The following is a 72,089-nucleotide window of genomic DNA, read 5'->3' on the forward strand; positions in this document are numbered from 1 at the left end:
TGACATAGAAGCAGTAAAACTGAGATTCATGTAATTAATTATTTTAGAAAATGTGAATATTAAAGGAAAAAAAGTGTGCTTGTGTGTGTGTGTGAAAGAGAGAGAGGTGATGGGACATTGGAGCAACACAATATCCCCTCACCCTAATTGCAACACATCTGTCTGTGATGTCATGTTGCTCCTTTTGGTTTGCGTATGGAATTCTGAGTAATTGTTCGCATATGGAATTCTGAGTAATGGTTCGCATATGGAATGCTGGGTAATTGTATGGAATTGTGTGTGTGTCCTGGGTGATGGTTAGTGATAAGGATCCCATACAATTACCCAGCATTCGATATGCGAACAATTACCCAGCATTCGATATGCGAACAATTACCCAGAGTTCCATATGCAAACCAAAAGGAGCAACATGACATCACAGACAGATGTGTCCACCAGCAAAATTCCAAGCATTCCATACTCATGACGTGACTTATCTAATCACATAATGACGTCACTGATCTTATCAGCCAAAAACATCACGAATCCTTTTCTTACCTTGCTCTTGTTCTTAGTGACAGGTATACTACTAAGCGCGTGCGCACACACACACACCATGCAGTTCCTAAATTATATTTTTTTTAATGAATAACTAATTTTTATTATGTCTCATATAAATTACATACATAGATAAGTAATAATTATATATACACGATTAACAATTATATAACAGATACTTGCAAGTTAATAACATTCTTAAATAATTATTTTCTATCTCAGATAAATTACATACATAGATACTGTAATAATTATGTTTAGATAATATTTACAACACATTACAATTGTGAATAACAGATACTTTCAAGTTAATAATTTTCTTCCTCAAAGCTTAGCAGAGCTCATCTGAGGAAGATAACAGGTGATAGATAGTGGTGGTTTCATGGTTATATTTCTATACTGGTCGCAAGCCAGGTGATGATTTTACTGTTTGTTGGTACGAGCTTCGATGACTTCAACTTCTATTACAGTTTAACTCTTTTTTTTTCATAAAGAAGGAACAGCACACCAACCAGCATGAATGCAGACCACCAAGCAGACGTTGTCACCTCAGAACATGATAATTGCAACATTCTGAAATCAATAACAGAATGGAAACAAGTGACAATCCCCAAGAAAGGACTACCTATTCTCCACATCAACATCAGAAGCATTGAAAAATACTGGCTGACCCTGCAAGCTTATCTGGAGGAAGATATAGATGACATAGACATTTTAATACTGACTGAAGTATCTACGACAAACGAAGAGGCATCCACCTGCCAAATGCCACACTTGCAACAACACAAACACTGCAGACACACAAAACGAGGCAGTGGTATATTAATATTTTCCAAACATAAACTAGAAGCAACAGAAATAAACTATAAATTAGAATACGCAGAAAACATGTGCATCGAAATTAAACGACATCAAACAAGAAAAGTCATTAATAATAAACGCAATATACAGACCACCCAACTTAAGCACCACAAAATTCCTAGAACTAAACAGATGGCTTTCAGCCACAGAAGTAGGCACCTCAGAATACTTGATAATAATAGGAGACATTAATATAAACATTAGGAACATAAATAACAATACCTAGACCTATTATCGGCATATAACATAACCCCATCCATACAGTCGTATACACGACTCAACCTCATCAATTGATCATATAAATCTAACGGCCCCTCCAAACAGCCACACAGGAGCCGTCATAACATGCAAACTGGCAGACAACTATTTCACAGCATTACAGTTATACACACTGAACCAGAACCCATAAAATTCACTGAGACTACAAAACAGTATTATAGGATTCTAAACGAAACAATAATAAACGATGAAATCAGAAAAACAGACTCAATGCAGATAGAATCTTTAGACCCTGCTGAAGCTGTATATAATAATCCGAAACCTGCGTTTAACAAAATATATAAAACGCCCCCAAAACGAAACAAAATCCGTGGACAACAGACAACATATTAACAGACGTATGAAGAAAAGATGCCCTATGGAAACAACTTAAGAAGTTGCCGAACAATATTGCTTTAAAAGCTGAATACAAAAGAAAACGAAATCTCCTAACAACACAGATTAGAACGGCAAAAAGAAACTATTACAGCAACAAATTAACAGCAGCTCAGAAAGATATAAAGGAAACCTAGCACCTGATAAATGAAATGCTGGACAATATACACAGAACCACTGCCTCCGAAAGAATAAAGCACAGCTTTACCTGCTACCACAAATCCCTCAAACAGTTGGCAAACAACTTTAATCAGCACTTCATGAACTCTGTCCAAAAACTACAAGAAACAACCTTTCCTCACAAAAACGAACATTCTCCAATAGGTCCACAAGCAACCCAGACGATGTAGTTCCCCACAGTAACAAAAGAAGAACTATCACGGGCAAATCAACAAATTAACCCTAACAAAGAACCGGGAATAGACGGAATCAGACCAAAAGACATCAAGAAACACTCAACGAACCTACTTCCAGTTATGTAAAAACTGTTAAATAAAATCTTCAAAAACGGTATGCAAAGCTGAAACACTAAAGACTGCATTAATCACACCCACACACAAGCATGGAAAAAGAAACATTATTAGTAATTACGCATCCATCGCCATGTTGTCTATAATCAACCAAATCATGGAGTGCATCGGGCATCACAAACTCTCCACATACGTTGAAAAATTGCAAATCATACCCAAAACACAATATGGCTATCAAAAAAATAAAGGAACGGCAACACTCCTGGAAGATTTCACAGATCTAATAAACGCTGCATTGGATAAAAACAGAATAACATTAGTGATATTCATTGACCTTACAAAAGCATTGACACACTAACACACAAAACCTTGTCAACGAAACTAACGCATATCGTAATTGCAGGTCGTCTACTCCAGTGGCTTAAAGCATACATGAAAAACAGAAAGCACACCACACGTATAGGATCAGCATACAGCAAAGAGGTACATGTAACCTGTGGAGTACCGCAAGGAGCTGTCCTATCTCCCATTCTATTTAACATATACACACACGACATAAGCCACCTTCCCCTAAAAAGTAAAATCTTCCAGTATGCAGACGACACGGCCATAGTATCCATTCACAACAACGCAAATATCGCTTACACAAATATGCAAAACGACATCAATCAAATCACTAACCTGTTTCTCTTTCACCCCCCCCCCACACACTTATGCTGATCAAAGCTGGATAACTGAAAACGGCATACATATATATATATATAAATCCTGGGAAAACAAAGCTAATGATATTCAAAAACCCCAAACCCTTCCCTTAGAAACTAAATATCCCACTATCCAACATTCACCCACCTATACACAAAGCGCTGAACCGAAAACCACAACCACCACACAAGTGAAAACAACACGCTATCTCGGACTTCCCTTCGATGCTGATCAAAGTTGGAATAGCCATACAAACTACCTACATACCAAGTTTAGGATAACAGCAAGCAAACTGTACAGATTAAAAGACATTGCCCCAACCCACACAAAAATACTAATCTATAAAACATTATGTGAAAACATTTTAAGATATGCAATCACATCATACGCATTCTGCGCAGACTACAGACTTAACAGTTTACAATGGTTGCAAGATAAAATGGTAAACTGATATTCTGGGAACAACCCACACTTATGCAGGAAGCACGGACAAAACACAAAATATTTAAGGTGAAACACTTATGCCACTACACAGTCATGTTAAAACATTACTACAGCCCAACTTATAGAGTAACCAGAACAACATATCAAATAACAAGACCGCAATCAACAAACTACATAACATATAAGTACAACAATCACCACGGCAAAGCCACCCGAAACTTCTACGTACCTGACATGATAAACAAACTGCCGTTGGACAACGGAAACCTAGGAACATACAGAGAGCTGAAACAGGCGCTATATAAATATTATAGCGAGAATGAAAATTAGAGCAATTCCTGTTTCTCTTTTCCCCCCACGCACGCACGCACGCACACGCACGCACGCACGCACGCACACACACACACACACACACACACACACACACACACACACACACACACACACACACACACACACACACACACACACACACACACACACACACACACACACACACACACAAACCTATGACAAACCCGCTCACAATCTCAAGAACCATCATTACACAAAGAAACAAACACACCATGTCTAAATCCAACCCTACTTGCGCAAAAAAAAGAAAAAAAAAAGTTAAACTGTAATAGCAGTTGAAGTCTTCCAAGCACGTACTAAATATATGAAGAGCCAAAGGCTTCAATTCGGCGACAAAACTTATTTAAGTTAAGGGATATTACATCCCATATTGTTTCTTAGCCGAATAAGAAACTCAAAGATTTTCTTGCCGAATATAGAAACTATATAAAGTTCGGCGATTCCCTCAGCTTGCACTACCTTCAAGGGTCAGTTGCTGCTATCCAGGTATTTGCTTATGCTTGGAATCGCCGAACTTTATATAGTTTCTATATTCGGCACGAAACTCTTTGAGTTTCTTATTTGGCTAAGAAACAATATGGGATGTAATAATATCCCTTAACTTAAATAATTAAAATCTACACCTGGTTGGGACAAGTATAGAAACATAACCATGAAACTACCACCATCTATCATCCATTATCTTCCTCAGATAAGCTCTGCTAAGCTTCAAGGAAGAAAATTATTAACTTGCAAGTATCTGTTATAATGTGTTATAAATATTATCTGTATATAATTAATTCAGTATCTATGTATGCAATTTATCTGAGACATAAAAATAAAAATTTAAGAATATTATTAACTTGCAAGTATCTGTTACATAATTGTTACAAGTATCTGTTATATAATCGTTAATCGTGTATATATAATTATTACTATATCTATGTATGTAATTTATCTGAGACATAAAAAGAATTATTATTATTATTGTTATTATTATTGTAGTGATGGTTTTTCAGAGGGGGTGTCATAGGTGTGTGTGGGGAGAGAGAAACAGGAATTGCTCTAATTTTCATTCTCGCTATAATATTTATATAGTGCCTGTTTCAGCTCTCTGTGTGTTCCTAGGTTTCCGTTGTCCAACGGCAGTTTGTTTATCATTTCAGGTACGTAGAAGTTTCGGGTGACTTTACGGTTGTGATTGTTGTACTTGTATGTTATGTAGTTTGTTGACTGTGGTTTCGCTATTTGATATGTTGGTCTGGTTACTCTATAAGTTGGGCTGTAGTAATGTTTTAACATGACTGTGTAGTGGCATAAGTGTTTCACCTTAAATATTTTGTGTTTTGTCCGTGCTTCCTGCATAAGTGTGGGTTGTTCCCAGAATATCAGTTTACCATTTTATCTTGCAACCATTGTAACCTGTTAAGTCTGTAGTCTGCGCAGAATGCGTATGATGTGATTGCATATCTTAAAATGTTTTCAAATAATGCTTTATAGATTAGTAATTTTATGTGGGTTGGGGCAATGTCTTTTAATCTGTATAGTTTGCTTGCTATTATCCTAAGCTTAGTACGTAGGTAGTTTGTATGGCTATTCCAACTTTGATCAGCATCGAAGCGAAGTCCGAGATAGCGTGTTGTTTCCACCTGTGTGATGTTTGTGATTTCAGGTTCTATGCTGTGTGTATAGGAGGATGAATGGCGGATAGTGAGATATTCAGTTCCTATGCGCAGGGTTTTGGGGTTTTTGAATATCATTAGCTTTGTTTTTCCAGGTCAACCAGTTAGTGATTTGATTGATGACCTGTTGCATATTTGTGGAAACGATATTTGCGTTGTTGTGAATGGATACTATGGCCGTGTCGTCTGCGTACTGGAAGATTTTACTTTTAGGGGAAGGTGGCTTATGTCGTGTGTGTATATTTTAAATAGAATGGGTGATAGGACAGCTCCTTGCGGTACTCCACAGGTTACATGTACCTCTTTGCTGTATGCTGATCCTATACGTGCGGTGTGCTTTCTGTTTTTCTGTATGCTTTAAACCACTGGAGCAGACGACCTGCAATTCCGATATGCGTTAGTTTCGTTGACAAGGTTTTGTGTGCTAATGTGTCAAATGCTTTTGTAAGGTCAATGAATATCACTAATGTTATTCTGTTTTTATCCAATGCAGCGTTTATTAGGTCTGTGAAATCTTCCAGGAGTGTTGCTGTCCCTTTATTTTTTTGAAAGCCATAATGTGTTTTGGGTATTATTTGAAAATTTTCAACGTATGTAGAGAGTTTGTGATGCACGATGCGTTCCATGATTTGGTTGATTATAGACAACATGGCGATAGGTGCGTATTTCTTTTTCCATGTTTGTGTATGAGTGTGATTAATGCAGTCTTTAGTGTTTCAGGTATGTGTCCCGTTTTGAAGATTTTATTTAACAGTGTTACATAACTGGTAGTAGGTTCGTTGAATGTTTCTTGATGTCTTTTGGTCTGATTCCGTCTATTCTCGGTTCTTTGTTATGGTTAATTTGTTGAATTGCCCGTGATAGTTCTTCTATTGTTACTGTGGGGAACCACATCGTCTGGGTTGCTTGTGGACCTAGTGGAGAATGTTCGTTTTTGTGAGGAAAGGTTGTTTCTTGTAGTTTTTGGACAGAGTTCATGAAGTGCTGATTAAAGTTGTTTGCCAACTGTTTGAGGGATTTGTGGTAGCAGGTAAAGCTTTGTTTTATTGTTTCTGTGGCAGTGGTTCTGTGTATATTGTCCAGCATTTCATTTATCAGGTGCCAGGTTTCCTTTATATCATTCTGAGCTGCTGTTAATTTGTTGCTGTAATAGTTTCTTTTTGCCATTCTAATCTGTGTTGTTAGGAGATTCCGTTTTCTTTTGTATTCAGCTTTTAAAGCGATATTGTTCGGCGACTTCTTAAGTTGTTTCCATAGGGCATCTTTTCTTTGTATGTCTGTTAATGTAAATATAAACTTCTAGTTTATGTTTGGTAAATATTATTATACCACCGCCTCGTTTTGTTTGTCTCCAGTGTGTGTTTTATTGATAGTGTGGCATTTGGTAGGTGGATGCCTCTTCGTTTGTTGTAGATACTTCAGTCAGTATTAAAATGTCTATGTCGTCTATATCTTCTTTCAGATAAGCTTGCAGGGTCAGCCAGTATTTTGAAATGCTCTGATGTTTATGTGGAGAATAAATTGGGGATTGTCACTTGTTTCCATTCTGTTATTGATTTCAAAATGTGGCAATTATCATGTTCCGGGGTGATTAAGTCTGCTTGATGGTCTGCATTCATGTTGGTTGGTGTGCTGTTCCTTCTTTACGAGTTGTCAATATTCCGTTCAATGTGGCATCCTGTTGAGGTCTTCTACGGATTTTATTTCGATTGGTTTTGCGTCTTGTGTCTTTCTAAGGATTATTTTGCTCTCTCTTATCCATATAAACTGGCAATTTTTTTCTGTTTTTACTTTCCATGCTTGGTAGAATAGTTTCTGATAATATGGTGTTAGGTATTCGGACAAGTATATTGGAGTGTTGTCAGGGTCTCCTTTCAGATCCTTGACTACTGTTTTTTTTAATCCTGCTAGCTTTTATAAGTGCAGTTTTTGTTGGGTTGTTGGAGAGTCACCCTACGACGGGAGGACGGGAAATGTTTTCTCTTTTCCTTTTTTGTGGTAACCGATGCACTGACTGGATATCTTTTGATTCAATCGGAGAGCCAATTTTTTGGCTTAGTTGTACTGCGGTGTCTCTTAGATGTTCCGTAGCAATTTCTGGGAGACCATCTAAGAGGAGATCATTTTTGTACTGCTGTTGGTTTAAGAGTTCGTACTGTTGCTTTAGAGAGTTTTGTTCTTGTCGTAGTTCCGTTGTCTCTTTAATTAAATTATGCCGTCTTTCCGTTAGCTCTTTAGCGCAGTTTTTAATTTCTCTAACGGTCTGTAATACACCTTCTCCCGAGTTATTATTAAATTTAATAAATTCCTCATATTGGTTGAATTTTTCTGTAATTTGTGCGGTATGGTTTTGAAATAGTTCTCCAACAAAATCGATAAAACAGTCTTTTAGGTTTTGTAATCTATTTTCAAGTAATGCATTTAAAGTTGGCTCACCTGGGTTTCCATTGTTGTTTTCTTTTTAATTCCCTCTGCTATTGATAGCTGTTTACAGCCAGCGGTTGTTTTCTGCATGTGCTGTTTTCCGCCTGCGGTCGAAGGCGACATTCCCTTGTTGTCTCTGCAATGGGGACACTTCCACTCGTCACGATTCTTGTTTGATTTTCGCTGCCAAGTAGCCTCGGACAATTCTGAACATAGAAATTGCATGTTTCTCTGGCAGTTCCTACATGTTATGTGGTTTTCTTCCCCCGTTAAGTCTTCTTGGCATTTGTAGCACTTCATATTTCTTGTTTGACGATCTTGCTGTAATTTCTAATATGGCGACTTCCTTTGTTCTCTTCTCGCGTAGTGGACCAATGTATACTTCGAATTTTGAATACTTATAATTTACTTATTACTTAACAGATACTTACAGTTTTTACATCAATATGTTCGTCTTGAAGAACGCTTTGATGAGAGATGGTTTTCAAACATACTGACAAGCAACCAATAACCAAGTGTCAATATTGACGGTGCTCTTTGGTTCGATAAAGCCTGGTTCGAATCTCTGCTAGGACTCAATGAAGTTTTATATTTTATTAAATGCCAAATTAACATTTATTATGCACGTCACATTACAGGCAAAGGAGAGTGAAGTAAATGCGTCTGTGATGTCACAGATTATAAGATGAAAGAAAAGAAACTTTGATATGGCTCATAAATCAGTCGGTTTGAAGGGGGGAACGTATAAACTTTGAAAATATGCTGTTTGACTAACCCTCTTTAGAAAAAGAGGGTGTATTGAATTTTATTAAATCGTTAAAGTTTTCAGACATTTATTGAACTTATCATTTCTAATGAGAGCCATATTTCTGTCTAAATTATCTTCAAGATATTCCAATCAATCAAATTCCTAAAGAGTATAAAAAGTATTTGAAATACAACTACAGATAAAAGCACTCGTGGTATGTATGGCAAACGAAGTCTAAGAAGGTGCGTATGGATACACACCTTCATAGACTTCTGCTTACTTCTAAAGCATGTTGACACTTGCGCGAGTAGCCCAAGAAGGCAATTCATCACTGTCGACCAGTGGTTGCTTGAGTGTTAAGAGTTTTATATGCGTCATGCTAGAAAGCAAAATCTATCACCTTCTGATAGCCGAAAATTTCTATCATAATTAGCAGCATGTTTCACTATTACACATTTTTGCTAGAAACTTTCCAGTCCTCAAGCTAGTTGCTCTTTGCTCTGGATAAATACGCAAGAAAAGTTTTAATTCAACTATTAAACTAAGCTATTATTTAAGATTATTACTATAATCTTAAATAATAAATTGCCAATCAGAGACAGCTGGTTGGCTGACATGCGGCTCAACAAGTGCTGTCATCTCGTGCTCCCTAACCCTAACACAATATTTTTAGTCTGAAATAGTGTATGTTCTATGAACGATTTTCTTGAGTTTCCGAGAGGTAAAAACCGGTTTGCCCGTGCCAGAGATCGACTAACTCGTGAACCGGTCGAGAGAGAGAAAAAAAAAAAACATATATATATATATATATATATATATGTAAAACTTGGTTTTTTTCACATATATATATTCTTCAGCTTCTACTCGGTTGTAACGATACATTTTGAAGAGTAAATTTTAAATGACTTTAAACTGAGATAAAATATTAAATTTAATGATAACGATACAACTAGTTTCAGCCTTTTACAGCCTTCTTCAGGTTTCCACTAAAGGTAGAACACAGTAATAAAAATTAAAGTTACAAAAAAACTGAGAATTACAGGCAAAAAATGCAACACATAATTGAAACAAAAACGTTGTACTTTTCAAGTCGTTCTATCTAACGCGCTATTGTTTGTTGCATGCGTGCTTGCAGGATCTCGTGAACGCCAGTATTGAACAACTGCAGTGACTATCAGGGATGTTATAACTCAAATTGCTGTTCAAATGTTCTGGATTAAGGAGCATTTCTCTGGACTCCACGATTTTCCTTTCAAACTCATCACTACAGCGAAAAATGTTTTCGGATTTATCCCAGCACACTGAGTGACTCTGTAGATTATCATGAGGATTGTTAGAGAAAAGAACATGACTGGATAGCGCAGATGCATGTGACCTTTTATAGGAGATTTTTTAGGAGACCTTTTATAGGAGACCTTTTATGCTCCTCAATACGTAGTTCAACAGATTTGTTAGTCTGTCCAAAATAAGGAATATTACAATCGCACCACAGCTTGTAAACACCTGGATATCTCAGGTTATGATGAATAGGCTTCGGATGGCTTAACAGAACGGACTTTAGGGAGTGAAGTGAAAAAAGTCCTGATGTTGTATTTTTTAAGGACTTGAGCTGATTTATTTGAGACTGAACTAATGTAAGGTATTGAGATGCTACCTTTAAAATCAGTAGTTTCCGTAGTACGTTGCCTAGGAGGACCCAGAAGAAATTTCTTAATTGTTTTTCAGAATATCCCTTTTGTTTAAAGATAAGAGAAAGTTGTTCGATTTCTTTTTTGGAATTCATCTGGTTCATTTAAAAGAGCTCATGCTCTGTATCCTAAGGTAGAAATGGTTCCTAGCTTTTGTGGTGGAAAGTCATGAGATTGACAGTGCAGATATCTGTTTGCATGAGTTGGTTTTCGGTATATATAGAGATTTTAAATCTATCAGAGCATCGAGTAAGAATTATATCCAGAAATGGAAGGCAGTCATTACGTTCTAGTTCAGCAGTGAATTTTATATTAGAATGCTGGTTGTTAAGATGTTGAAGAAAATCCATGAGAGATGTGTGTCTGTGACTCCATATAATGAAAATGTCGTCCACATAACTTTTCCAAAGTTTCGGCTTAAGTGAGAAGGACGATATGGCTTTCGTTTCAAAATCTTCCAGGAAAATGTTTGCTAGAACCGGAGATAAAGGGTTGCCCATTGCTAGGCCTTGGTTTTGTTTGTAAATGGAGTCCCTATATCTGAAGTAGCTAGATTTAATACAATGCTTTAATAAAGCAAATATCTTTTTTAGACAATTTGTCCTTAAGTAATGTTAACACCACCTCCTCAGTAGGAACGTTAGTAAATGATGAGATAATGTCAAAACTTGCAATGATATCATTTTCACTGATTGAAATATTTTTGATATAAGAAACAAAGTCTGTGGTGTTTTTGATGAACGATGAAGATTTATTGGAGAAACACTTGAGGTATTCTGCAAGATGTTTCGAAAGCTTATAAGTAGGACCATCAATTCCTTCCACAATTGGGCGAAGAGGGGTGTTTACTTTGTGGATCTTCAGAACTCCATAAATGCGTGGTATAAGAGGGTGAAGAGAACGTAAAGATAGGCGAATATTGTGAGGAAGTTCAAATGTAGTCTTTAAAAGATTGTTTGTGCGGTTTTGTAGTTCCCTTGTTGGATCATCCTGAATAATTGAATATGTAATGTTGTCTTCAAGCAATTGAAGCATTTTATTGTGGTAATCTTCAGAATTGAGGACGACTATATGTATATAAAATATGAATTTAGAGAATAAAAATAAATAAAATAATAAATCTTGGATACATAAATATAATAAAACAGATTCCCTGCCAAAAGATACTGACCTCAGATTGGTGCGGTTTCCATCCTGATGTAGTATTTCAGCATACTCAATAAAAGAATCCGCATCATAACCGAGTTCTTTCATATCTTCCCATGTTACTCCTACATCGAGGGGATTGAAAATTCTGAACTGCAAAACACACAAAAAATAAACGAAATTAACTGTTAAAACCCTCACTTTTCGCTAGTCAGTCACTGTAATGTTTAACAGAACTAGAAAACGAAATTTGTTCAAAAAGAAATTGGTATAATTGACCATTGCTTTTACTTCTAATGCAATTATACTGACTCGTATAAAGACAGCATTACTTTCATCCGTTTATCTTTACTTCTTATGCGAAAATATGAGACAGAGCATTATATTAATATTAATATAATAATCATTGATGATATTAACTTTATCCGCGTACATTAACAAGAATAGGAATGAAAAAATTAGTATTTGGAGAAAGGTGCGCTATCATTATAGAAAAGAATGGATAAAGTCGATTCTATAATAAGGGGAGTTCATGAAAGGGCTACAAAATCTTATTTCCCTGGTGAGAAAATTAATGATATTAGTAATTCTGTCAGAATGCAGAAAACGAAGATGAAAAAATTCATCGTTATGGCTGGAACCAATGATTTGAGAGGTGAAAAATATTGTATGAGGGAGGATGTTATTGGAAAAGTGAAAAAGAAGAGCGACAGAGTAAAGTTTATGAGTCTGATGTAACGCTATGATAGAGATGAACTGAGAAAGAGAGCGATGATAGCTAATGAATCCAAATCTTGCGCAGAAGGAATGGTGAAGAATCTGAGGATCTATGGCCTGAGTTTGATGGATGGAAAGATTTGTACAATGCTGAGGGGGTGCACTTAAATGGGTTTGGAGTTAGGTGTCTGGCGAGATCTTTGTTCGTTGAGAGTGTTGAAGCACAAAGTCAGGAAAACTAGGCAATTAGGGAGGATGCAAACGAATGTGTGTGAATGCACCCATGCAACGAATGAGTGTGTTATTGAACAAAAGGTGCGGAATCTAGTCGCTGAGGCAACAATATCGAATGGGATAGTTCATTCATAATGTAAGGATTGAAGAGGAAGGAATAAGATGGAAGAGTTTTTAGCATTGGTTAGTGTAATCACGCGCCGAAAGTTATTCATTATTTTCAGGGTGGATAGAGTAGACAGGCTAGGGGTGGGATACTGCTGATGATTGCAAATAAATTGCAGCCAAAAAAATTAGGAGTCAGTCGTGCAAATGACAGTTTTTTTCAGTCACTCTGGTGCCAATAGGACAAAATATAAAATTAATTGCTGCTATAGGCCAAGCGGTGCCCGGGATGATGTGGAAGACATGCATCAGAAGAGTGGTATAATTAGTGCAAGTCGAGTAATTATTATGAGGATCAACACGGTGGCTCCCACGATTACTTGGTTATTGATGAACACGCTCACAAAGATAGATAAGGGTGTTATTATTCCTCTTTATAAAGCCTTGATACGACTACATTTGGATTACTGTGCTCAGGTCTGATCATCTGAGTTTCTTGGGAAATGGAAATGGTGAAGAAGATCCAGAGGCGAGTGACCAAGATAGTGAGATGGTCTGTGGAATGCTTCCAGAGGATGGATTGAGAGTTTGTGAATTGCAAAAGTTGGTTGATAGGCAAAAAGGAGATATTAGAAACATTTTAGTTATTTAAAGGGTTTTAGAGGATTGATGCAGGAGAAATGTTTCAGTACTTGGCTAAAGGAGGCAGAAGAAGTGGTTATTGTTCCCTGTACATTGGTAAGAGTGTGGTTAGCATCAGCGCGAGGACTAGAATTTTCGCTTGGAGAGTGGTAAATGAATGGAATGGGTTGCCTGAGTCAGTTATGAGTGTTTTGCTTGTAAATGGTTTCAAGGAGAGGTATGATAGTTTGTGATATGTAATGGTTTCAAGGAGAGGTATGATAGTTTGTGATATGTAATGGTTTCAAGGAGAGGTATGATAGATTTTCATTGTGCTGATAGTTTGGGTCTCTCCCCGATGAGTCTTAGGACTCCATGAAGGTCCCGTGCAATAATAATAATATTTTTATCAGTGTGCCATCAGGGATATCAATGTATGTCGTTTCATCCTTAAGATTGGTATTGCCTTACTAATCCATAATTTTTAGTATATAATCACGATGATATTAAAAAATGTTCTTAAGAGACATATCTTTAAATACAAAAGCTCTGGTGTACCGACTAGTTAATAGCTATCAACCTAAATATAACTTTTCGATAGTGTGATAACAGTTCTGAATAATGTATGGTTACGTCATCTCTTGGTATATAATGATATACGATCGTGTATTGGATGACGCTATACCTATACTATAGATTAAAACTCATTAATTATTTAATTATTCAATATTATTAAGGATAGTGACTTTCGCACATAAATTGTTTATTATTTTTTAAATTTTTATTTCTTTCCTGGAAACTCCTATTTTTCATTCGATAACACAAACTGGTCTAAGAACATGAGTGATTCATAAACGCTTATCAAAGCATCCAATCCATCTGCAATGGAACACTGTGGGTCAATCAACAATTTACTAAGCATTTAACCACAAATCTAATATCGATACAAGAAGTGCTTTATTTACTTTGAAACCATCTTCTAGTTGCCCATCTGAATTCAAGTTGCAAAACATGCTGTATTGTTCACAAAATAAGAATTTGAACAAAAAAGGAACGCCCATGCAAGCGTAAGGAAACTTTTCACAGAATTCCTGTCGTTTGATACTAAAAAAGAGAAAAATAAAATAATTATCGTCTTTGTGATAAAAATATATAAATGAGATCTATTCCAAACAAGGCATGTTTTAATATAAATATTAAAATCCACTAAAATCAAATCTATACGAAGATGTATTCACAGCATTGGAGAGTTCAATATAAAATATGGCCAAAGTTTGTTGCTCTCATCAATGTGAATCCTTGCCCCTTGGAGATTGTTAATGTGCTAATGTGCTAATAGGTAGGCTACTAAAAATCCGAAAACCTTGCTCTGAAATGCCTGAAGTGGCTTGGAAAGATGCCATTGTTCCCTCAACCATGCAGGACCGCTTTAATCCGTTTATTTGCTCCGCTAGATAAGACAAAAAACTCGACGAGATGTTTTTGGTCAGGGATAATTTGGACATACAGTAAACGTAAATGGTCTTCATACTACTCAAATACTTCCTAAACCATTACTGACCACGTATATTCCTGAATATTAAGAATAAAAATGGGAGTGTTCAAACGTAAATGATCTTGAGAATGAACCGACACTTATGCAACGTTTCTATATATTAAAAAAACTCTTGTCATAGGAGAATTTATCCTATACTGCTCAATAAAATTAAGAAGACACAAAACGTGGCGTAACTCGTGCGGATTGCGACGAAGCAGGACACGATCTGCTTCGTCGTCAGAAATCTAATGCTAGAAATGCTAGATTTCTGAAAACAATTCATAGAAAGAGAGTTTTTCGAACGACATTCTACCGAAAGGCAATTTATTGAAAAACAATGAATCGAAAAAAACAATTAATGAAATAAACAATTAATAAAAACAATTAATCGAAAACAATTTCGCGAAAGAGATTTCATCGAAAATCAACAATTAATCGAAAGTACAAATCGTTGAATGAAGAGTTCGCCGAAAATGAATTATAAGGCATGTGAGTGATTATTCACCTTGTATATTTTATATCGAGCTTTTTTTTTTAATAGGATGAATAATATTCCTTTCAGTCTATGTCTGTTTCGTGTTGTGTATTTTACATAATCTGGACTCAATAGGTCTGGCGATTTGTAGAATAACACTAGGATTAATACCCTTGGAGGGTAATAGATGGCAGTGCTGTAGCCAATGAAGTTCTAACTGAGGCTCGGTTAATGCTTTTACCCTCCTGCCATGATCAGAGCTTTAATAGCTCAATAACACCTTATCCCTACACTGTCCTCTACAGATAACGGGGAAGATGAAAAGCATTCTTGCTTCGCCCCTTTAAGCCAGTCCTTATAAGGACTATAAGGAATAACACTATTAATATAATTAACGGCTATTTTAGCCTGTTTTTGTTTAGGAGTGTCCCTTATATTTAATACATTGGCTAACATAACTCAAAAGGGGTATGTATACATTTTAGGGCATTATGGGAGAGTGTAGAAGGCAATTATGGCAGAATAAAAAATGTGGAAAAATTGTGTACATACCTTGATTTGGTTTAAAGATGCCTTCTAAATCCAAGCTCTTGTTGAAAGGGGGGGAAGAGAGGGAAAGAACATGGGGATGTACTTGAGACACGGGAAATAAGTTTGGGAACCCGGGTTACTATTAATAATATATATATATTATTTTGTTGTGGGGAGAGGGGGGGGGAAGAAGGGGAAGGGTATCCTTATGTGGAAACTGGGGCAAGGATTTACGGGGTGTGGACCGTTTCGGTCATCGTCTGACCATCGTCGGAACTTTGTGGGAATGACCGACTTTGTGGGGGTCATTCATGTGGTTCAGTTTTAGTTCCAACTGGCTTAATTTTAATAGAAAATTTTAGTAAAGAAGTTGCGAATTGATATTAATAATTCCGCTCTAGATGGATGAAATTTAATGAAATTTTATAGTTAAGACATATTAAAATATGTCAGTTTTGATTTAAGTCCGATCATTGTTGTTGTAAAGAAACATTAACTTTAGAAAAATGGATGGGTGGACACAGGTGATGATCTTATGATATCAACAATCCACTTTTGCCAAGTTCCGATATTTTGAGGTAGGAGTCTTCATCTTGTAAGGAATGGTGTAGAGCTTAAGACTCGTGACGCCCACATTCAGTATTGAATAAAAATTAATCGAATCCAATATATTCAAGCTGTAATCAGTTCGTTATTATTCACCCTAATCTGAGGGCATGGACTGATCAGTCCTGTTATCAGCTTTGCTCTGTTAGCGTAACGTTTCGACATCATTACAATTATCATGCTTTGTATCCCTTCCTAGAAAAGATTTACCAGTTTTAAAAGCGGGTGAGAAATACCACTTGTTATATAAAATAATAACATGTAAAGATATTTTTATGAACATTAACTTATTTCTCGGAAGAAAAAATTTTACAATAAAAAGCATTACTGTGAAGCTGTTTGGTTTCTCTCTCCACTCAATTCAAGATGAATCCCCAGAATTCATTAAATTGTGCCTTGTTTCGTATATAATATTTTTTTTGTCAAAATTAAAGTTTGTGTGTTAGAAGAATCACATTTTTTAGAAGGTATACATTTCTTAATCGACCACGAAAGTAGACACAATGCTTTCGTGGTCGATTAAGAAATGTGTACCTCCCTCTCCTTCTCCCCGTGTAGTATCTTATAACAGAGCATGTATTTCTTTGAGAATTTTTGATTTTTAGAATTAAGCAGAACTCTGGTTTATACTAATTTGATTCAATTTTCATCCACCAGGGTTATACTATGGACATGAAAATAAAGAGAAATAATGAAGCATTGAAATAGTAATTATACTTGCACTAACTTATTTCTGTTGCAAACAGTAACGGCAGGAATCTCGACATCTCCTGATTCCTTTTTGATAACCAGTACCACAGGATAGAAAGAGTACAAACACAGAAACGTATAGACTTGGTAGCAGAAGCCAGATGTACACAAAAGATATATAATATATTTTCCCAGTGTCTTGAGACGGAAAATTGATTTAATGTTCTTCAAGAGTATATATCTCAACTGTTCCTGCTCTTGGGTTTCTTGTGATGACGGTAAAACTTGTATGTTTATCACGTGTTCCTGGAAACGCTTCATTAGACTACAAAAGATAAATGGAAGTTTAGCCAATCAAATGTCTAATAGAGTGTGTTAAAATAGTTGGGTTTATTAATTAACAAATTGTAACAAACGTGAGACTGAAATAAGCAATACATAAACTATTAGAGAATTAACAATATAAAATATGGAGGAAACCGTTAAATGTGTATGCTTATAAAGAAAAAATAAATAAATACTTCGATATCAATATAAATGTTGTTTACATTAAAAAATAAATAAAAAAAAAGCAAAATGAATACGAAAATAGCACAACAGAATACTTCTCGGCGTCAAGATTATTATACAAAACAAAGAATAATGGGAAATATTGGAAACATACGAAACATAAACTAAAATTTCTGAAAAGGTATTCCTAAAATATTCAGAAATAATTATTGCAGAAAAGAGTTTATAAATGCTTCATTGTCCTTGGAAAACTTTATTTTCAAAAATTCGTTAAACAGATATTTCACAATTCCATCATCTCTCGGATTTCAATGCCTCTCCGGCCTTAATTGTCAGATATGTAAAAGTATATTTCCTTAAACATAAATTACGAAACTAACTAATTGAAGCAAGAACTTCTTACCTGGTTTATCTTGCGCGAAATGTATTCTTGTAACAACGTTAGTCGAACAGGAAAGGCTTCCGTATAAAAGCGAAATGAATGATAATTACGAAGACTTTTCAGCGAATATTTCTGACTTGCGTGTTCATAATGATGACTCTCTGTAACCTGTTGCCACCCCTCTCGTGTTACCACAAGCAACTGCATTAATAATAAAACCTAGCATGTAGTGCAAATTTCGAAATAATAAATATAGTTTCTGCCTCTTAGTTATTAAGAAATATTAACTTAACATAGCATGAATGTCGTGCTATATTGATATTTAGCAGATCGACTAGTATTATTTAATTGATCTGGTTCTTAATAACGTCTAAATTTAATTATCGCTACACCATGCCATAAAATGAAATATATATACAGGTTTTTTTTTTGTGTGTGTGTGTGTGTGTGTGTGTGTGTGTGTTGGGGGAGGAATGGTACGTCGGCACATTTATTAACCACGTCGCCGTCAATATGGATAAAATACATCACTCCGCTACACTTCGTATCCATCTTCCATCATAAGATGGATACGATGTTTCAATATAATATCGGTAAGTCATCCCCATTTTCAGTTGTTTTTTTTTCCCTAAAAACTTTAGTTTCTAAAATTCCCCGAATATATCTTGCACTATGATTTTTTAGCTTTAATTTTGGGAGAAAAAAGTACGAGTTATATTTGAGTAAATACGGCATCTATTTATTCATTTTCATACAACATTTATAGTTACAATATGGATGCAACGACCTGCTATAATATAATTGCAGTAACTTTTTCAGCACGAAAAAATTGAATTCTATTGGTACAAGCTGTTCGCGTGAATACGCAGTCATTTGAATCCAGCTATGAGTTTATAATTGCCTGCTACAGTCAATCAGTGATTTTTGAAGTCAGTGTAATATCGATGGTATTAAAATTTTAATATGCACTTCGCATCCATGGTAACCTGGACGTCTTGGCAGGTTGGGTGATCAACAGTGACACGTGACATACGAATACGTTATGTTTTATTCAACTCTCCCTTCTAGTAAAGAATGCCGCCTATATTGTTTTCAAAAAAAAAAAAAAAAAAAAAACGCTTTAGACGTTATTAAGAACCAGATCAATTAAAGAATACTAGTCGATCTGCAAAATATTAATATAGCACGACAGTCATTCTATGTTAATATTTATTAATAACTAAGTGGCAGAAACCCTATTAATATTTCGAAAATTGCACTACATGTTAGGTTTTATTATTAATGCAGTTGCTTATGGTAACACGAGAGGGATGGCGACAGGTTACACGAGAATCATCATTATGAACACGCAAGTCAGAAATATTCGCTGAAAAGTCTCCGTAATTATCAGTCAGTTCGCATTTATACGGAATCCTTCCCTATTCAACTAACGTTGTTGCAAGAATACATTGCGAGCAAGATAAACCAGATAAGATGTTCTTGCGTTAGTTAGTTAGTTTCGTAATTTATGTCTAAGGAAATATATTGACTCTTACATATCTAACAATCAAGGCTGGAGACACAGTGAAATCAAAGAGATGCGATGGAATTGTGAAATATCTGTTTAACGAATTTTTGAAAATATTGTATAATTTAATTTATTTAATCTTAATGTTTAAAACCATATATACAGTATATTCTTATTCTTATTCGTGACACCTCCAAGGAATCCGAAGATTCATCGCGGGAGGACACCTATTGTACAACTCTCCGTCTCTACCACTACACCGATTCTCTACTACCAATAATCTACATCCAGAATCGGCACCAGGGTCTTTGGCGCCCGCATGCAATTTCTACCTGTAACGATCCGGACATGTGTGGTTCTTTTACGATAATAAAAATTTAAATTATTTGAAATTTCTTAAATAAATTTTGACAGATTAGCCACACGTTGGTTCGCTAAATGTAACGAACCGGGAGTGTTGATTAGGCAGGATAATCGTTAAAAACCCGAATATTCAAAAAATTCGTAAAAGTTAAAGCAAATTTTGACAAAACCACTTAACTTTAATCGTTGAATATAATGATACAGGGATTATAGCCTTCTCACCGACCCGAATCGCTAACAAAATTAAAATGAATTTTAATTAAAGTTAAAATTTATTTGAACTAAAGTTTAAAAAATTCTTTCATTTTACAAGTTAGTAAATTCTTAGTAACTTGTAAAAATTTTTTAATAATTTTTATAAGTGGAACTATCTTTTAGGAAAATAAAAGAAACTCAAGATAGATGAAAAAAACAATTATTCAGAAATAATTAGAACATTTAATATAAGTATTCAAAAAATAACATCATTACAGAATAACAGAAAATAAATTAAATTACATAAATCTACTTGAAATTTTTTTATTAAAATTTTAGGGTTTTTGATTTCATATTCACAAAATTAGAAATAATGGTCTTAACGTCTAATTCCGCACATATATCATTTTCAATAGCTATTAACGCCAAACTAACAAGCCCTTTTTGTGACACACTTGTTCTTAAGTAGGTTTTAATCAATTTCAAATTGATTAAAATTTCTTGGAAAAGGAACGTTCACCGCTCGCTACACTAAGGTTAATAGTATTCTTAAAGCAATTGAAAAGTTAGGGAAAGATAAATTATTGGATACAATAAAATTAAAAATATCGAAAGGGTTTTGAATATTTAAATTAACCTTCCGAAAAATATCCCGGAAAGCATATAACTCGTCATATAGTTCTATTGCATTTACATCTTTATTTCGCCGTCCTTCAAGATAATCTCTAAATCGTCACAATTTTTTCGTAAATCTTCGTTATTAATTTATAGTAATCTATACAAGAAATTGAAATTATCATAATATGTTTTTAGTTTTCAAAACGTTCTATTAACGAACACATTGCAATTTCTAGAAGTGTCTAAAACACATTCACTCTAAATTTATCTTCTGGCGATTGTGGCGTTTCGTAATGACGCTCGTAGTCAAATTGTCATATCTTCTTTCGTCGTCGAATTCCGTACCAGTTTTAAATTCTTCTTCTCCATCCACCTCTTCACTCAGTTCTTTTGCCATTTTCAGAACTTCTTTAAAATTTATATCTGATCGATACTCTTGTAAGAATATTTTTAAGTTTTCGATAGATTGTAAAGCAAGTGTAATGTTCATATTTTTGTCTTGAAGCATTTTACTTGTGTTTATTTTACATCAATGGGGATGTTCCATTTTTCAATCATGCCAAGTTATAAGAGAGCAAATAAATTGCATTTTTGTATAGTTCTATATTTATATTGTCTTCTCCTGGTGTTTTCATATTTTTCATCTTCTTTATTATATTTTTCAGTTCTAACATTGTGATATTTTCTATTAGGTCATTCTTTGTCTTATAAAATTTTATTTCATTGTTCTCATATGTCTAGAGATTTTGGAAATAGGTCACCAATATTTCTAAATCTGTTGTTTGTATTTTTATCTTTTCTTTTATTTCTTTATTCATGTATTTTATTACTTTATAGGTTTTGGGTTGTGGCTTAAATAAATCCTTTTCTAGTTCTGTTACGAAATTGTTACATCTTTTTCTATGTTTTTTCCTTACTTCTCGTTTTGCAAATGCACTATTTCTTTTATACTCTATTTCTGCTTCTATTGTTTTGGATTTTAGCCATTTCTGGTAACTATCCTTTTTGGTTTTTATTATATTTTCTATTTCTTTGTTCCAGTCTCGTGGTCCTCTTTTTCTAATCCATTTGTGCTTTATTCCTAAGGTTTCTGTTGCTGCTTTTGTGAGAATGTTTCAATTTTTCGCATTCATCTTCTATGTCACTTGATTCATGTGTGGTTTCTGTTTTTAAGTTTGTGCATTTCTGATATTGTTGTCTGACTTGAGAATCCTGTAATGAAGACATTTTGTAGCTTGGCTGGTAAGAATTTTCAATTCTATGTGTTCTTATCCACTTTGGTTTAAATCGAATTTTTGCTGATACCATATAATGATCAGAGTTTAATTCAAAGCATCGATATGCTCTTACGTCTAAAATTAACTCTGCTAATTTAAAATTTGTGATAACGTAGTCAATTACTGATTTGTATCTTCTGGCTGACCAAGTATATTTATGTATTTCCTTGTGTTTAAACATTGAATTCATTATTCTCATATTATTATAAATGACAAAATCACGCAATCTGCGACCATTTTGATTACATGTATCTTCGCCAAATTTACCTATGTTTGTTTTGTATTTTTTGTTTCCTATTCTGGTATTTAAATCTCCTGCTAGCAGTAAATAGCCGGTTTTGTTTGTTTTATCTATGTCTATGGCATTCTGTAATTCTTTATAAAATATATTACTGTCATATTTTCCCTCTTCTGGTGCATATGCACCAATTATTGTTATGTGGCCTCTTAATGTCTTGAGTCTAATTTCTATTAGTCATTCATTCAAATAGTTGTAATGTACAATATTGTTCTTTAGCGATTTATGTACCATAAGCATTGTACCTGCTTTTGCTCTTTCTTCTTTTTTTACCCCACTGTAGATTTGTATATGGTTGTTTGTTTCTTTTGAACCTTTTTGTTTTTTCTTTGTTTCTGTTACTATACATATCTTTATGTTAGCTTGGTTTTGTTGTTTATCAAGTTCTTCTTCTTTGTGTGCAATGCTTCTCACATTCCATGTTGCAATCTTCATTGTATGATCCTTTTTCCAATTTCGTTTACCATTTCCGGGGTTGTGATATTTTCCCTGACAGTCCGTGCGGCTTTTCTTTGCATGAAACTTGAAAGTATTTTGAATTTCCCCAGGGCAGGTTACTAACCTGTCGCTGGGTAAGTCCAGTGGTAGGGGGTGCTACCTAACGCCTCTGGACAGGCAGATCTAACAGCATTTACTCTGTTAGAATGTTAAGGTTATACCGCCCACACGGTCGGTCGCCACTGCCTCGTTTTTACTTTTAGAACAGGATGGACCACGGGAAGGTGAGGTTGACATTTGAATGGGACAGGCTATGTATTGCGCTTCACCACCCCTTCCACCCCGATTGTAGATCACAACCGCAAATTGGGCTGAATAAGCTTGTGGCAATTCGTATACCTGACGATTTTGAATAGAAAGGGGGTAGACATTCAAATTGTCGAATCATGCGCAAATGAGTACCTGGTGGCACTTAACAGCGCGAAAGGCAAAAGACTCAGATAAGCGAATTGTGTATGAAGGAAGCTCTTTTCGTGAAGGAATAGAGTAAACTTGGATGTCTTGTAATGTCTCAAAGACATCATCTGATGATTTCATGCAGGGAGGCTTTATTGGAAAGCTTGAAGAAGGTAGCAAAATTAATGATATTGCCAAGTGTTTGGAATCTCAAATAGCTTGTATCCAGGTGCTAGGCAGCGTTTAAAACCAATGCAATGTGTTCCAGACGTTTGTTAACAGGTCGCCCTCGCTCTACCACAGAAAATGAAGATAGAATTTTGGTTATAACAGCAAAACTCAATGGACGCACCATGGCAGGCTAACTTGCAAGTCAGCCCCATTCAAATACAGGTACACAGATATCCCTACAAACTGTGGCAAGACATCTGCGATAAGTAGGCCTATACGGCCGAAGGCCTTTATCCACAGCTCATCGTAGTGCACACTTTCATACTGTTGTATCCATAAAAACTGGATAATACACCAATAGGTTAATGTACTCTATAGATGAGAGTCATTTTATTCTTTCCTCCAATTCTAGAGGAAACTTGATTTTGCTTAAACATGTTCCTGCTTACCATCACGTGAATGTTCTTCAAAGGGATATATATAGAGGTGCTGGGGTCATATTGTCGGTATGCCTTATGTTTAATGGATGTACTGAGCTTGATGTGCTAAGAAAAAGGGACTATGACTGGTGAACGATACTACAACGAAGTTTTTCAACGTCGTGTTCGATTGTTCCGTGGTGCTCTAGACAAAGAATTCATTTCTATGGATGGCATTGCAAAGTGCATACACAAGCAGTGGAGATACTTTTGAGACCGAGGATAATAATCAAATCGAGTCGCCAGCACTCAACCCAACAGAACACATTTGGAATGTAATAGAGAAACGCATTGCTGCTCGAAATTTCCTTCCGGAAAACAAACAGGGGCCTAATTGTTGCTCTGAAGAAGGAGTGGGCCAGTTTTAATCAATAACTCCTGAATCACTAGGTGCAACCATGGTTCGAGGTTACCACAGTTTGGATTGGACATATTCCATACTGAAATGCCCCTGCTAGTTTTCTGTAAGTACTGTACATTAATTCCTTTACTATGTCCTCAGGAAATTTGTAACTTTTGCCCAAAAAAATATTGTAATTTAATTTTTACGAAAATTTTATCAATTTTGTGTAATATAATTCATTCTTTTTTTTGTAATATAACTCATTAATATGATGGCAATAAATTTGGGTTCGCATTTGGCTGTAGTCATGAAAGTATTTTTTTCATATAGAAGTAAAAATATAGTCTGTCCTTAGCTTTTGGACACCCTACGAGGGTGGTGTGAAAGGTTCTCGGCCAAACAATGAAAAAAAGAATTTATAATTTCAAAAGTATTTCTATTTTTCAACATAATCTCCCTTAAGACTAATAAATGGAATAAATGGCTGGAATAAATGCTGATAATGCATTTATTCCAGCCATTATCGCTGGAATAAATGCATTTATTCCAGCGATGCTCCAGCGCCATAATCCCGTCCCTGTAGTGGTTCTCAGTAAGATCTGCAAAATACCCCTCTACAGCTGCAATCACCTCTTGATTCGAAGAAAAACGCCGACCAGCGAGGAAGAGTTTTATTTTTGGGAAGAGATAGAAGTCAGCGGGAGTTAAATCAGGGAATTAGGGTGGATATTCCAACAATTCATTGTGCAGATCCCTTAATTTTTCCATTGCCAAATCACCTTTGTGTGCAGGTGCATTGTCCTGATGAAAGACGATTTTTTTTTCTTCTGCGAACCGGGTCTTTTCTAACGAACTTTTTTTTTCTAGTCTGGTTAAAAGATCGTAATAATATTCCCCAGTTATTGTTTTACCCTTTTCAAGATAACTAATAAACAAAATGCCTTTAGCAACCCCCAAAACACCGATGCCATGAACTTTCCTGCTGATGGAACCGACTTTATCTTTGGTGCTGAACAACCGGCTTCTGTCCACTGAAGCCGGTAGAATCCAATTCTCATCCATAGTAATAAATCGACGCACAAAATCAGTTTTATTCTTGTTAAAACGCTCCAAGCACTGTTCATAGATTTGCATGTGTGTGCGTTTTTGATCTGCTGTGAGCAAGCGCAGCACCCATCATGCGCAAAGCTTTTTCATTTGCAATTCTTCATGCAAAATATACCCTACACTTACTTATGAAATGTCTATAATCTCAGCAATCTTACGGATTTTGACTCGCCGGTCATCCAATACCATATCGTACACTTGATCAATGATTTCTTTGATCAATTTGTTGTTACACTTTTTGGACGTCCTTCACATGGATTATCTTCAAGGCTGGTACGGCGACGTTTAAACTCGGCAGCCCATTTCTTAATTGTCGAAAACGAAGGAGGGGAGTGCCCATAAACTTTTATGAACTTCGAATGAATTTCTTTTTGCGTTAAACGTTCTTTTACAAAGAATTTTATAACAGCACGGTACTCGATTTTATCCATTTCAAGGGGTACAGACAACACCTTTGCTTCATACAGCTGTATAAAACAAATTGACTTGCAATTTCACACGGATACTTATGACAGATATACTAACTTGAAAAAAAAATCTTGCCGATAGTGTTGTTCTATGGTCGAGGCCTAGAACTTTTCAGACCACCCTCGTATATAATGTCCAACATTTTTCACTGAATCCCCACTTCAGTGTTATTTTCTTGTATTGTACACATCCATACCAAATTCTGTCCTGCTTCATCGCAAACTGAAAGAGTTGTAGCACACCTAATTGTTTTGGTAATTTTTGCAGTCTGCAGTTCACTGTCTGTGCATTCGATGTTTGGCGAAATTGCTTAATACGTAAATATAATCACCTCACGAGGCTAGTACCTCTCTCGGCTTCTCCATTTTATAGCCCTGCCAGTGGTAAGGTCTTCTCCACGTATGCACAAAAAAGGGGATAGATGGAGTGATTAGAATGATTTGGTGGAATATAGCAAGGTAGAAATTCGTTCAAAAACTGAAATTAACGTTATTGAAGACATAAATGAATGATCGAAGCGGCAGCTGTTAATTCCTGAGTTTTTGAACTAATTTCTGCATTGCTATTAAAAAAAAAAAAAAAAAAAAGGGAAAAAGATCGCGTGTATATTCTGGATTGCAGGTTTGTTGCTAAATCAATATGAAGTGGCTAACGAATTGGTCGTCTTTCTACCAATGAATTGAGCATAAAAAAATTCGTTTTTTTTTTAAATTTATGGACGATGGATTCCCATGCACCTCACAGATGAGCATACTACATAATACATAAACTTTTTGGATTTATGTGATCACATCTTTCAAATAATGTTTGAAAAGTGATTACAGAATAAAGCAATATTTTCCTTCCTCTTCGTAGAGAAGAGGAGAGGAGGAGATCTATCAGATCCTGAAGCTAAAAAAATAATGCTACATCATACTGTAGCACGTTCTTACCAGGGAATAAACAAGAACTCAAACAAACAAGTAGGCAGGCGAGAATAAAGGATAAAATAAATAATGTATCATATAAAGATCAAATACAAACTACAAGATTAACATTTGCTAATTCTTGAATGTTTTTCAGAAAAAAGTATGACACTAACAAGGCCTGTCAGAGTAAAATAGTTTAATAGCATTGCAGTTTGTAATAAAATGTCTATTGTTTCCAGCACAAGTTTTGTTGTAACATGACAATGTCATTCCCATCCTATTCAAACTGTGAAAATGCTGTAGGAATTATCATTTGTGTTCCTATATTATCATCTAAAATTATTCTCTCTAAATTCACGTGGTAGAACTACTAAAATAGTAATAACATTGTGAAGGGTCACATTAAAAGATGGTGAGTTTAAAGTCATGATGCAAAAAATCTAATCGTGACCATTCTCCGAAGAGAGATACGACACAAGCAGGGCACCAATTGGAGTAAACTCTGATTACTGTTGTCATGTCACTCATACTCTCAGGGCCGCATTTACCATTAGGCGCAAGAGGGGACCTCATTTTAAAAATTTACTCCTCACAAAGAACAATAAAAAAACAGTGCAGTTATAGTTGCAAAATAAAATACTTATTTTTAAATATTAAATTCATAATATAAAAACTAGAGGCCGCTAAAAAATTTGTGAGGCTTCCTTAATGTATGTAAGCATACCATTTCTTTGCTGGACGTATATACACGTCCAGCAAACCTGGATAATATTCTGTCCACCTGCTGAAAGAACATGGATAAGAAGAGTAATTTGACAGTCATGTCCATCACGCTGAAAAGAACACTTAACTACATTACTGGAGTACGTAGTAGCTACGTTCTATGGCCTACAAGAAACGCAGTTGCTTGCCCTTTGCTTGGTAACCGGAATCTAACTTGTATCAGACTAAATAAATACCTATGAGTTATATTAATTTTGCTGCTTGTTTTTATCGTATAATTATAGTTTTTAATGCTAGCGTAAAATAAGAAATCCTTTCATGCTTTCTTCACTTCATATTGTATCACTTTCGAAGATCAATGTCACTATCAATTTTTTTGCTGATTATTTTAATCGCCAATACATTTTAAAATTCTCCAAGAACTCGATTGAAGATAATTATTTTTGTCAAACAATTATTTTTTAAATTCATGAAAATCCGAATCTAAAAATGAATACAGACTCCATCGGTTCTAAATTAAGTTTCCTATTTTATTCATAATCTTCGTTCGAAGGTTAGTTATCATACGTAAATCTTGAATCATAGCATGTAATGCATAATTTTTATAACGTAATCTGTAGGTTTTTGCATTTTAACTTTCTTGGTTTCCCCCTAATCACTCACTACAAATCAAAATAAACGGCAGTTATGAAGTCAACTGTTATGTACATATTTTCGGCTAATTTCGATGTTTATCTTTTGAAACATGTGTAGGTGCATGCGTCAAAATGAAATTTTATTTCCAAACTTTTCATAACAGAATTAATTCGCCTTTAATGGCTAACTCCCCCCTCCCAAAATCACCACACACACACACACACACACACACACACACACAAATACTGCTAGATAACATGTGCGCGCTTTCTTTTGTTTGAAATCGTTATTTTTCCTAAGTATACTGATGCAGTTTAAAGCAAAAGACAAAGGCGTAGAATCTCTGATAAAATACCACTGGATATAAATTAAAGACTCACAATCGGAAACCCAGAGTAATGCAGTTAAACACCAATTGTTGTTCATAAAAAAAATTAAAAAAATCGTTCCTAAAATTGAAATGTGCGACCCATATAATCTTATTTTGCAAGGAAAGGAAGCAAAATGTCATATTTATTTCAATAAATGTTACTTAAAAAATATAAATATTTCACATAATATTACCAAGGCAAACAAACATTTTGATTATTTATTTTAGCATATGCGAAATTCGTTTTTGTTTGGGAAGAGACACAATAAGTAAATTGTGCAGCAAAAAAGGGTCAATCCAAGAAATACAGTGTATATAAAACTACAATAATCAGTTCACGGCGGGGAGGGTAATTTTGATAATACCAAAACAAGATGAGACACATCTGTAGAAACTATTATTATTATTATTATTATTATTATTATTATTATTATTATTATTATTATTATTAGAGTCCTTTTAATTATAAACTCTATAAAGATATACTTAATAAATTTGTATTTTTGTGTTTTTAAATAAATAAACTAGTTTCATTTTGTCACAGATGGTTTTCGCTGGGTCTACCTGGACTTTTAGACTTTAGTTCCTATCGATATTGTAAAAACTCGATTGTAGTTTAAATATTCCAAAGCGCATTACATCGATTTTTTTACTTAGGTCAAGTCCCATAAGAATGTTGTAAAAAATAACCTTGTTTGTCTCTGTATATTTTGTATTAGATATTTTTGTAAATATCCCTTTTGAAATTAACTGTATATAGTTCTTTAATAAGAATATGTTAGAGTGTTAAAAACAAAGGCAATGCTTTTCGCCAGAGCTGTATGTCATAGGTCTACATGGCAGCATTAGAATGGTTGTGTATTAAATTTTGTGTGTATGAGAAAGGCTTAAAAGCTCTGTACGTAAACACTTCCAAAGTCAGTCAGAAAAGTTCAAACAACTTTCCGATGATCGGCGACTTACAATCAAAAGAAGGCACAGAAGAGAACAAAGAGCGGAACGAACTTGAAACTTAAGATGAAAGAATCATGCCGAATTCATCGGGGGTTACAAACTTCGTGTGAGGCTTCAGAGAAGACATAATAAAAGGGGAGAGAGCCAAGCATATAGGGCTTCCCAGATCCAGAAGTCGCTATAAAGAGAGAGAGAGAGCATCCCATTTCCAGACATCCAGAGAGGAGCTTCCCAGTTACAGTCTTAAGAGAAGGCTTTGAGTTGTCGAAAGGAGATGTTCCAATCGCGGGAGAAAAGCTTCCAGGCCAGAGAGGAATTCCGGTTGACAGTTGGCGGCAATTCGAGTTAGTGGAGGTGGCAGAAAAAGGAGGCAGTCGTCCAGGAATTTTTGGCAAGCCCAAGCAGAGGAGTAAAGGCAAAACAAATTACCCGAAGCGCCTTCGCTCAGAAGTTTTTCTGTTCGCCATGGGAGAATAACTTTTTGCTGGAGCTGTATATGAATACCGTAGGGTGCAGTTCACAGTCCGCTGTTTTCCCAATGAGATATTTCTGAAGCCAGATTTCCAGAAGGAAGCTCAAGATCTGAGATGAGAGAATTGCCTTAGACCTTTTTGTGCAAGACCTTTGACTAAATGTGCGATACAGAGCTTTTGTAAGTTACATACCTTTGTACAATTTCTCTTATAATGTGTTTTAGTTGGACAATTAAGATTTAGATTTACAGTAACAAGAAGTGTCATTAAGAGATATTACTGGCATATTTGAAGTTGAAGTTAGCTAACCTCTTTGCAAGTATACAAGAAGTTTAATAAGTGGAAATTGTAAACAGAGAAAATAAGTTTTTGAGTTAAAAAAAGATTTTGTGATCATTTTGAAACAAGTTCCAGAGACAACAGAGGTTTTTTTGTGTGCTGCTTGCTATTTGTATTAATTAGTTGGGTAAGAACAGTTTCTATATCACATAAGTAGAGCATTTGAATTTCAAGTTTATTATTATTAATAAATTAAATTGATTTTTCAGTTCATTTTTTTGTGCATCAAGATTCTAGTCATTTTAGGGTAAAATGTCAAGTAAAAAAGTGGATGTTAGCGAGCATAGCAAGTTATTGTTACTGTTCATTGCCTCTATGTTTTAATGGAATTATTATGCTTATTACTGCAACTTTAAAAAATCAAAGCTAGAGTTGAATAACTCTTGTAATAAATAAATGTTGTAATTCCATAAATATGATGATTTTTGCTATAATTTTTATTACCGTAAATTCAAAATTTTTGTTTTTAGTGAGAATATCTGAACTTTACAGTTCATGAAGTTCCAACTTTTACCTTGATTAGCAAGCTTAATTTGAAGCATTTAAATTCTTAAAAAAAAAACTTTCATCGCTAACAAATAGCTTTGCTGTTGTAAATGAAGAAGCGAATTTATTAACAGATGAGACAAAATTTAAACATGAAAAGGAAAGAGTTAAAAAACGGGAAAAAATGAGTGACGAAGTTTCACAATCTAGCAATGAAATTATATTACATGGGAAAGAAAATTTCACATGTAATATTTTGGAAATAAATTTCCAAAATATTACATGGAAATTAATTTTGGAAATTAATGAAAGAACAAAAAGCTATTTAGACATATTAGATATGTTTGACGTTTTTCGAAGGAAGATATAGATCAAGACAAGTACAAGACTAGTATTGATAAAATTTTACAAACTTATGGGACTGATATTGATCCACAAAAATTTACTGATGAAGTTATGCAATTGTAATAATGATAAAGGAAGAAAATTCTTCAATTAAAAATATGTACAAATTTATAAACGATGGGTTAAGGTCTACTTTTCCGAACGTAAAAGCAATTTTAAAAATATTTTTGACAATGCCTATTTCAAATGTAAGTGCTGAACACTCATTTTCAGTGTTGAAACGAATAAAAAATTATTTAAAGAAGCAACTTTCTCCAAAATAAAAACAAGTGACATGTCGTTATTATGCATTGAATCAGATTAATGGACTCGATCAATTATGATGACATTATAGATATATTTGCTAAACCCAAAGCCAGAAAAAAAGCTTTTTATTTATTAGTTTTTTATTTAAATTTGAACTGATTTATTTTTATACTTTTTTAAAATGCAAATATATTATTATTATTATTATTATTATTATTATTATTATTATTATTATTATTATTATTATTATCATCATCATCATCATCATCATCTTGGGCAACTCCAAGGAGTCGACAGGCTCATCGAGGGAGGCCCTAACATCATGTCAAGAGCAACTATTCGACATTCACACAGTATCTGTCATACCTCGCCTTGAACTCGTTCATGGTCATAGCACCCACAACAGACTCTGGCAGCTTATTCCACTCATTCACCACTCTCCAAGTAAAAAACCTAGTTCTAACACTCCTACTAACCACACTCTTGCCCAGCTTCCATGTATGGCACCTAGTCCTCCCACCACCAATCCTATTCTCAAAAATATCTTCTGGATTAATCCTATAGAAACCCTTCAGTAATTTGAATGCCTCAATCATATCACCCCTTTTCTGCCTATCAACGAATTTTTGCAACCCACAAATCTTCAACCTGTTCTCATAAGGTTCATTCCACAGACCTGCTATCATCTTGGTCACTCGTCTCTGGATCCTCTCCACCTCCTCCCCATCAAGAAGAAACCCTATCGCCCATATCTGGGCACAGTAGTCTAGATGGGATCTTATCAAGGCTCGATATAGAGGAACAATAACTTGTTTGTCTCTGCATGTTGAAGTATTTTTCAGAATCCAAGTGATTTGATGAGCTGTTTTGGCCACTTTTGCAATGTGCCCCCTAAACTTCAACTCTCTATCCACCAACACTCCCAAATCCGTGGCCTCATCAATCTCCTGGAGTACAGTTCCACCAATGTGATATACTGCTGCTAATCTTTTCACTCCAAAATGCATAACCTTACACTTTGCCACATTAAATTGACATCCATTTTCCATAGCCCAGTCCTCCAAACTATCCAAATCATCCAGCAAAAATTTGACATCCTGTGCACTCACAATTGCTCTACCCAACTTTGCATCATCAGCAAACAAGTGAACACTTCCTCTCAGATTCTTTCCTATAGCGTTAATTAACAAATTGAAAAGTAGTGGTCCAAGAACAGAACCCTGTGGCACACCACTAGTCACAAGCCGTCTTTTGAACTCCACTCCTGAATAAACCACTCTCTGGTATCTTTCCATCAACCACCCTCCTATCCATCTTACCAACCCTATATCCATCCCCATCTGCTTCAGTTTACTGAAGTTTACTGATTAGAGCAACATATGGTATCCTGTCAAAAGCCTTGGCAAGATCCAGTAGAATCACTGTAAACCCATTACCCTTATCCAGTTCAGCCATCACTCTGTTATAAAACGTGAGCAAGTTACTGAGGCATGATCTACCCTTCACAAAACCATGTTGTCCCCCATACAGTATCTCATTTTCATCTATCCAATCCTGTATTCTTCTCTTGACTAATTTCTCCAATACCTTGACAAATTCCTGATATGTTAATCGGGCTGTAATTTACAACACCAGTCTTGGAACCTCCTTTATGCAGTGGAACTATTTTCACCTTTTTCCACCCCCTCAGGACTAACCCAGATCTGAGACTCAAATTAAACAAAATGGTCAAGGGTACTGACAATTCTTTAGCCGCTTCACGTATGACACGAGCTGGTATACCATCCAATCCCACAGATGTATTCACATTGAGATTTTGCAATAGACTACTCACCACCACTTCATTCACCAGAATTCCCGTATGATCTATTGGTTCATTCATTTCTGCAATGTCACCACCTGGAAGATATATTCTTGCAAAGTGCTCGCTCAGTAATTCAACTATATCAGCTGATTCGGTTACCTCCCTACCATCGGCATTCTTTAAAATCATTCTGCCATGTACATTTTTTCTTTTACTAACAACATATCGAAAAAACTGTTTAGGATTCTCTTTAGCCTGCATGGCCAATGTTCTTTCATAATCCTTTTTTGCTTTTCTTACCACACTCGTTACCCTTCTGGCCTGTGCTTATGTGGCTGCAGGTCACCTTTCTCCTTAAATTCCCTCCATAGTTGTTTCTTTTTTTGCAGCTCAAGCTTAATGGTGTTATTCATCCATTTAACTCCTACTTGATTTATTATTTGGACTCTAGGTATACAGTCAGCCATTACTTCATGAAACACTTCTTTACCTCCTCCCATGCACTATCAACTTCTAGCCCTTGCAGTTGTACATGCCATGGAAATCAATCTCCTAAACTTGTCATAATTACCGGCCCGATAATTCCACACGCACTCTGTCTTAATTGTAAAATCCACACCAAACTCACCAATTGGTGGCAACATGGTGATATTCCTTACAGTCAAATTCTCAGATGCAATTACCAGGTCAAGCACTCTCTGACCCCTAGTATTATCCATTACATGCTGTCGCAGATAGTTATCCCTTAATAACCGCATAAAATCCAATTCCTTCCTCCCACGCCTCTCCTCCTTCCAATCAATGCTACCATTCGTTGAAATCTCCCATAATAATTACCCTCCTTCCACTCATGTCTTGTATTTGCTTATGCATACTATCTCCACCATCTATTCCATCACCTGGTTTATAGCAGCACCCAACTGTATATTTTGTTCGGCTAGTTTCAATCTCACACCAAATAGCCTCAAATGTGCTCTTTTCTCTATCCTACAGTTCCTCTTCTATTCTCGTTCTTTATGCTTAACTTCATTCACTCTATCAACGCCACTCTCACAGCTATCAGGTACTACCTTGCAAATATTCTCATTCATACCGCGAATATCGCTGTTATCTAGATTCTCACTTTCGACAATATCACTCACACGACCTGAAATATTCTTTAAATCCTCACATTCTTTACACTTTTTGCACATATTCACTCCACAATCGTTCTTTAACCAGACTCCAACCGCTCTCCTCGATACATACATTTCGCAAACGGAACACTGAATCAAGTCTTTTAAATTAAGATTATCAGACAAATATGGCTACCTAGACGCCATGTTTATGTTCTTCTTTACGGGAGCCATGAGCACAGATAATCGATCTATCAGTTTACTGTTAAAATATTCAAAACCACACAAAATCACCCAGACACGTTAAACTACTAAAGGAAACAATACTATGTACAATGTAATACTTAATATATACTTAATTATTCCTAGAATAACTTATCTCAATCAGGTGGCTCTTTTTAGACACGCCCACAGCACTTGGCTCACTCATATGTATACCAATGTTGTATTGTGTTATTAAAATGAGTTATTTTGGAAATGTTGACTTTTATTTTCAATAAAGTAAAAAAATGCCTATTTTTCAGGGCTTCATAATGATGTTGCGCCTCTGGCCTCCGAAAGTATAAATCCGGCCTTGCATACTCTAAGCCATTCGGAAATTCAGTAAAATTCTGTAACATGGATGTTAGTTTTAGTTATTAACGTAATGTCCCCATACGGTCTAAAATTGTTCCGCCATAGTCATAATCGACGTACCACCTTTGGTGGATAAACCTAGATTTTAATCCTAAAATGTGAATAATACTTATTGGACCTTTCAACTTAAAGCGAGTCAGTCAGTCTCATAATGAGGAGGAAAATGTATCCACCAGAAAACCGGGAATTTTCATCCATTCAACGCTGTCTGTATAAAAAATACAAATAAGAACAGAATAGAACACGTTATCTTATCGCATGCAGGTGGTAGTTAATACGTTCGAAGTATATTTTCACTGAGTTACTCCAATCCTCCCATTCTAGAATAGTGAAATAATGTTCTGCGAGCATGATGACAATAAGACATTGAATAGACTCTGTATATTCATTGTATTTATTCTCAATCCACACATCTAATTATACAAAGCACTAGGTTTCTAATCTCGGTCTCTTTCACAGTTATTGTTTAACACTTTCATTGCCAAGCTGAAAATTGGAATTTCGTGGGGTGGCCAAATTTTTTTATTTTTTTATTTAGTTAACGACGTCCACGCGATAACGCGTGATCGGCGTTTGGTGAGAACTCGCATTGCCAATCATTGCGTGATTGGCAATGAACATGTTAAAGCACCATTCGTCCATTTCAAACATAAAGCGTTCTATTTCTGCAGTATACATTCAGCAACAATTCAGTATCCACTCAGGATTCATTTTGAAACTCAGTGATTTAGCCTTTTTTCATCTGCATTTATTCCTTCTATATAACTGACTTCTATGTGCTTTTTAAAACAATTTATTTAATAAATATCGCTCATTATGTCACTCACCTTGCATCATTATCAGTAACTTACTGTAGCGGTGTATCCAATAACTTTTCGTTCAGGGAATGCCATAATTCAGGTAGGCTAACGATATCTGAAACAGTTCTATAATCGATGTTTGAGCTATGTGGTTAAACGTCTCGGTTGCAGGATGAATCTCGAATGAAAACTTTACTTCCCACTTCCCTGCCAAAGGTGAGACCTTATTTATTAAGGTGAGACCTAAGTTTGGGTAAGAGTAGTTGGGAAAAACTCGTTATACTTTGAAACGATGCATGGGGTTAATAAAGGGAGACCATGTTTTAGCAGTTTACTCATATTTTATGGCTGAGTACGGTTTTCATAGAATACCACATGAAAGGGTGTTGCAAAAAAATGGTTATAGGGGATTGGAATAAGTGGATGGTTGACGAACAGATATCTAATTTATACGAGAGTGTGAATCAGCCATGTTTAAGGTGAAGAATGGTCTACAGGGATCATTGTTGTTCAACCCATAAGTAAAGCTATCGAAGCATCGGACATTGCTTGCTGATAATGATGCAAAGATAGTCAGTGCAATCAGAGGTGATAATGATATCCACCTCTTACAGAATGCTTTGAATAGGATGGAAATCTAGACAAATGACTATCGATTCAATGCTATTTAGTGTTAAAGTTATGCACTTTGCTTCGATGAGATTTTCAATAGCATATTATATTAGCACGGTTATGCTACAATAATCTGTTATGCCTGGGAATCATAAAGTTATGTTAGACAGAATTTGATGTTCAAAGGTTACCCAGTAAAAACTGCAAATACAATTCAGATATAATTGTGATGTTAAAGCGAAAACTGACAGGTAAGGATAAGTAAGTCATTTTTCCTTTTTACGAGGCCTTGACAAACACCTAGACAATTGTGAGAAGATATGGTCTCTAGGGTTAACAGGCGATAAAGAATCTGTGGAAAGAGTACAAAGAAGATTTACAAAGGTTAGCTCAGTAATGTTTGCCCTCTACAGAGCTTGGTTGCACGAAGAAAGACTTATATGTTCGAGTCTAGTTGCCGATTAGGAGAACATTTTCTAAGATTTGGTTCGACCAATTCCCGAGATAGTCGATCTCTGGCACCGGCAAGTGCCAGAGATCGACTCTTTTTCTCCCTAAAGCGGGTTTTTTCTCCCTAAAACTTGGGGTTTTTAGTCCCGTAAACTCAAGAAAATCGGTCATCGAACTGATACAGTATTTTCAGACATTAAAAATACTGTATCAGGGTTAGGGGCCACGAGATGGCGGCACTTATTAGCCGTCTTCTTCACTGCATACCGATTAATTAGTGAAAGCCCTGGGCCAGCTATCTCTGATTGGCTACCAGTGAAGATTGAACTGCCCACTTAGTCTCCAAAAGTTAGATAGGATATAAACGGCTTCGCCTCCTCCCTATATGGGACCAAGAAGGCGTTAGCTCATTTTATATATATATATATATATATATATATTTTTTTTTATATAAATATTTTTGAAAGTAATTCAGAATCGTATTTATAGAAAAAGTGAAGAAACTCTAAGTGAAACACAATTCGGCTTTCGGAATGGTTTTGGTACTAGAGAGGCCCTTTTCTGTACCCAAATATTGAAACAAAAATGCATAGAAAAACAGAAATCTGTCTTTATGTGTTTCATAGATTTTGAAAAAGGCTTTCGGAATGGTTTTGGTACTAGAGAGGCCCTTTTCTGTACCCAAATATTGAAACAAAAATGCATAGAAAAACAGAAATCTGTCTTTATGTGTTTCATAGATTTTGAAAAAGCATTCGACAAAGTCAGATACACTAACTTAATAGAAGTCTTTCAACAAACAAGGCTAGACGAACAAGACATAAGACTAATAACAAATCTGTATTGGAATCAGTCAGCTACCGTTCAATTAGACAACATTACCACCAGTGATATTAACATCAAAAGAGGAGTGAGACAAGGATGTGTGCTCTCACCACTCCTGTTCAACATATACGCAGAGGTAATCTTTAAAAAAGCATTGGAAGAATGTCCAGAAGGAATCACAATAAATAGAAAGATTGTTAACAACCTACGATATGCAGATGACACCGTGAGAATTGCAGATAACATTATGGATCTCCAAAAACTCATTGACAGAGTATACATAGAAAGCTAAAGAATGGGAATAAATATAAACATCAACCAGACAAAATACATGATCATCAGCAAACATCCAGCCTTATCAATGAAACTGACACTCAATGGGAAAAATATTGATCAAGTGTCAAGATATAAATATCTTGGTTGTTGGCTTAATGAACGATGGGATCCAGAAATAGATATAAAGACAAGGATTGAAGTTGCACGGCAGTCCTTCATGAAAATGAGAACACTATTCTGCAATAAATACCTAAACATGGAAGTCAGATGCCGAATGCTGAAATGTTACGTGTGGTCTATTCTGCTCTATGGAGTTGAAACATGGACATTGAAGGCGACAACCATCAAGAAAATCGAAGCCTTTGAGATGTGGCTATACAGAAGAATGCTAAAGATATCATGGACAGAAAAAATTACCAATACAGAGGTCTTAAAATCCATTGGCAAAGCTAAACATCTTGTACAAATAAACAAGAAACGAAAAACATCATATCTTGGCCACATCATGAGAAACAGCAAATACCAACTTCTACAAACTATTTTGGTAGGAAGAATTGATGGCAAAGGAACTAGAGGAAGAAAAAGAATATCATGGTTTGACAACACCAAGACGTGGACAGGAAAGAGCAGTGCAAAACTGCTCAGATTAGCAAAAGACCGCAGTTTGTTCGCCAAGATGGTCGCTGACCTTCGATAGAAGATAGCACAATAAGAAGATATATACTGTATATATATATATATATATGGTTAACAGCCTCTGGTTAACAGGGGAAAGCTGGACTAATGATAGAGATCTATAAACTTCGGAATGGATGTTATAAGAAGTTCTGATAAAAACTTTTGTAATGTGGAAATTGGAGAGAGAACATGGGGTTATCCCACAGAAGTTTCTTTTTTGGCTAAGAAAAAGTTTAAAAGTAAATTTTTCTCTCACAGAGCAGTGAGTGAGTAGAACAGTTGGTCTGTTAAAGAGGTGAGTGCATCTGGTATGAATGAGTTTAAGATAAGTTATGATAGCTAGTGTAAGTGAGGTATACCTCAATAAATCCGTGACTCCCTGGAGGTATTAAGTAATAATAATAATAACTTGGAAACAGTTGCATAAAGGTATAAAAATAGGCCCTCTAGTCGATGACTAGAATGGAACTTAACAATTTTCTTTTGAGCAGTCTAGTGCTACGGAAGCAAGTGTCATTTCGATCCTTGGCACAGGAAGTGAAGGTCCCTCTCTAATAAACTCGTCTTTTTCACCCCATAACTCCAGTAAATCTATAGTATAATTCAGTCTATAAATAAATAACAAAATAAAAAATTTGCTAAGGTATCTTAGTTCTCAAAGGGAGTAGGCAGGCTTCAGCTCTAACCTTTGGAGGTAGTAAGCAGCCAATATTCTCACCAATCAGATTTCGATGGTCAAAGACAATCAGGGATTTTTAATTGGCATCTGGGGAGGAGCATATGGCATACAACTGAAATCATATCGTTGTCTCTGAGCCTAAAACTAACTATTATTGTTTAAATAGTGTGTATTCTACATCGATTTTATTGAGTTACCATGAAAAACTCAAGGTTCTGGGAGAGAAACGCCTACTTTTCTAAACAGAGATCGATTATCTCAAAAATGGGCTAAAGAAAGGTTTAGAAAAAGTTCTGCTAGTCGGCGAATAGCCTCTATCTCATTTCGGTCTTTCTTTCAGTTTCCTAGCACTAAGGAAACGCCATTTTCTCAGTGCACAGATTTGTAACTTGGATTATTTCTGATAATCTTATAGTTTGGGACCACGATATGGTCTCCGTTCAGTGGTGTAGCTAGAGATTTTGCCGCCCGGGGCGATTTCCGAATTCGCCGCCACTCTCAATACACCAAAAATACTACAAAAAGCCAAAACAACGTATAGGGAAGTAAACAAAAACACTATATTTATTTTTGAAGTGAAACTTTAATTTCAACATTCTAAAATGTTATTTTTCTTGTAATTTTCTGTAGCAAAATTGTCGATGACATTGCCGAAGTCTATTTCATAGTAATGTAGATAATTCTTAGTCAATTTTATTTAGAAAAACTCCTCTCAAAACTAGCAACAGTTACAGCAATTGTGAGGAAAATTCGCAATAGTATTACAATATTTGGAAATGAGTTCTCGAGACTGTATTTTAGAATCAACTGCAACAGTCAAAAAGGTTCAAATTGCCGCCCAGGGCGGACCTCCCCCTTCGCACCCGCCCTAGCTACGCCCCTGTGTCCATTGTCTACCATACTCTCTTTTCCAGATGCCTATGAAAATCAATATTAGCCTTGGACCAGGATTCAAAACTTAAGACTAAGCAGTCTTGGCTACTCCCTATAGGTAAGGAATAGCGTTAGCGTATTGATTTATGTTTTACTCTGAAATTTAACAATCATCTCCAGAGGGCTGACAATTCTGAAAGGTAGATTAACAGCAATGGATTTCGAAAGATATGAGCTGTGTGCTAGAGTGGAACATTACAATATATAAGGTTGTTGCATAAATAACAATACAAATATGGAGTTATATCTTTCTCTCTCACATCCTTTAACAAACTACTACCTTGAACATGCATATGACTCTTTATTTTCTTCCATGCAACCTAAACTCACTTTCTGTTCGCTATGGGATCAGTGTTCACTATGCCTACATGCTGAAGATGGTCGAACTTTATTGCCTACCAAAAATAACCGCGTACACTCTCATATCCAATTCGCCATGGAGAGAGGGGGGGGAACAAAATTAGATTTCCTGGACATCCTTTTCTCATAGTCTAGATATGGAATAGTGAAAACTTCAGTTTATCGTAAACCAACCTCACAAGTCATTATATTATAACAATATTCTGCCTATCATCCTTCTCAAAAATAGGCGTAATCAAACTATTCTTACTAGTGCATTTGTCTGCTCCAATCCTTATAAGCTTAATTAGAACTCGACGTCATTTAAAGCATTACTCAGCAGAATGGCTTCATCCCAAGAAGATTTTCTTCTTCGACACATACAACTCTGTTCCTTAGAATTTTAATTATGTATCTAGAGGTCCAATTTCATGCATTTCAGGAATCTCTGAAACAACTTCTATGATCCATTTAAGAATATATCATTTAGTGTTTACTTTTTGCCTGTCAAGAAATTGTCTTCCCTGTTAACATTCACCAAGGACAAACAACTGCTCCTTTGACTCCTAGAGCACAATAGTGTTTTTCTCTCTCTCTCTCTCTCTTTCTCGGTAGACAAACAGAACGTCCTGGTGAGAAGTGACTGCAGAACATCTGCCACACATCATGTGTAAAAAAACTCGAAATGTTATACCGCAGCACAGAGTCGAACGAATCACAGAATCTTATGGTCTCAGGCCCGTCTTTTACATCATTATCGATTTTAAATTTGATTGAAAGCTAATTCAAAGAGAATAAAGAAGAGCTATTACATTGCCTTAACTTAAACTGGAATGACTATGTTCTACTGTTGCTATTCTCCCTTTTATGAACTGTCAGTTCACCAAAGAGATTATCTGTAAATTCTGGATATCTCAGTTTATAATTTATTAATAAATCTTGTCAATGTTTCATATACTTCTTTTTTCTAACTTTGTCCCAAGCGCTTCTAAAAACTCATTTAAAATAAAATGAATAAAGTCACCAAAATAATGTTAAAAATTTACTATTACGAAATGAGATTTTAAATTTTTTTTAAAAAATCGACAAAATATTTTTTATTAAAAGGAGCCTGAGTAGAAGTGGCGTTTGCACTCTACAGCGCTTGACTGCACAAAGAAAGGATTTGGTGGTCAAATCTAGTCGACGACTAGAGGAAATTTTTCTAAGCCTTTTTTCCGCCGGTTCCCGAGTTAGTCGATCTCTGGCACGGGCTAGCGGATTTTTTCTCCCGGAAACTCGGGTTTTTCGTTCCATAAACTCAAGAAAATCGACCGTAGAACCCACACTATTTTCAGACATTAAAAATATTGTGTTAGGAGAGAACACGAGATGGCGGCACTAGCTTGCCGCCCTCTTCACTGCTTACCGATGAATCAGTGAAAGCCCTGGGCTAGCTATCTCTCTGATTGGTTACCAGTGGAGATTGAACTGCCCGCTCAGTCTCCAAAAGTTAGATAGGGTAAACGGCCCCGCCTACTCCCTATACGGGAACAACATATGCGTTAGCTGATTTTTTTTTTTTTAATTAATTTTAACAATATTCCACTATATATTTACCCGATAAATTAAATGCATATGCATACCTCAGTGAGAAATGTTGGAATTCCCTAAATTTTAAAGGACAGCTGCTGAATAACTTTAACGGGCCAACTCCGAGAAAAAAAAAAAATAATAATAATAAAAGATAGGGCTAAATGGTCTCGCCTACTCCCCGTATACGGGAATAAAAAGGCGTTAGCTGATTTTTTTTAAAATAAAAGACTGCGGTATTGTTATAAAATTATTACAGACGTTACGTCTTATTTTTATTATAGATTTCGATAATTTGCCAATGCAATAAATAAATAAGTAATTTGCATTTTATTTATTATTTTTATTTTTGACATGCCAACTATGGTCAGCCATTCGATCACGGGTAGGCTTAAAATACTTTTCATTGGTATTTGTGTGGTTTCTCTGCAGATATTGCAGTATACCATGTTCTGTTGTAATTAATTTTATTTAAAAATGATTTATGTATGGCTGAGAAATTAGGTGCCCTATAATCCATTGCGATATGAAGTAAATTGAGATTTTTATTTGGAAGTCAACATCGCTATGCTATTTAGTTTTCAGCTTTAAAAAAAAAAAAAAAGAAGCACGAGAAAAACATAATCATAAAAAGGAGCACTTTAAAATTACTACTATGGTCATTTAATGTTACTCTGGTCCTATTCGAATGGGAAAATAAACTGAATATTTGCTATCTTGAAAGGATGATGCTCAGGTAGATTTCACAATGTGTTTATATATTATTTATTCTCATTTCTTTATTTTAAAACTTGCAATGAAATCTAGTTCCCCACTCTCTCCAACATCACTAATTCTTCAAGAAATACCTGAACTGTTGTAAAAATTTTACAACTTCTGTGAGATTAATATTTAAAAAAAAAAAATAGTAAATTGCGATTATCTTTCATCATCCACTCCAACAAAGCTTGAAAGTATGTCCTTACACCTAAAATTTCAAAATTAGCATAGCATGCAAAAACCAAAGAAAATATCAGCAGATCAGTATAACTAGAAGGTAAGAGATTGAATGATATGCAAATTTCAGGTGTATTTTATTACCATCAATAGATACCTTTTCTCCTTAATGCAGTCATTAACAATAAGTTGGTTTCAAATTCAAAGACTATTAGATTGTTGTGTTAGAACAATAACAGTATTTGAAAAGTTTTTACATGTGTATCAGTGATTGCCAAATAAAAGTGAGTTAGCAGGTCTCATGTAAATGTGGTCAAGGTTTGTTTTTCGAAGAAGTTTGCAGTGTTCATCTGGCAAAACATGCAGTCTGACCAGAGAAAACACAAAATTTACAGGCATACCACACACACACACACAATCTCATAGCCATAGTTGCTCTGCATGACTTAAACACAAACTATCCAGCCTATGTAATGCAGTTGAAAAACACAATATTTCACAGTATTTCCAACTAAGGGTAGGAAATACCATGGTTTGAATTTGTCTAAGATAGAAGGGATACTTATTATTATTAAGAAGTTTGTATTGTTCATCTGGCAAAACATGCAGTCTGACAGAGAAAACACAAAATTTACAGTCATACCACACACACACACACACACACACACAATCTCATAGCCATAGTTGCTCTGCATGACCTAAACACAAGCTATCCAGCCTATGTAATGCAGTTGAAAAACACAATATTTCACAATATTTCCAACTAAAGGTAGGAAATACCATGGTTTGAATTTGTCTAAGATAGAAGAGATACTTATTATTATTAAGAAGTTTGTATTGTTCATCTGGCAAAACATGCAGTCTGACAGAGAAAACACAAAATTTACAGTCATACCACACACACACACACACACACACAATCTCATAGCCATAGTTGCTCTGCATGACCTAAACACAAGCTATCCAGCCTATGTAATGCAGTTGAAAAACACAATATTTCACAGTATTTCCAACTAAAAGTAGGAAATACCATGGTTTGAATATTGTCTAAGATAGAAGGGATACTTATTATTATTATTCATGACACCTCCAAGGAGTCCGAAGACTCATCGCGGGAGGACACCTACTGTACAACTTTCCATCTCTGCTTTATGAGATAGAAGGCCAACTTAAGTTAGCCAGGCATATGCAGTGTTGGCATGTGGGGTTTTGCCCTCCCATTGTAATCCTTTGCCCATTCATAAAAAAAAAAAAAAAAGTTTCTGTGTGAGACATAATTGAAGAAGGTACAGGAATATGATTTGATGTAAAATCATGTGCAAGATATGCACTATCTCCACTGTTGTCATGTTTTATATATATATATAGACACACACACAGTGCATAATACGAAACAGTTGTGACAAATTAAACATGCGAAGAAATGATATTCTTGTTATAAACCTTTACCCATTCATCAGAAAAGAGAAAAAAATCTTACACATGGTTTGATGTAAAATCATGTATAAGACAGGAGACAAGAATATGCTGTAAGTAATTTCAATGGGTAATATTATGAAGGAAGGTGGCATCAGACCTGGCAAATTTCTTTGACACTGGATTGAATAACTGCTGTAACAAATTTAGTATGAAAATCAATAATAAAAATAATGAAAATAGACAGGAACATTAAAGAAAATATTAAAAGAAAATGGAAATATTATTGCATGTTTATTATTAGGAATTTTATATACTTTGATTATAATTTAGGGTTATTTAGTACATCCATGGAGCCTCCGTAGCTCACTTGCTATAGATGAAGCCCTTTGGTTGGAAAGACCTGGATTCAATTCCCATCAAGACGCAAGGAACCTTTATCTGGTCTCTTTTGACTAAAGGTTAGTTAGCCAGTCTCATAGGGGGGGGGGGTTCACAAAGAAACTCAGTTTTTTCATCCCACAGAACAGGCAAACTGGCCCCTTGAACACGTGTTCAAGGGGCCAGTTTGCCCCATAGGGCTAACCACCTTATTCTCAAAACGGTCACGGTTTCAAATCGTAATAGGCCATGCCTAATACTAGTGTAATGGGTCGGCCACTAGGCCTAATATGTGAAAGGAGGAGGAGGAATGCACCCACCACACACTCATGCATGCAAGCATACTCCACAGTGTTGGCATTTCTCAATTTACCTATGTTTAACATAGGCAAATGTATAACATCCCTTGTGGGGACACCTGTAATCCCCATCGGGGCGAGTCCCCTAATGGCGGATCGGGGAATGCTCATCATAGTTTACTATGAAGGGTAGGAGGGAAATAAAATACCTCCCATGGACCAACAGGATAGCACTTCCCTCATAGGCCGGTCTGGGGGTCTCGAAAGTGGCATCCCCACCACCAGACTCAGGTGCTGAAGGCTAATCCACTGCACACCTTAAAATTTCACCCATTAAAAGAAATAACAAAGAGATAGCTGAACAGCCTAAATGGTTAACAACAAAGCAAGGAAAAAGGTACATGTGATACAGAATATGGACCGTTAAAAGTCTACATGGAAAAGAAAACAAATTAATAGATGAATTTAAAAAATCAAGATTGGATCTGCTAGCAATCACTGAAACTAAAAGAACGGTCATGGTTGCCAGAAAATGAAAGATGGGTATATACTTTTCTATTCAGTGGTAACCCAAGAGAATGGGGAAAACAAGGGGTAGCTTTGCATAATTAAACCAGATCTCAAAGAATATATTACTAAATGGCAACTAATAAACGAAAGGTTGTTGACAATCACTGTCGATTTTAAATCAAATAACCAAGTATTTACTGTAATTGTTGCATATGGCCCAAACGATAATGCTAATAAAGAAATTAAAGATGAATTCTTCAAATTCTTACAAAAAACAATTGAAGAAATTCAAGAGTATATCATACTACTAGGAGACATGGCCGGGTAGAGAATCAAGTAGATGAGGAAACGAAACAAGTGTTGGGATCACAAGGAGAAAATAATAAATCTTTGCCTTACAAATAATTTAGTAATAGCAAATACAATGTTCAAGCATAAAAAAATCCATAAGTTTACCAGGGAAGAGCCCAGTAGAAACGAAAAATCTATAATTGACTACACCATCATAAGCAGATCGTACTGGAAGTATACAAAAAATGCAAGAGTCTATAGAGGTCCTGAAATAGGCAGTGACCACTACTTATTAGTATTGGAAACAATCCATAAAATAAAAGTTGAAAAATGTAGAAAAAGTAGCAAGGAAATAAATGTTAAGATAAAGAACTACAAACTAAAGAAAGAAGAAACAGCCATTGAGTATAAAAGTAAAATAGAAGAAAAGATGAAAGAAGTAGAAAAAGAGATATATGAAGACCAAAATGTAGAAAACCTATGGTACAGGTTCAAAACACTTCTTCTAGAAACAAGCAAAGAAATTTGTGGTGCATCATTAAATAATAAACAGAAGAAACATAAAACACCCTGGTGGACTGAAGAACTAAAAGAAGAAATTAAAAAGAAAAAGCAATTATGGAAGAGATATATAACGTCAAAGCTGCAGGTTGATAGAGAACTATACAACAACCAAAGAAATAAAGTTTAAACCTTAGTGAAAGAAGAGAAAAGAAAATGCTGGCTGGGAAGACTTTGGACATACTTTAGAACAAAATTTTAAAGGAAACCAAAAACTCTTCTATAATGTTTTAAGAAGAATGAGGTCAGAGAAAGAATGCCCCATAAAGTTTATCAAAAATAAAGATGAAAAGTTACTTACAAATTCCGAAGACATCATGGAAAGATGGAACTATTGGAAGATGCAGGACATGGAAAAAATAGAACCCTAAGAGCAAGAGACACAAGCAAAATAGAAGATCAGAGCAAAGAAATTCATGCAAATGAACCGTTAGCAGCAATAAATAAAATAAAACTGGGCAAATCAGCAGGCCATGACCAAATAACACCAGAAATGGTAAAAAATTTAGGAACGAAAGCCATAAAATTTCTTTTACACCTATTCAGTGTCATATGGAAAAAGAAAATTATTCCCAAAAGACTTAAATATAATTCCTATATTTAAGAAAGGAGACAACCGTAAGTGTGAAAACCATAGAGGAATTTTGCTTTTAAGCGTTCCAGGAAAATATTCCTGTATTTTAGAAGCGAGGCTTAGGAATCAATTAGAGGATACACTGGATGAAATGCAATATGGCTTTCGAAAAAATAGAAGCACGCAGGATCTTATCTTCAGTCTTAGACAAATATCAGAGAAAACGTTGGAATATTGAAAAGAACTACATTCATGTTTTATAGATTTCGAAAAGGCCTTTGACCGAGTTCCCAGACACTTAATATAGCAAACATTAAAGAAAAACAAGATACAAGATAACTTAATAGCAGCCATACAAAACCTCTACAAAAGTAATAGAAATTATGTAAGAACCTGTAATAATAGATCAAAAGAATTTGAAACAAATGTAGGAGTGAGGCAAGGCTGTATCCTCAACCCTCTTCTCTTCATCATAGTAAAAAATAAAATTTTAAAGGCATGCCAAACAAAAACAAAAAATTCCACCTAGGATACAGGAAACTGAAAGAAACCAGGATTTCACACATGGCTTTTGCAGATGATGTAGTGATTCTAGCAAATACAGCTGAAGATCTGCAGTACAATATCAACATTTGGTATGAAGAAACAAAGAAAAGGAATATGACCATAAATATAAATAAAACTAGAGCAATGATCATATCTAGAAACCAACAAAAACACATAACAAAAATAGAGACACGTCAACTGGAACAAGTCCACTCCTTTAAATACTTGGGATCATATATACAAGAAGATGGTAGACTAGACACAGAAATTAACAACAGGATAAGAGGGGAACAGAGCTATTCTATGCAATGAAAGGCCGATACCTAGGTAAGAAAGAAGTCACCCAGAATACCAAAATGGCAGTGTACCATTCAGTGTTTGTACCAACATTAACATACAGTTGTGAATCTTGGTGTTTAACAACAGGAAACACAAATAAACTACAAACAATTGAAATAAAATAACTTAGGAAAGTGGCACAAAAAACAAGACCAGACCAAATAAGAAATCAAACCATAAGAGACAGCCTTCAACTTGCACCTCTGTACCAATTCATAACACAAGCCCAAATAAGATGGTTTGGACATCTTAATCGAATGGAAGAAGGAAGAATAGCAAAAACTGTATACGAAAGCTAGAAAATAGGAAAAAGAAACATAGGCAAACCCAGGAAAGGTTGGCAAAAGGAAATTAAAGAAAATTGGAAAAGAAGGGAATTAACTGGAAAGAAGCAAAACAACAAACCTTGGACAGTACGGCATGGAAATCTCTTTGGCAAAATCTCGATGCTTAAAAGCATAAGAGATCATAGACAAAGAAGAAGAAGAAATGTATAACATGAACAGTTAACCTTATAAACTTGCTTCTGTATTTGATGAGGGCTTATTAATAAAGAAGAAAGTGGAAAAACCACTATCACCATGTAACAATAACATACGTTACAGTACATTAATATAATACCTTTTTTTAAAATCAAACCCACACATGATAGTTTGCAGAATCTCTAGCACACTGATTCTGTATGTATGAAAACAAGAAGCATGGTTTTTTCTTTTCTTTTTTTTTTTTTTTTTGAACATATAAAGGTTGCATTTGAGGAAAGTAAAGTGATGGAAGATGTTATAAAGAACAAAGGCAGATGGAATCAAAGAGGAAGAAGAAAACTTATTTTGGTAAGTTCGAAGCTGGACAGTAAATGGATGTTTTTCATGTTCTTATAGTTTTTGGAAGAAAGTGAAACATTTACCATGGAAATTATTATTATTAATACACCTCCAGAGAGTCCAAAGACTCATCGAGGGAGGGCACCCACTCTACAATTCTTTATCTCCACCAACTACAACGAATCACAACTACAATCATCATCTACACATTGGTGCATCCATGGGAGGGAGCCAAGGGGCCCTGGCTCTCCCCCCCAAAAGAAAAAGGAAAAAATACTATAAAATTTTCCAAAAATCTTTTCCTAATTAAAATTATTTTTTTATTTATGTTGTGTCGTGTCTTCTATTTCTGTACTACTTATGAATTAGCGGTCACATAAGGGGAATGCCCTCTGGCTCTCGGGAATCATGGCCATTGGGAACGCAAGGAGAATGAAGTAGTGCTCGGCCGATATTTTGCCCGAGCCGGGCCAGAGATCACGGGTGTCATGTATTGGTGATCACTGCAGATACTCAGTCATAGGTCATATGCAATGCATTGTATGTATTCTCAAATCATCTACTCAACTCCCCCCCCCCCCCCCAAGATTAAATCCTGAGTGTGGCACCTGCCAACTACCACCACTAATATTTTCACAGACAATCATATGAACATCCATGCCCATGGCGAGATTCAAATCCTCATCCTTTTGGCTGAAGATCGGATACGCTAACCACTCGGCCAGACCATGTTGGTGTGTGTATATATATATATATACATACACACACAAGATATAAATATATATATATAGACACACAGTTTATAATACGAAACATTTGTATCAAATAAAAATATAGTTTTGTAGATTGTAAAAAGTTGGTCTCCTGTAAGTGAAACTATGTTAGAAATGGTTTCATTAAAGCAAAAACATGCAAAGAAATGATATTCTTGTGTAAACCTTTACCCATTCATCAGAAAAGAGAAAAAAATCTTCCACATGGTTTGATGTAAAATCATGTATAAGACAAGAATAGACAAGGATATAAAATAATAAAATAATACAGAATAATAATAAAAATGAAATTATACAGAATATAAAATAAATAAAGATATAAATATGTATACAAGAGACTGAAAGCTTTCAAATTTCAGAAATCTGAAAGCACACCCCAACTCAACATCACCAGAGTTGAAGATCGGTACTATCAACATAAGAAGCCTGAATGGCAAAGAAATGGAGCTAGCTGAGGAATTAGATAAGTACCAGATCGACATAATAGGGGTGACTGAAATAAAAAAGACAAAAACTGGTGAGATCTTTCTGAACACTAAATACAAAATGTTATATTCAGGCAATGACAATCAAGGAAAAGAAGGAGTAGCCATAGTATTCAACACAAAATACGAGGCTAATCTTCTTGAATGGCAGTCAGTCTCAAGTAGAGTGATGTGGGCAAATATGAGAATGGGGAACTGGACAATGAGACATTTGTGCCTATGGTCCCATAGAAAGTTCTACTAAGATAGAAGTGAAGGAATTTTTTGATGCTTTAGAAAAAGCAACTGACACAATGAAAAAGGAAAAGTTGGTCCTTGTTGGGGATCTAAATAGCAGAGTAGGAAATGATTGACAGACATACAGAAATATTTTGGGAAAATTTGGAGAAAAGAGCAAAGCCAATAATAATGGCAAATACCTGTTGGATTTCTGCTCAGGACATGGACTGGTTATTACTAACACCATGTTCCAACATAAAAATGTACACAAATTCACATGGAGAGAAGAGGCAAGGAATAAGAAAAGTCTCGTTGACTATGTTATTGTTGATAGTGATGTTTTCTCCCTGGTGCAGGACACCAGAGTGTACAGAGGATTTGAAATTTGAAGCGATCACTATTTAGTTTTGAGCAGAATAAAATTGAATTTCATATTGAAAAGAATAACATGTAAGAAAGTTTTAAAGCGAATAAAAGTTGAGCAGCTCTCAGATGTGAACTCTAGACTAAAATACACAAAGATTATTTAAGAAAAAAATAGTTTGAGAACAGGAACCAAACCTTGGAGAATCAGTGGCAAGCCTTGAAGAAAACCCCGATTGATTCAGCCAGAGAGGCATGTGGTGAGGTTGTCTGCAAGGATAGAAAAATCAGAACACCATGGTGGACACAGGAAGTTAAAGAGGCAGTGAAGGAAAAGAAGAAAGCATATCAAAAGTTCCTGGCAAATAAGTCAGCTTTTGCTCTTAGAGAATACAGAGACAAATGTAAAACGCTGTGTAAAACTAGCTAAACAAAAGTCATGGGAGGACTTTGGCAAGAACATAGAAAATAAATATCAAGAAGGTGATACAGATATTCTGGAGGTTGTTGAAGAAGCTTAGTAATGGAGGAAAGAGTGCTGTAAAAGGAGTTAGAGATGATAACGGTGACATGAAAACTGGAGAAAAAGATATCCTTGATGTATGGATTAATTACATCGAAAAATTGCTAAATGAAACAAGCAGTGATAGCACAGTGGTAAAAAATACTCAACAGGCATACTGTCAGGAATACATATCCATACTTGAAGTAGAAAATGCCATCAAAGGCTTGAAATGTGGAAAGGCAGCAGGAGTAGATGATATTCGACCAGAAATGCTGAAGTATGGTGGTATAAAAGTCTTACAGTGGCTGCACTGCATGGTTCAGAAAGACTGGACAGAGGGACGAATTCCTGATGATTGGAGTAGAGCTCTAATAGTGCCCATATATAAAAAGGGAAATAAAACTGAATGTGAGAATTACAGAGGTATTTCCCTATTGAGTGTTCTTGTCAAGATCTATGCAAGTATGCTTGAGAAACGGTTGAAAAGAATTGTGGAAGAAAAGCTTGGTGAAGAACAAGCTGGATTCAGGCCAAATAGAGGTTGTCAGGATCAGATCTTCACTTTATGACAAATAGTTGAGAAAGCATGGGAATATAACAAATATCTGTATTTAAGTTTTGTCGATCTGGAAAACGCATATGACAAGGTCCAAGAGAGAAGCTATTCCAAAGGCTACAGTTATATGGTGTCAATGGGGCATTATATCAAGCAATAAGTCTGTATTTGAATTGTAAGTCGGCAGTTAGAATTGAAGGAAGTACAGGAAGATGGTTTAATGTTAAATCTGGTGTGAGACAAGGATGTACATTATCCCAACTGTTATTCATTATCTATATGGATCACATTATGAAGGAAAGTGGTATTAAACATGATATCAGAATTGGAGATGTTAATATCATGTCTTTGCTTTATGCAGACAATGTTATACTTCTAAATAAATCCGCTACAAGTTTGCAAGATTCCCTGACTAAATTGAATAACTGTTTAATAGATATGGTATGAAGGTCAGCATTAAAAAGACAACGAAAATAAAAATAGGTAGAATTGTTGAAAATGTCAACTATGTTGTGAACGCGGAACCTGTGGAACAAGTAAATCATTTCAGCTACTTAGGCATGATTTTTACCGAAGATGGTAAATTAAATATGGAAATAGACAACAGAATCAACAAAGCTGGTATGGTAGGAAGTCAATTGAATAAATTCATATGGAATAAGAGAGAAATTAGTCGGAACACTAATTAGCTTTTTACAAGACAGGTGTTCAAATCAGTTTTAACTTATGAACCTGAGAGCTGGGTCAGAAGTAAAACACTTGACCAAAGACTAGAGCCTGCAGATATGAGAGTCCTGAGAAAGATTAAAGATTAGACATTTTGCAAAGTCTTTTGAGAGACAACCACACAAGCTCTTAATTAAATTGAAACAGTGGGATTGGATAACAGACTTCTGAGTTGGATCAGTGACTGGCTGACGGATAGGTATCATAAAGTTGTATATGGGGATGCAGTATCCCAAAAGAGAAAGGTCACTAGTGGTGCACCTCAGGGGTCAGTTTTAGGGCCATTGTTGTTCAATTTGTATGCTAATGATATTGGGATGTGTTTTATTAGTGATATCAGATTTGGAGATGATGCAAAACTGAGGAGAGCAATGTAGAGTTGAGGCAGATATCATGACATATAAGAGAACTTGAATTGATTGCATGAAAAGGCAGGTAAGTGAAATGTTACAAAGTGTAAGGTTTTGAGATTTGGTAAGCAATGATGGGATGCAAAGTATATACTTGATGGGAAAACTTTAAAGTGGAGGAGATGAAAGATCTAGGAGTGATGGTGGACAAGGACCTGAAATTCAGGGACTACTTTGCACAAATTGTGAAGACGGCATATCAGATAATGGCAATGATGCAGAGGACCCTGACATGCAGAAATAGAGAGGTTATGATATAAGGCTCCAGATTAAGGCCTCTATAAGGATTATGTGCATAGATTTGGTTGCTGGATTTTCATGGTGACGAGGATATGTTAGAAAGGGTACAGAAAAGATTCACAAAGGTGGTTAGTAGTTTTTGGAATGTATGAGGTATGAGGACAGATTGAGAGAATGTAAGTTGCAGAGCCTCATGAATAGGAGGAAGAAGGGGGGGGGGGGATATGCCTCAGGGGTCTGTTTTAGGGCCATTACTGTTTAATTTGTATATTAATGATATTGGCGAAGATTTGGATGGACATATTCAGTTGTTTGCAGATGATGCAAAGTTGGGATGAACCACAAAGAGTAGTGAAGATGTTGTGGCCTTACAAGAAGACTTGAATAAATTGAGTGATTGGGCATGGAAATGGGGATGCGAGTTCAATGTTGCAAAATGTAAGGTTTTAAAATTTGGAAAACAAAGATGGGATGCAGAATTTATGCTTGGTGAGAATATATTGTTGGAGGTAGAGGAAATAAGAGATCTGGGGGTGATAGTGGATAAGGATCTGAAATTTAGGGGACACATAGCAAAATTGTGAAGACAACACAAAGACTTCTGGGAATGATGCAGAGGACACTGACGTGTAGAAGTAGGGAGATTCTTGTTTCACTGTATAAGGCTTTGATTAGGCCACACATGGACTATTGTGCCGGATTTGGTCACCGGGTTTTCAGAAGGATGAAGAGATGTTGGAAAGGGTCCAAAGGCGACTGGCTAAGGTAGTTTCTGACCTTTGGAATGTCGAGTACGAGGAAAGATTGAGATGTAATTTGCAGAGTCTGGTGGACAGAAGGAAGTGGGGAGATATGATAGAGACCTACAAGTTGGTAAGAGGTTGTTATGGGATCAATGGTGGAGAAGTTCTACAGAGAATAGTAGGAGATCAGGGGAGAACCAGAGGTCATCCCTGGAAACTGTATAAAGAGGGTGTGAGTAGAGGAGTGAGAGGCAGGTTTTTTTCGTGCAGAGTTGTGAATGATTGGAATGCCTTACCTGAGAGTGTGGTGTCTGCAAGGGGTTTGAGTGTGTTTAAGACATGGTATGATGAGATGTGTGTGTGATAAAAGGACCTTCCAGATGAGTTTTTGACTCCATGAGGTGTTGGGGTAGTAAAAATAATAATAATACTGTACGCTGTTTGTCAACAAGGCTGATCTTGACAATGTCTATTTGGCCTGAACCCAGCTTGTTCTTCTCCAAGTTTATCTTTAGCAATCTTTCTCAACCTCTTTTCAAGTATGCTGGCATAAATCTTACCTGGAACACTTATTAGAGAAATCTCTCTGTAACTTTACATACAGTTTTATTCCCTTTTTTTTTTATAGATAGGTATTATGAGAGCTCTACTCCAATCATTAGGAATTTGACCTTCTGCTCAGGCCCTCTGAATTATACAGTGTAGCCATTGCAAAACTTTTATACCTCCATACTTAAGCATTTCCGGTCAAATATCTCCTCCAACTGCCTTTCCACATTTCAAGTTTTTGACAGGTTTCTCTACCTCAAGTATTGATATGTACTCCTCTTTTCATTTCTCCTGAAAATTTTCTATAAAAAATTCCTTTTACAGTACTCTTTCCTACATATCTAAGCTTTTTCGATACCTCCAGAACATTTTACCACCTTCCTGATACTTAATTTGTATATTCTAACCAAAGTCTTCCCATGACTTTTATTTAACTACTTTTACACATAGCTTAGCTCTCTTACATTTTTAACTGTATTATTTTAAGACATCTGCCCTCTTATTTTCTAGGAACTTTTGGTATTCTTTCTTCTTTTCCATGACTGCTTTTTGTGTCCACTATGGTGTTCTTATTTTTCTATCCTTGCAAACAGCATACCTCCCTAGCTGAATCAATCAGTATCTTCTTCAGAGTTTGCTACTGAGACTCCACGGTTTGGTTCTTGTTTTCAATTTGTTTAATTTTTTTCTTCAATAATGTTAGTATAGTCAAGTCTAATATCTTTATTATTATTATTATTATTATTATTACATGACTCCTCCAGGGAGTCCCTATGCACTCATTGCAGTAGGGGCACTCTACTCCACTACACCACACATTCCTAATTGTCTCTCCTACTTCTTAATTCTTCTACTACACAACCACCAGCAATGCTATCTACTGCCTATCATGAACAGGGCTTTTCGTCTGTAAATTGGATATGTTCTGAAGACTGCTGAAAACTCGAGTTTCTGGGAGATAAAGCCCCATTACATCTTATTTAAATCTTCTTTCGTAAGAATAACACTACTACTAATATATATATATATATATATATATATATATACACACACACACACTGTATAAGATGACTCTCAAATACTACAGAAAACCTCTCGAAATCATGGATTGTCTTATACGGTGAGTATAAAAAGGGAAGCTTAATTTCTTGGATGAACATTTAGGTAGATACAATACATTGTTATATAAGAAAATAGGCAGTGTTTATAAACAAATCAGATTAATTTTTTTGTTACATAAATTTATTTAAAATATTACAATAGATGTAAGTCTTAAAAAACAAATAATAATTATTAACCTCAATTTTCATGTTAATTTTCTTCATCATCTGTTGAAAATAGTTCTTCAGATTCATTGTTTAAATGATCATCATATGGATCCCAGTTCGAATCCGATGAATTGATTTCATTTTCATCGTCATCAATGTCCCACAACAGATCATCTTCCATACCATCCATAAGATTAGAGATACCACTATTGTGTCCTGAATGATCAAAATTTGGATAAAAGATTAATTCATTCAGGATCCAACAAATCTAAATTGTAGGCAGAGAAACTTGTACTTTGGCAAGGAAATAAATATGTATATTATAACTTTAAAGCAGAACTGAAGAAATGTTTAATTTAGAAATGTGAAACTTAACCTATTTTGTACAGAGTCAAAAAGGGGAATTTATATAAAATTATAGTTAAATTAGAATATCCCATTCTATGTAATTTATCAGAGTACGTTGAATGTAGGCTGAGGTCCAAAGGTCATGCTTTAGCCATCCAAGTGTAACTTATGACCTAAGGAAAGGAGAATTTATGTGGAAAGCGAAGCTCGAACGCATTCTTGGAAAAATGCTACGCGCAATAGATGAGTGCCGTGGGGTAAAAACGTAACGGGAGAGGGCACCAAAGGAGGCAGTATTAAAGGGTTTTGCCTCCCTCTCTCAAAGTTTTTTGGTTCCTGTTTCCTACGCTCTTGGACGTTGGCTCTCCCTTCGCCAACTAGGTGATTCCGGATCGGCCGTAGAAGTCATGAGTCGTCTACTGTAGCTTGCGAGTCAAGGCTAGCTAACTCTTCATAGCAGAGTAGCTAAGCAGTATCGAATAACCGACAATGCAGATGAATGCCAGTGATACCAGAGAGAAACCAGAGCGGCACATCGCCTTATCAACTCGGGGAGACCAGGCTGTGCAGTCATCGTAGATGACCTCGTGGACGATAACCTACAAAATTGCCTTGATGTCTAGACAAGGCTGCTGATAGAACAGAAAGTCATTCCATGGGATGGTAATGTAGAATGTTTAAGTCTTATTTCCAGTTAGAGATATGAATGGATTTATATGTTAATTTGTGTGTGGACATTTGATAGAGAACTTTAGAGATTACCACATTTGGCAGTGACCTGTCCCTATTTGAAGAAAGCTCCCAGGAAGGGATCTGTATGTGAATTAAACTGTAATATATTGTGAGATATGATTGGTGACTTGAGAGTGATTGAAAATCTAATGATTTTAAGCTAGTAATTTGTACATTTAATGGATAACTCCATGGAGCAAATTATTACTCATGTTCTATTGTGTTAGTAATGATATCTGAATTTTACTAGGAAAGTGATTAAGTCAACCATGTGTTTAATATATTTCTCATGTATAATTCTTAGACCTCAATAAATATGTCTTATTTCATTTGCCCGAAATCAGCCTGTCATATGAATTTGAATTGCCATTCATAAAAAGATTACAGAACCTAGTGGGAGGGACACAGGATTATAATTGGAATTTACGGGCCACAACTGCATGCAAAGGCAAAGTAAATTAGGTGAACTGAATTAGTGAGTAGAATAAGTTAAGTAAGAGTGTTAGAACATCCATTAATGTGTATTATTCTGAGAGAGCCACCTTGGATAAGAGTCTCATCTCTCCTATGGTATTGGCTGGCACAGCATAATAGACGTTCATCAATATTTAACAGAGAGACTGTCTCAGAAGGTAAAATTGAGGGCTTTGTCCCAAACTTAGACAATGCCTCTAATGAATGAAAGAAATACACGAACGGCCCGGAATCATAGCTTGTTTAAGGAAAAGAGAGTGATAGCTGAATTACTGATTTTGATTGACAAATTATTACAGAGGCCAGAAGGGAAATAACAGTATGAGTGAGAAGTAAAATCATTAAACATAACGAGGAAAAGTAATAACGACATAACACCACAATTTTTAAATGATTTCATTACAGTCTCTACTTTTACTTTATTCCATGCTTTGATCACAAAATTGCACAACATATCAAGTGATGCAGTGCACATAGACTGTTTGTAAATGATTTTTCACCAGTCAACATCCAATTATTCCACTCTTCTTGCATGTGATCTTTAAATGGTTTGGCCAAGCAGATGTCTAGTGGTTGCAAATAGAATTAAACCACCTGGTATGACAGCAATTTTTGTGTTATTTTTTTCTAGAAGACTTTTAGTATTCTCACTTAAATGACTAATTAATTATACTGCCTGGTCGTGTGTTCCACACCTTATTTATCCATAATTTCACACCATTTTCGTCCGTCCATCCATCCTTTTTCGTGTACAAATGCACAGTTTTTGTACATTTGTAAATTGGGGGTGGGGGTCATCTTATACAACTGACATAAGCTTAAAACCTAAAAATAGCCTAAAATTTAGGCCTCATCTTATACGTCAGTCGTCCTATATGCCGACATATACGGTATATATATTCTTGCATTTATTAATTTAATGACGTGGATTTGATCATAAATGTAAGTTACAAACATCTCAAATACACAACATTGAACAGTTTTATTAGTGATTTAAAAAAAATAATAATAAATAATTTAACTTGGCATGTCTTTTAATTCATTATAAAACTTTTTTTTTTTTTAATTTTTTTTACAGAAATCATATTTGCTGATGGATGTGAAGTCCAAACTAAAGTCGTTTAACAGAGGAATTTCTCGTTAGATTCTAGCTTATTCTGACTGACTACATATTTTTGATGTTGTTGAAGTAACGTAATGACATTTAGTGCTAAGTGATTGCAGCAAAAAAGTTATGAAAGATATATATCTGTATTTTATAAACATAACTTTTGTGTCTATGTTTTGCAGATTTGGAAAATGTATAAAAAAAGTAGACAATGGAAGAATTGCTTAATTCTGACACTAGTGAGAAACAAGTTTTATTTCAACAGTCTCTCACTCTACCAACAGAGAAAAGGACAAAAATAAAAATATTTTCATGTGAAATTTGTGGAAAGAAATACTCAGAGAAAGGACATCTTAACAGTCATATAAGAAGCCATACAAATGAGAGACCATTTTCTTGTGATATCTGTGGCAAGAAGTTTTTAGAAAAAGGAACGCTTAATGTACATAAGAGGATCCATACAAATGAAAAACCTTGGACATGTAGTACTTGTGGGAAACAGTTTTCACAAAAAGGAAACCTTGTTAAGCACACACGAACACATACAAATGATAAACCTTTTGCATGTGAAATCTGTGAGAAGAGATTTTCACATTCAGAAAGCTTGGCAGCACATAGCAGAAGTCACACAAATGAAAAACCATTTGTTTGTGAGGACTGTGGGAAAAAATTTGCACGCAAAGCAAACTTGGTTGTGCATACAAGAGTGCATACTAATGAAAAACCATATGTATGTAAAACTTGTGGTAAAAGATTTTCACAGAAAGGAAATCTCTTAAAACATGGAAAAACTCACAGTGAAAAACATTTTATATGTGAAATGTGTGGTGAAAAATTTTTGCTACAAAAATTACTTGTTCAGCATCGAAAACTATTGCATTCTGTTGAAATTCCCTTAATTTGTAAATCATGTGGAAAGCAATTTTTGCATCCAAAAGTATTTGCGATACATATGCGATATCATTTTAAGAAGGGGGTGTTTTTATGTGAAATTTGTGGAAAACAGTTTTCACTAAAAACAAAGCTCACTCTCCATAGAAGAATTCACACAGGTGATAAGCCGTTTTTATGTGAGACATGTGGAAAAGAATTTGTAACATCAGGTCATCTTAGTGAGCACAGGAAAATACATTCTAACTTGAAACCATTTTTATGTGAGACCTGTGGGAAAAAGTTTTCATCTTCAGGTCACCTAATTATGCATAAAAGGATACATACAAATGACAAGCGTTTTCACTGTAAGACCTGTGATAAAAAATTTTTACGGTCGGGTGATCTAACAGTACATGAGAGAAATCACTGTAAAGAAAAGTGAAATACTCAAGAAAAAATGATCTCACTCTGGTCTCTTTACTTCCCATAGAAAACTTCACTTAAATAAGAATGCTCACAACTGTGTAATTTATTATAAAAAATTTGCCTGACCTGAACAGCCAGTCCTTCATAAGAAAATACATCCGACATATCATTTTGATATGTATTAAACATACATTAGTCAAAAGAAAGCAGTTCACTTGTATATCTTATAATGTTTTCATTATCACCTGTATCAATAATTTCTGTGTCATCTATATAGCACTTTTGATCTGTTTTGGATCATCTGTGCTGGTACTTAGGTTGGTGAGTACAGGCATAGCAAACCCAAGCTAGACTGGGGCTTAAATACCTATAATATAATATATAATTATATTATATTATCCACAGAATGGTTCCGTTATTTCTTTTCCTGCTTTCTTCTCTTTCTCTTACTCTGCCTTCTTATTGAAGAATGACGGGATAATTTGTAACTTTTACCAAGAGTTTTGAATACTTAAATAGTATATCTCTAATGTGACAGTCTTACTTCTGGGATACCTATTATGTCAGCAAGTTGACATTGAAAATTCAGATCCACATGACTTTCAGGAGTCATGTGGATCTGAACTAGACAATGTAGTATTTGTAACTACCCATTTCTTCTATCTATTTATCTATCTATCTATATATATATATATATATATATATATATATATATAAAATATTGAATTCACTCTAAATGCTAAAAATTGATGATATATATTCCCAAACTTTAAGTCTTTTCTTTATTATCTCCCGTTATTGAGCAGGTTTTTTTTTAAGGTCAGTAAGGATCAGAATGTCTTTTTTGACAATCCCACCCACAAACAGTTGCTAGCCCATCATATTAATAATATGGGTATGGGTTAGCTAAGAATTACAAAATTCTGAAACTCTACTCTAGAGATACACAATGCTTTTTAAGCTATTTCAGACCTCCACTGAGTAGAGTGTGGTCTACACTGGGAGATCAGACTGATATGTCGCCTGAAGACATTCACAAAAAAATCTATTGCACAGTGGGATTTGAAACTACACCTTGTTAGTTGGCAAGCAGTGATGCTCTGCATAGCTGACCAGTTGAAGGTGATTTAAAATTCTGATGCTTATCACAATACCTGGCACCCCAAAGAGTCAGTTTAACATGCAGACTAAAAATGTTAGTTGACTGTCTGAGTTACCTGACCCAAAGACCAGCCAGTACTCGTGATAAATGATACATGGCATATGGACAGTTCATCAAATGATGCATCAGTCCATTCATCTCGCAGGCTGATTTTATTAATATTGTTGTAACTAAATTGTGGCAAGTATATTATATTTTATATTATATTTATAAGATTATTTTCAAGAATATTTTTCTCACAGCATAAGCAAACAAACATATGCCTGTGAAATAACTTTACAAGTTTACAGAAACCCTATCAGAAAACATCCTGACCTCACATTATGTTGTCTTGTATTCCATAATTCACAGCATTTACTCTTCTCAGATGCATATATTACCAGTACCGTCGACAGGGTGTAGCATAGAGGCAGCCTGCCTCACAGCATGGCTTAATAAGGGTGCTTGTTCAGCCATATTGTAGTAGACACTGTCGCCACGCTAACAATTCCTGTTAGCTTAGCAAGTGCGGAAAGTAGTTTTCCCAGCTTAAACTGATTAAAAATTATTTGCAAACAGCAATGACCCAAGAAAGATTTGTTGGTCTAGCAACTATATCGATAGAGGCAAACATAACTTATAATTTCAATTTAGATGAGCTTATAAACAGTTCTGTTGGCAATATCCCCATAGAGCAAGCATTTAATTAATATTATTATATAATCATTTTGCCTTAATATTTCTTTTGTAATAAAAACAGAATAGTAATTGGATATTATCTTATATTTTTGTCTTATAATCCATCAGGGCGACATTTAATTGTTTGCATCAGGGCTTGATCTAATCTGGTGGTGTCTCTGTATATTACCGTGCATTATTATTATTATTATTTGACACCTCGAAGGAGTCCAAGGACTCATCGAGGGAGGGCACCTGTTCTACAACTCCGTCTCCACCATTCGATCACCAACTGACCGCAACTACACCAACACCATCTACCGGCGACCACCATTGGTATTTCCACAGACAATCACAAACATCCATGCCCATGGTGGGATTCGAACCTGCAGCTGGAGAGCGAATATGCTATTCACTCAGCCATCCAGGCCTGTTGTGATTAGTCATTACCCAAATTGGCCTTTAGGCAGTGACCGTAAACTTTTTTTTTTACCTTTGTTCAGCTTTCAGAAGCAAAATCTAGACATGGGGATACTTGTAGCCATCTTGATATCAAAAGTCATTTCCCATGGATGAAAACAGGAATATGATTGCAATACTTATCAAGTATGTTATACTTTCTAATTTTTGTTTGCCGGGTAAATTGCAGTGAGTCTACCGTAGTATATATAAATCATTCATTTAGTGGTGCAAATTAAAATAATTAGAATCTAATTCTCCACAGATGTTGACTTTGTCATCTGTGCAGAATGAATTTTATTGTTTTTATAATAATCTCTCTGAGTGAAATGCCCTTTGGCTTTTGCAATAGTTTTGGTACTAGAGAGGCCCTTTTCTGTGCCCAAATATTGATACAAAAATGCATAGAAAAACAGAAATCTGTCTTTATATGTTTCATAGATTATGAAAAAGCATTCGACAAAGTCAGACACACTAACTTAATAGAAGTCCTTCAACAAAAGAGACTAGACGAAAAACACATAAGATTAATAAGAAATCTGCATCGGAATCAGTCAGCTACTATTCAATTAGACAATATTACCACCAGTGATATTAACATCAAAAGAGGAGTGAGACAAGGATGCATACTCTCACCACTTTTGTTCAACATATATTCAGAGGTGATCTTTAAAAAGGCATCGAAAGAATGTCCAGAAGGAATCACAATAAATGGAATGATTGTTAACAACCTACGATATGCAGATGACACCGTACTAATTACAGATAACATCATGTATCTCCAAAAACTCATTGACAGAGTTTATATAGAAAGCCAAAGAATGGGGGATAAATATAAAGATCAACAAGACAAAATACATGGTCATCAGCAAACATCCAACCTCATCAATGAAACTGACACTCAGTGGGAAAAATATTGATCAAACATCGAGGTATAAATATCTTGGTTGCTGGCTTAATGAAAGGTGGGATCCTGAAATAGATATAAAGATAAGGATTGAAGTTACACTGCAGGCATTTTCATGCCTGCTGAGCATTTCACTCAGAGAGGGAGAGATTATTATAAAAACAATAAAATTCATTCTGCAGTAAAAGTCATGAAAATGAGAACATTATTCTGCAATAAAGATCTAAACATGGAAGTCAGATGCCGAATGCTGAAATGCTATGTCTGGTCCATTCTGCTCTATGGAGTTGAAACATGGACATTGAAGACGACAACCATCAAGAAAATTGAAGCCTTGGAGATGTGGCTATACAGAAGAATGCTAAAGATATCATGGACAGAAAAAATTACCAATGAAAATGACTTAAAGTCCATTGGCAAAGCTAAAGATCATGAGAAACGACAAATACCAACTTCTACAAACTATTTTAGTATGAAGAATTGATGGCAAAGGAGCTAGAGGAATAACAAAAATATCTTGGTTTGACAACATCAAGACGTGAACAGGAAAGAGCAGCGTATAACTGCTCATATTAACACAAGAACGCAGTTTGTTCGTCAGGATGGTCACTGACCTTCAATAGAAGATGGCACCATAAGAAGAAGATAGTAATCTCATCTATAAAAGGTTGAAAGCCTATATGGTAGGTAAACTAGGGTTTACCTATGTGTAGGTAAACCTGTCAGAATAAGTGAGACATGGTTGGAAGAGGATGACATCCTGACAGGAATAGAGATGAAAGGGTATGATGTGTTTTGTGAGGATAGAAGGGGTAAAAAGGGAGGGTAGTGCTATTGATGATAGAGAAAGAGTTATGTCCATACAAAGTAGAGATGCAAGACGGAAATAGTTCCAGTAGTTTTGAGGCAGTATGATGTGAGATAGAGGTGAATGGAATCAAATACTTGGTGGGATGTTGTTATAGACCAGGTATTGTGGATGGTGGTGATAGTGAAATGTATAGTCAAATTAGCCAAGCAAAAAAGAAAAGGGTGAACATTATTGGTGATTTTAATTATGGCAATATAGACTGGAATGATGAGATAGCAACTGGAAGTAAAGAAAATAAGTTTCTTGAGTTTTTGAGGGATAACTACCTCAGACAGTATGTAGCAGAGGGCACACGAGGATTAAGGGTCTTCGATTTGGTCATCTCATAAGAGGATGTAATTATAAATGAGGTGTCAAATCATCCACCAATTGGTGAAAGTGACCATGAGGTGATTACCTGGGTTGCCAGCAGTGCAAGAATCCCTGTGATAAAAGGGTATATGTGGAACTACAAGGGGAGGGTGATTATGAAGAGCTCAGGAGACAACTTGCAGGTGTAGCATGGAATCAGGAGTTAGCTGGAAAAGAGATCAATACAGCTTGGGGATTTTTCAAAAACTATTTAGTAGATGCAATGTCTAAATGTATTCCAAGGGTGAGAAGGTTAAATAAGGTAGGTGTGAGATGGATGAATAAAGAGATTAAGCATGCGATACAGAGAAAAAGGGCATTGTGGAGGCAGCATAAGAGAAGTGGAAGTAACCAATTTCATGAGGTCTACAACGACCAGGCAAGGAGGGTGACTTGGTTGGTAAGAATAGCTAAAGAGAGGTATGAACAGCAGTTAGCTAATGAAGCCAAAAAGAATCCTAGGGAGTTCTTTCGATATGTAGCCAGCAAAAAAAAGAATGATTATGGAGGGATGACATTGATTGGAGAAAATGGTATAAAGACAGCTGTTGCAGAATGTGTGGTGGAGATACTTAATGAGCAGTTCATAAAGATCTTTCAGTCTTGTGAATGTGACTTCATGGAGAGATTAAGAGCAGTTGATGATGGGGAGGAGAGACTGACTGTACGTGAGCAAGAGGTGTTTGGGGAGTTGAGTAAACTAGATGTAAATAAGGCTGTGGGACGTGATAATATATCACCGCGTATTCTGAAAGAATGTGCCAGGGAGTTGACATATTTTTTTAATATGAGTCTTGCACTTGGTCAAGTTCCTAAGGAGTGGAAGGAGAACTAGATTGTGCCACTTCATAAAGGGGGTGATCGAACTCAAGCATCAAACTATAGGCTTATCTGTGTGTCAGGTGTTGTGGTTAAGTTGTTGGAGAAGCTTGTGAGAACTAGGATCCAGAGTTGGGTTGGCAATAATGGTATTATCTTTGATGAACAGCATGGATTTGCTAAAGGAAGGTCATGTTTTAGTAATCTACTTACTTATTACAATAAATTGACTGCTTCCTTGGATAGAGGAGAAGGATACACAGTAATATACTTGGATTTCGCAAAGGCTTTTGATAGAGTACCTCATGATAAGTTGACAGTCAAATTGGAGACTGGCTATCTGATGGGTATCAACAAGTGTGTATGGGGGTGTGATATCCAGGAAAAGGAAAATCACTAGTGGCGTGCCTCAGGGGTCTGTTTTAGGGCCATTACTGTTTAACTTGTATATTAATGATATTGGCGAAGATTTGGATGGAGATATTCAGTTGTTTGCAGATGATGCAAAGTTGGGACGAACCATAAAGAGTAGTGAAGATGTTGTGGCCTTACGAGAAGACTTGAATAAATTTAGTGATTGGGCACGGATATGGGGATGTCAGTTCAATGTTGCAAAATGTAAGGTTTTAAAATTTGGAAAACAAAGATGGGATGCAGAATTTATGCTTGGTGAGAATATATTGTTGGAGGTAGAGGAAATAAGAGATCTGGGGGTGATAGTGGATAAGGATCTGAAATTTAGGGGACACATAGCAAAATTGTGAAGACAACACAAAGACTTCTGGGAATGATGCAGAGGACACTGACGTGTAGAAGTAGGGAGATTCTTGTTTCACTGTATAAGGCTTTGATTAGGCCACACATGGACTATTGTGCTGGATTTGGTCACCGGGTTTTCACAAGGATGAAGAGATGTTGGAAAGGGTCGAAAGGCGACTGGCTAAGGTAGTTTCTGACCTCTGGAATTTCGAGTACGAGGAAAGATTGAGATGTAATTTGCAGAATCTGGTGGACAGGACGAAGAGAGGAGATATGATAGAGACCTACAAGTTGGTAAGGGGTTGTTATAGGATCAGTGGTGGAGAAGTTCTACAAAGAATAGTGGGAAATCAGGGGAGAACCAGAGGTCATCCCTGGAAACTGTATAAAGAGGGTGTGAGTAGGGGAGTGAGAGGCAGGTTTTTTTCGTTCAGAGTTGTGAATGATTGGAATGCCTTGCCTGAGAGTGTGGTGTCTGCGAGGAGTTTGAGTGTGTTTAAGACATGGTATGGTGAGATGTGTTTGTAATAAAAGGACCTCCCAGATGAGTCTTTGACTCCATGAGGTCTTGGGGTAATAATAATAATAATAGGTAAACCCTGCACTGGAGAGTTGCATAAAACCAGCATGGTTTTATGCAACTCAGATAATAAAAGTCATCACACTTAGTATTTCATTTTTGTTTCCTTTTTTTTTTTTTCTTACTGTATTTTTTCCTGTACATATGTAGTCTTGTGGTAACTTTCCTGGCCTTAGATTGAAGGACAAAAGTAAAAATAACTCCATAGTAATTTTTTCCTCCCAAAAACTGGATTTTCTCCCAGAAATTCCAGTTTTTAATCCAACTCAGGAAAAAATGACTATGGAAATCATACTATTTCACGCAGCAATATAAGGTGAGTGGTTACTTCAGGAACAGCATTTAATAACAAGTGGATCCTCCCTTTTGCCTTAAAAACAGCATGCATTCTCTGTGGCACTGATTCATCTAAGTGGTCTGAAATGTTCCTCTGAGATGTTTGTTCTTGCAGTCACAATGGTATTACCCAATTTTTTCAGATTGGATGGTGGCACTTTGCTGCTGGCAACTGATTGTTCCACTTCCTCCCATAAATGCTCTATTAGGGACTGAGCTGGCTACTGAAGTTAAGAAAACCTGCTGTTACGTTCCTCGAACCACTTCGACATGCTACACACTTTGTGGCATGACACATTATCTTGCTGTAAGTACCCATTTGACAATGGATAAACTGCAGCCAGGAATGGGTGAATATGATCAGCCATTGGCACACCCAGGGAGGGGGCCAAGGGGCCTTGGCACCCCCCAAAAGAAAAAGAAAAAAAAACATCAGAAAAATTTCCCAAAATCTTTTCCTCTTTAAAATTCTTTTTTTTTTTTTTTTATTTATGTTGGGTCGTGCCTTCTATTTCTATGTTTGTTATATGCTCCTTATGAATTAGCGGTCACATAAGGTGGGAATACCCTATAGCGCTCGAGAATCCTGGGCACTGTGAATGCAAGGCGAACGAAGTAGTGCGTGGGAGCTACTTCATTTGCCCGAGTCGGGCCACAGGAGATCACGGATATCATGTATTGGCGATCGCTGCAGATGCTCAGTCATAGCTCGTATACAATGTGTAGTGTGTATTCTCAAATCGTATAATCAACTCGATCCCCCCCCCCCCAAGATTAAATCTTGAGTGCTCGGCCCCCTCCAAGATCAAATCCTGAGTGCACCACTGTGATCAGCAACAATGTTAAGATAGGCTGTGGCATTCAGGTAGTGTACAACTGGTATCAGGAGACCTAGCATGTTCCAAGAAAACATTCCCCAAACATTACACCACTAACCTGATCTATTGTTACTTGGCAGGAAGGGTCCATGGCCTCTGGCTGTTCTCACCATATTCTGGTTCTTACATCAACCTGATACAGATTCAACTTGGACTCATTAGATCAGATGACATTTTTCCTGTGATCAGCTGTCCACTGTTAGTGATCATATGCCCACTGAAGCCCCAGCTTCCTGTTCTTAGCTGACAGCATTGGGATCCGTGATGGTCATACATACTCCTCCCCATCCAGGACAGTGTGCAATGAACTGTGCATGCTGAAACAATATTATAACCATCCTGCTCATACTGAGCTGTGATTTCACTGGATGGGTCTTGCTGTCCTGTCATGTTTCACAATCCTTGCCATTCTTCTCTGATGACATGCATCATGGAGCTGTTTCCATTCACAGGACTGCCATCAGCTTGAAATTGTCTGGTTATTAATCACTCCTGGTACACTCTAAACACTGTTGTGTGCAAAAATCCCAGAAGAATAGATGTTTGCAAGATGCTGTCACCAACAATCATACATGCTCAAAGTCACTTAAGCCCCTCCTTTTACCCATTCTCATGCATCAAACACACGAAAAATAGGACTGTTGGATGCCTGTCTTCAGGAATGCCATTATCCTAAATGGGGAGGTGTTCCTAATAAAGTGGCCACTCAATATACACTCAATATGCACTCATATACTCAACATAAAGTGGCCACTCAATATGACTGCTTGGAAAGAAGTCAACAGACACAGTGTGAGAAAACAAACAGCCATGGCACCCACCTACAGTGGGTGATCAAATTATTAGAGCCACAGTGCGATAAAGGTATTTTGTGAGTTTCGGGTAGAAATAAAACCACATTGTCAATGTTTTTACATCAAATTGTTTTTGTTAAAATTAATCCTCTAATGATACTCTTAAAAAAGTAAAGTATGCTTATATATAGAATATATATAAGCATACTTTACTTTATATATATAGAAATAATTATGAGGTCAGTATTTGATAACACCACCCTTTGCTGCAATTACTGCTTCGATTCTTTTGGGCATAATTTCTATACATTTGGCGCAGTTTAATTTTATTGATTAATTCCTGTGCTACACATCAATCAAACACTCTATTAATTGATGTTTGTCAGTGACAGGTTCCTTGGAAATTTTGTGCTTCATCAGTTCCCAAAAGTTCCAATGCAGTTGAGATCCAGTGAATTTTTGTCATTCAGGAATTTTGTTACTTTTTTTGCCGAGGAGCAGAATCATACATGAATGTGAAATCGTTATTCAGGAACCACTCCTGTACCTGGTGTAGCATCTTGGTCTCCAGTTCCTTGATTGTATTGATTCTGCTTCATTGTTCAAGCCCAACTCCTTGATGCGTCTACGAGCTGTCATTGAAAATATCTTAATACCAGCATCCTGCATCATTTTTGTAAGAACCCTCCGAGGTGCTTTCCTGTTTTCCACACAAATATCTCTAATTTCCTTCTTATAAAACCTATAGCTTTTAATCTTACAAAACAGCCAAACTCAATAAAATGCATGCAATTACTAGACATGATATAGTATGAGATTTTTATTAAAGTTTCAAACATCAAACATTCGAAACAATTTCTCATAGAAATTGCTTGGAATGAGCTTGATGAGAATGAATCAGTAGACCAGCATGACAACTTTTTGTGTGTTGTTTTGCTCAACTTGCATCCCATTGTACTACTACTTTCCCTTAATCCTGTATAAACAAAAGTAGCTGCTAGTTGACATCCATTTACAGTCATGCTTGACCTTATTAAAAGGACTTTCATTCCATCTATCTCTGCTCACAGGAATAGTCTTCATGACACTGACAACTACTAGCTGTTTAAAAAACACATTAATAGACTTTAACCACTTGTCGAAATGTGGCACTGATGTGTTATGCTTCTGTAACTTCTCATGTATGGGAGAATATCTCTTTTTAATATTTAAAAATTGCTTGTCAGTTCTCCAACAGCCATGTAATCTAATGTGCTGTTTTGGCTACCTCTGCAGTATATCCTCTAAACTTGAACTCCCTATCCACAATAACCTCCAAATTTCTGACCTCATCAATTTCCAGCACTTCAGTTCCATCGATATAGTACACACCCTGCAATCTCTTCATCACAAAATGCATGACCTTATGATATCAAAGGTCATACTAGTGTTCGACCATTGATAGTGAAAAGTCATGCACTAACAATAAACCAACAGACTTACCTTTGCCCATACTTCTGGTCTATTTAAGTCATTCTATTGCTCTTTCCAGCTTTGCATCATCAGCAAACTCTGAATATCTCCTTAAATCACTTCTTATATCATTGATGGATAAATTAAACGGCTAAGGAAAAAGTACTGAGTTCTGTGGTACACCAGTAGTCATGTACCTTCTCAACTTCGTATCCCACTCTTTGGTGTCTGTCCATCAACAGCCCTCTTACCCAAGTTACCATCTTTATACTCATTCCCATTTGATCCATTTTATGCAACAGAGTTCCATATAGATTCTAGTCGAATGCCTTTGCAAAGTCTAGCAGTATCACTGAGTAGACATTTCATTTATCCAATTCACTTCTCACTTTATTATAACAGGTAAGCAGATTACTAAGACAATACCTATCCTTTGCAAAACCATGTTGTCCCTCTAAAGTATCACCAATCCTGAGATACTGATTAGCCTCTAATCTGTAATCTCTGTCGTGGAACCTTCTCTATACAATGGAATCGTTTTGCTCTCCACCCTCTCCTTTGGTTTGAATTATGCCAGCTCTTCCTTAAGACAATTGCCTTGCTAATCAATAGAAGATTAGAAGATAATAACAAAAAAAGCTTAGTTAAATAAAGCTAGGTAATTTCTTTAGAAGACAACCTTTCATGGGCAAGGATTCACACTGAAGAGAGAGAGATGGAGAGAGTGGGAAAGCAAGAAACTTAGATTATATTTTATATTAAAATCTCCCAAAATGAGAATAAATTTCATTTATATATCTTTCATCACTGATGCAATAATTATTTTATCTCACTCAAAACTTCAACCTGTTAAGAAATTCTGCTGTACAGACCAGTTAATAACTGTTAGCTTCTATAACTATAGTAGAAATATAACTCTTTAACAGTATGTTAACAGTCCTGAATAATGCATTGTCTATATAATGATAAACGATCGTATTATATCAATTATCACCCACTGATTGAATATTATTAAGGAACTGATTTTTATAAACAAACCCTTCAGGCAAAAGGTCAAATGCCCAGAAAGAGTTATCTTACCTTACCTTATCTGTTGGGTTTTTCTTTTTCATTTTTATTCCTAGAAATCCCTGCTTTTCCTTCGATAACATTGACAATTGGTCTAAGAAAAAATAAGTTATTCACAGATGTGGATCAAAGCAACCACTGGATCAGTCAGCAATTTTCCAAGCATTGTGCCATAAATCTAATAATGATACCAGAGATGTGTTATTTACAGAAACTATCCTCTAGCTCTCCATTTAAATTAAAATTGCAGAATATGCTGTGCTGTTTACAAAATGACTAATTGTAACTAAGAAGAAACTTTCAATTAACTATAAGAAAACCTTTCACAGAATTCTTATTGATACGGATAAAATAATTATTGCATCAACAATGAAAGAAGTGTAAATGAAATCTATTCCCATCTTTTGAGATTTTAATATAAAACATAACCTAAGTTTGTTACTTTCCCACTCTCTCGATCTCTCTTTAATATGAATCCTTGTCCATGAAAGGTTGTCAACCTAAAATATATTAGTACTATATGTAGGTTACATATTAGATAATCCAGACACTGGGCTGAAGAAACAAACATGAAAAAATTTGAAACTGCTTTAGACCTCATTAAGCGAGGTGTTGTTCTTACACAGCATAACAAAATTCATCTACCACCTAAAAACATTCACAAATATACATGTCCCATTGAGATTAGAACTCACCTTCAATGGAAATTTCCATCTTAGGTGCTTTATCCTAGAGAGGAATCAAAGCATACAATTATCATTCAAGGGACAAATATCGCTTTGCTGTATTGACCGCGCTGGGGAGGAGCTTAGAAAAGAAGAGACCTGAACAGTAATAATTTTGATATGGTCACAAGAAAATCTTCCCAAAAGAAATGAAAAATAAAAATTTGCAAAACCAAGTGTATCTGTATCCATTTCATCATCATTCATGGCCTTAACACATGGCATGCACCACCACTACTTAGTCATCCAAACCATTCACCATTACTTACCCTTTCCTTTTGCATTCATTTGCTGTTAATTTCAGTTTTGAAAGTTTTTAGTAACTAGACCAAAATTTGAGTTTCTTATTCGGTTTTGAAACAGTATGGGATTTAATTACCCCTTAATTTAAATAATGTTTACATTGCTGAAATGAAGCCTATTGGCTCTTTATTTTAAATAATTTATGGGTGCAACTTTTTGACAACTCATATAGCAGAGTATATAAGTTCTTTTCGCTATACCCTTAGTATTATTTTTGGTCTAGCTACTCACTGATGAGATCTCAATAAAGATCGAAACCGGTCTGGGTAGTGACCTCGCACCATAATGTATGACATTATACATCTGCTAGGAGATGGGTTTTACATTATGGAAAATACTAAGAATAGTGATCAGAACTTTCTCCACCTTTGCTATGAGTTGCCCTAGTTTGGACTACGTGCTTGAGCTTACGCT

At 35.7% G+C, this 72,089-nt stretch overlaps 1 protein-coding gene across 1 annotated transcript; it reads left to right on the forward strand.

Moving 5' to 3' along the window:
* Positions 1 to 42,468: 42,468 nt before the first annotated feature.
* Positions 42,469 to 59,570, forward strand: LOC150096507 (uncharacterized). The gene is made up of 2 exons (XM_090408629.1): positions 42,469 to 42,815; positions 58,226 to 59,570. The coding sequence occupies exon 2, from the start codon at positions 58,467 to 58,469 to the stop codon at positions 59,568 to 59,570; it is 1,104 nt and encodes a 367-aa protein (XP_090264755.1). The 5' UTR covers positions 42,469 to 42,815; positions 58,226 to 58,466.
* Positions 59,571 to 72,089: the final 12,519 nt, after the last annotated feature.

Source organism: Typopeltis vanoorti, chromosome 18 (assembly GCF_054136105.1).
Source record: "Typopeltis vanoorti isolate ZY-2024b chromosome 18, IOZ_Tvanoo_1.0, whole genome shotgun sequence".
Classification (NCBI taxonomy): domain Eukaryota; kingdom Metazoa; phylum Arthropoda; class Arachnida; order Uropygi; family Thelyphonidae; genus Typopeltis; species Typopeltis vanoorti.

Excerpts from the sequence above, each read along its gene's own strand:
- LOC150096507 (XM_090408629.1), top strand. The coding sequence starts at position 58,467 with ATGGAAGAATTGCTTAATTCTGACACTAGTGAGAAACAAGTTTTATTT.